General features: G+C 60.9%; 3 protein-coding genes across 14 annotated transcripts in view; 1 reads left to right on the top strand and 2 right to left on the bottom strand.

Annotated features, from left to right (window-relative positions):
• Window positions 1–412: 412 nt before the first annotated feature.
• Window positions 413–15,129, top strand: LOC102451498 (uncharacterized). Of its 5 annotated transcripts, none has more exons than XM_075915389.1 (6): window positions 427–483; window positions 1,284–4,342; window positions 6,005–6,978; window positions 10,318–10,444; window positions 10,996–11,109; window positions 11,559–15,129. In XM_075915389.1, exons 3-6 carry the CDS (start codon window positions 6,016–6,018, stop codon window positions 11,840–11,842), a joined length of 1,488 nt encoding a protein of 495 aa, XP_075771504.1. In that variant the 5' UTR covers window positions 427–483; window positions 1,284–4,342; window positions 6,005–6,015; the 3' UTR covers window positions 11,843–15,129. The 5 variants fall into 5 exon arrangements, with proteins under 5 accessions (XP_075771507.1, XP_075771503.1, XP_075771504.1 ...); XM_075915391.1 differs by having other exon boundaries at window positions 429–483; window positions 4,215–4,342; XM_075915390.1 differs by having other exon boundaries at window positions 457–483; window positions 1,366–4,342.
• On the bottom strand, window positions 7,761–29,352 carry LOC142823831 (snake venom vascular endothelial growth factor toxin-like). 5 transcript variants are annotated; one of them, XM_075915405.1, is made up of 7 exons: window positions 29,189–29,346; window positions 27,516–27,546; window positions 26,877–27,073; window positions 26,320–26,399; window positions 25,905–25,934; window positions 25,335–25,400; window positions 7,761–8,136 (listed from the first exon to the last, which is right to left on the bottom strand). In XM_075915405.1, exons 1-7 carry the CDS (start codon window positions 29,249–29,251, stop codon window positions 8,040–8,042), a joined length of 564 nt encoding a protein of 187 aa, XP_075771520.1. In that variant the 5' UTR covers window positions 29,252–29,346; the 3' UTR covers window positions 7,761–8,039. The 5 variants fall into 5 exon arrangements, with proteins under 5 accessions (XP_075771520.1, XP_075771518.1, XP_075771521.1 ...); XM_075915403.1 differs by lacking the exon at window positions 7,761–8,136 and adding an exon at window positions 16,439–18,192 and having other exon boundaries at window positions 29,189–29,351; XM_075915406.1 differs by lacking the exon at window positions 7,761–8,136 and adding an exon at window positions 18,199–22,821 and having other exon boundaries at window positions 29,189–29,343.
• Window positions 29,353–48,714: 19,362 nt separating this feature from the next.
• FOSB (FosB proto-oncogene, AP-1 transcription factor subunit) overlaps window positions 48,715–54,150 on the bottom strand; it is a 6,950-nt gene continuing 1,514 nt past the window's right edge. The window contains exons 2-5 of one of the 4 annotated variants that reach the window (XM_075915252.1): window positions 51,213–51,590; window positions 50,538–50,645; window positions 49,538–49,819; window positions 48,715–49,437 (exon numbers count right to left, since the gene is read on the bottom strand). In XM_075915252.1, the coding sequence (XP_075771367.1) occupies window positions 49,372–49,437; window positions 49,538–49,819; window positions 50,538–50,645; window positions 51,213–51,590 (834 nt within the window). In that variant the 3' untranslated portion in view covers window positions 48,715–49,371. Of the gene's footprint in view, window positions 49,820–50,537; window positions 50,646–51,212; window positions 51,591–54,150 lie in introns of all 4 variants that reach the window. The other 3 variants (XM_075915253.1, XM_075915250.1, XM_075915251.1) reach the window with 3 other exon arrangements.

Genomic DNA, 54,150 nt, shown 5'->3' with positions numbered 1-54,150 from the left:
GGTCTCTGGGGGGGCGGTGGGGGAGGGGCAGTGTGGGGGAGGGCGTTGGGGTCTCTGGGGGGGCGGTGGGGGAGGGGCAGTGTGGGGGAGGGCGTTGGGGTCTCTGGGGGGGCGGTGGGGGAGGGGCAGTGTGGGGGAGGGGGTTGGGGTCTCTGGGGGGGCGGTGGGGGGGGCAGTGTGGGGGAGGGGGGTTGGGGTCTCTGGGGGGGCGGTGGGGGGGGCAGTGTGGGGGAGGGGGGGTTGGGGTCTCTGGGGGGAGGGGGGCGGCCCCGCTCCGCCGCGGTGGGTGCGCCCGTCCCTTTAAGAGCCGGCGCGAGGGCCGGGCTGAGCCTGACAGGCAGGCGGTCCCTCCAATGGGGAGCGGGGATCCCAGCAGCGCGTGGCAGCCGGGGTCGCCGGGGGGGGGGGAAGGTTCCGCCCCCCTCCCCCTCCCCCTCCCCCTCCCCAGCATGGAGCCGAGCGCCCGCGCGGGGCCTCGCGCAGGTGAGAGCGCGGCGGGGTGCGGTGCGGTGCACGGCCCTGTGACGTCACGTACTGCAGGAGGGGGCGGGGCAGCAGGAGCCTGAGGGTGGGGGGCAGGCAGGGGCCCCGGGGGGAGGGGTCCGGGGGGGCAGGCAGGGGCCCCGGGGGGAGGGGTCCGGGGGGGGGCAGGTAGGGGCCCCGGAGGGAGGGGTCCGGGGGGGCAGGCAGGGGCCCCGGGGGGAGGGGTCCGGGGGGGGCAGGTAGGGGCCCCGGGGGGAGAGGTCCGGGGGGTGCAGGCAGGGGCCCCGGGGGGAGGGGGCCTGAGGGGGGCAGGCAGGGGCCCCGGGGGGAGGGGTCCGGGGGGGCAGGCAGGGGCCCCTGGGGGAGGGACCCCGAGGGGGCAGGCAGGGGCCCCAGGGGCTGGCGCTTCTCCCTGGGCTGCGCCTGTGCCCCTTGGAGCCCCGCGCAGGGAGCTGGGGGTCTCTGAGGACTGGCACATGCCCTGCGTGCTCCAGCGGACAGAGCAGCCGCAGTCCTTCCTCCGCCCCCTCTCCCCCGGGGGCAGAAGAGAGCGCCGCTGCGTTCGCCCGCCACCCGGCAGCGCTCCCCCCCTCCCGGGCTCTCTTCGGATGCAGACCCCTCCCGGGGGATGCCCTGTGTGAACGGTCAGAGTTGCCTTTGACTCTTTCTGCTCATTTTCAAAACCCTCAGTCCTCTTGTGCCCCTCACGTGCACAGCGACACGCTGGCCGGCGCTGGGCTGTGAGGCCTGACCCTCTTGTGAGGGCTTCATCCTGCTACAGCCAGTCTCTTTTGCCCCAGGAAAGTGCGTTTTCCTGGCCTGTGCTCAGCGTGCTGCTGAACACAGACACCCTGGGACCCCTGCCACAAGTTTTACCACCAGGAGAAGTCCATGTGGGTCAGTTGCAGACGAGAGCGAATCTTCTTCTGGATCAGACGGCGCTCCCGTGAAGTTGTCCTTGGCTAGCGTCTGTACTAGCCAGCACAACGCTCCAACAGCCAGTGTGGACAGGAAATTGGCACCAGAGAAAGAGCCGGTACTGCTGACCTTCGCCTCCGTGACCCTGGTTTCAAATCCAGCACCCAGAGACGAGAGAAGTTGTAGCACGGAGGGAGACACAGATCCAGGAACTATTCAGCCTCCTCTTGTATAGAAAATCCCCAGCCTTCCAGAGAGAAGATTGCTAAATCCTCTACAGTTGCAAAAACTTTGATCATAAGCTTGGCCCTGGACGTACATGTCCCAATACTCGTCTTTGCGCCATCTCTAGGACTGATCCTGAGCAGAATTGTGAACGGAACCTGTCGACTCCCTATTAGAGGAACCAATATCGACAATGGTCCAAGTACCACGGCCTTCATCGGCACCGATGGGTGCTCCCATCACGGCTCCGAAACTGAGGCCAACTTGTACAGCCATAGAATCATAGGACGCTAGAACTGGAAGGGCTCTTGAGAGGTCATCGAGTCCAGGCCCCTGCTCTCATGGCAGGACCCAGCACTGTCTGCTCTAGACCATCACTAGATGCCACCGAGGATACTTTCTCATCATCCCTATGTCTAGGGCACTCATTCTCGCTGATCTCTGGCAGAGAGCCCTTCTCTCCGAGGGACAAGGGAAGACCCTAGAGAATGGGCCAGAGCTTGGCTGGGGAACCTTTTTTAGGTCGAGGGTCGCTGACCCACAGAAAAATCAGTCGGGGGCTGCACACAAGTGAGAAGGGGCCCGCAACTGAGAAGAAGAAAGACAGTCCCCATGTTCCCCTCCCGCACTAGAGTCTAGGCAGGCCCAGCCTACTGGATTTTGTGTGCTCCAGCCCCACGGTGATGCAGTGGGTGGGTTGGAGAGTCAGTGCAGGCTCCCCACTGCTGAGAGGAGCCCTGAGCCTTGGGGGCTGGATCCAGGCAAGCCAAGGGCCGCATCCGGCCCCTGGACTGGAGGTTCCCCACTCCTGGTCTAGAGGTTCATTTCTTCAGTCTCTCTGTGGGTGGCGTTGGATTGGCCAACCACAAGCAAACTAACATGGCCAGTATGACATGCCACTCCCATGCTTCTAGAGCTGTTCTTGCTATCCTAGAGAGAGAAGATGAAGGTCAACAGAGCGAGGAGCAATGGTCTCAAGTTGACGTTGGGGAGGTCTAGGTTGGATATTAAGAAAAGCTATTTCACGAGGAGAGTGGTGAAGCACTGGGTTCGGTTCCCTAGGGCGGGGGTGGAATCTCCATCTCTAGAGGTTCTAAGTCCCGGCTTGACCAAACCCAGGCTGGGCTGATTGAGTCGGGGTGGGTCCTGCTTTGGGCCGGGGTTGGACTCGATGGCTCCTGGGGTCTCTTCTAACTCTAGGATTCCATGATGCTGATTCTAAGGTTGATCTGGGCACCTGTAGTCAAATTGCCGCCGTATGACTTGGGAGAAGAGGAGTAGGGAGTTGAGGCTGAGAGCGTCTCATTTAAACTGTACGATGGAGAATTCCCAGACATTTGGCAGGAAGAGTAATAGGATATAAACAATTGAAGAATTCCTATACATAATATAAAGTGGCATCAAAGAATTGCTCAGAAGAAACAAACGTTTTCAATTACCGTCACAGTGAAAGACGTTTTTTTAACAACGCGCTGTAGCACCGCAAGAGGGAACCAACTTCTCTGCCTGGTTGCAAAGCCCAGTTTGCCCAGTTGTCCCTCCTTTTCCTCTCGCTGGTGGCGCGCCATTGCTGCCACGCTACAATGGCTGCCTCTCTTTCCAACAGGGGCACCAGTGAACAGCCGCTCCCTACCCATTCCCAGGCACCCAACCGGTATCTCTCTGCCAGTGTCCCAGTGGCCGCCTCCCTGGCCGTGTACTCTCTGCCCCTCGCGGCAGGGCTCCTTGAGTGCCGCAATCCAGCGTGGTCTCCCCAGCTTCCTCAGCAGAGCCCCTCTTTGCCTCAGTGCAGTCTTGTTTTACTTCCTCCTCCTTGAGCTGCCTCCCCACCGCCAAGTCTGTGTCGGATTTCCAAGCTAAGTAGCAGTTCGGCAGAGAAGAACTTGGGGATGACAGTGGATGAGAAGTTGGAGATGAGTCAACCGTATGCCCTTATAGCCCAGAAGGCCAATGGTCTATTGGGTGGCATTAGTAGGAGCATGGCCAGCAGATCCAGAGAAGTGATAATTCCCCTTTATTCGGCTCTGGTGAGGCCACATCTGGAGTATTGTGTCCAGTTCTGGGACCCCCACTACAGAAAGGATGTGGACGCATTGGAGAGAGTCCAGCGGAGGGCAACCAAAACGATTCAGGGGCTGGAGCACGTGACTTATGAGGAGAGACTGAGGGCTTGGGGCTTGTTTAGTTTGCAGAAGAGAAGAGTGAGGGGGGATTTGAGAGCAGCCTTCGACTTCCTGAAGGGAGGTTCTAGACAGGCTGGAGAGAGGCTGTTCTCAGTGGTGACGGATGGCAGAACGAGGAGCAATGGTCTCAAGTTGCAGAGGGGGAGGTCTAGCTTGGATATTAGGGAGAATGATTTCCCTGGGAGGGTGAGGAAGCACCGGGATGGGTTCCCTAAGGAGAGGGTGGAATCTCATCCCGAGGGGTGTTTAAGTCCCGGCTTGACACAGCCCTGGCTGGACTGATGGAGTCGGGGTTGGTCCTGCTTTGGCAAGTGTTGGACTCGATGCCTCCTGAGGGTTCTTGGGATTCTATGATTCTCCTCTTCCGCATGAACTGCCCTCTCATTGGCCGTCTCTCCTCCCTAGGACAGCTGCTACGACACATAGGCCCCAGCATGGCCCTTGTTGGTCCAGATATGCCGCAGCTGAGGTGGCAGGGCGATGCTCAAGCTGAAATCGAACATGCTAGATTTGCCAATGTGGTCAGTCTAAGGGTACGTTTACACAGCAACATTATTTCTAACTCGGTCTGCGTCGAGACAGCAGGCAGTTATTTCGAAAGAGTGTCGGAATCCTGTCAAGACGGAGGACTTCTTATTCCGACTCCTGGAACCCTCAGTGTACGAGGAATAAGGGAAGTCAGAGGGAGAGGGCTCCATTTCGAAATCAGTGCTGTGTATGTGGAGAAATCCCTGTGATATTATACTGTGTATTAAGATCTTGTCCTTTTAGATATATCTTTAAGTATTCTTATAGAATCTCTGGAACATTTCTCCTCTAACTTTGTATTAAGATATACAGATCTTGTAAGAAAAAAATGTCTTTTGAGCTTTCCTCTTTCCTTGATTGCCCTGTTGAAATGAATGAGGCATGAATGGAGAATGAAAGGGGAGCACCTCCAGCAGCAGTTGCAAGGGTGGAGAGGGTCTGGGAGCCAGACCCAAGATAATACCTGCAAAGTGAGCTCATTAAGAAGACTGGACATACAGACGCCTTGGGAGTCAAGCAGCAAGTGCCTGCCCTTGGAAGAACTCTCTTTGAAGCAGCATTAAGAAAGGCCAGTTGATGGCTAATTGGCTGCATGAGAGGGATAAATAGGAGGCATCTTGCAGAGGGACCCCTGGTTTTCGTCTTGTCAACATGGGAGCATCGATCCGGATCGGCAGAAGTCCAGCTCCACCTCCTCCCCCATCTAACTCACCTGGCCAGTGCAGTTAGGGGGAGCAACTTTTGGTAAAAAGAAGATGGAGTGTGCTTGTGTGTGTGTGAGAGTGCATGATATGCATATGATAAGTATTGATTATTCTATGTGTGATCAATAAATGTGGCATGTTGCCTTATCCCTCTGAAAAAGATCCCGAGTACTTCTTTTAAGTACAACATGTAGACGCTCCCAATTTAGAAATAAGCTATTCTGAAATAAGCTACGCCGTTGACGTCGCTCAATTTGCAGAGTTTATTTCGAGTTCAGCCCTGCTGTGTAGACGCACCTGAATTTGAGCCAATATTTTACTGGGCTCTAATAATGAAATCCCCTTTTCACTGGCTTTGGGGATTGCTCATTTTTAACATTAGGGTTTTTTCCTTCAGGTCTGTGTGGACTTGTGTGGTTCTTTCCTTGGCTGGTCAGCAGGTTCATTAATTAACCAGGAGGCGCCTAGATCTGCAAGCAGTGGCTTTGTAGATGAAGTTCAGCTATCGGCAGCTCCTGGCATGTGTGGAATAAAATGGCCTGTCTTGCAGATAATGAATGTTAACAGCATGAAGGCCCAGCAGTTACACTAGTGAATAATCCAAATCAAGATTTCTTATTGCATTCACTTGTCAGTGATCAGTTCTGCACCCTCCCCCTTCTCCCAGCTCCCTGCTCTGAAGGACTCAAGCAACACCAGGTCAGCCTTCTAATAATAGTGAAGCAAAGCCTTCAAGGGAGGAGGCAGAACGCACCAGCCCCCATGTTTGCTCCTCCTGCCCCTTCTGGGTGGAATGTTGCTTTCTGTTTGCCCTCTCCCCGCCCCGTGCTCCCTTCCCCCCGAGGAAGGACTGAGAGACTCACCCCTTTGGTGGAAACTCTTACGGTTAGCGATTGATGGGGTATAAACTCTTCCCCGGTGTACCAGGGAATGACTTGTGTCTGCGTTCTCGTTTTCTTGCAGATAAGTCGGGGATGGGGGCTGACCTTGCGGCCGAGCGAGCTCAGAAAACCCCCAAGACCGTGGAATCTCTCAAGGCATTACCAGCAACGTTCAGCGAGACCGATTCCCGGAGTCCTAACAAAGGGGATTCCTCTGGGAGTCCGAGCAGGCCACGGTGGCAACAGGGGGGTGCGGTAGGAAAGAGAGCAAATAAATCTGACTGGGGCCTGCCGAAAAGCCAGCCGAGAGAGAAACCCCACCAGTGCCCTCAGTGCGGGAAAAGATTTGCTCACAGCTCCCACCTCATCACCCACTGGCGCGTGCACACGGGCGAGACGCCCCACCAGTGCGCCGAGTGCGGGAAGAGGTTCAAACACCGCTCCTCCCTCAACACGCACCGGCGCGTGCATACCGGCGAGCGGCCCCACCAGTGCACCGAGTGCGGGCAGCGCTTCCGGCACAGCTCCCACCTGAGCACGCACCGGAGAGTCCACACTGGCGAGAAACCCCACCAGTGCGCCGAGTGCGGACGGCGCTTCCGGCACAGCTCTTCCCTGAGCACGCACCGGAGAGTGCACCTGGGCGAGAAACCTCACCAGTGCGCCGAGTGCGGCCGGCGCTTCCGGCAGAGCTCCCACCTGATCACCCACCAGCGCGTCCACACGGGGGAGAGGCCCTACCGGTGCGCCGACTGTGGGAAAACCTTTGCGGGCCACTCAGCCTTCGCCACCCACCAATGGATCCACACCGGAGAGAAGTCCCACACCTGCACCGAGTGCGGGAAGCGGTTCCGGCACAGCTCCTCCCTCGGGGCCCACCGCCGAGTGCACACGGGCGAGAAACCCCATCAGTGCGCTGAGTGCGGGAGGTGCTTCCGGCAGAACTCGCACCTGATCGCGCACCGGCGGGTCCACATCGGGGAGAGCCCCTTCCGCTGCCCAGGCTGTGGGAGAGGGTTCAGCCATGGCACAGAGCTCATCCGACACTGCAGGAAGGTGAGTCCCAAAACTACCAGGAGCGGGATACAGAGACAGTGTTCCCTCTCATGTTTTCCCATCCATGTGTGGAATACATTTTATTGTGCGCGCTGAAGCATGTGCCGATGTGCACCACCAGTAAACACACATGCTCTGGGCACTCTGCTAATCAGCTGGGCAGCATTTAACTCTCTCCTGGGTGGCCGCTCAAGGGTACACAGGGAACATTATACAAGGACACTGACGTTAGCGAGGGAACAGTCTAGACTGACGAACAGTTCTCTCAGTTCTCCAATCCGGCGTTCCTTTTTTACACTGCTTCGCTGTGAGCGCCACCCCTCCCGATCCGTCCCCACGGGGCCTGCAGCATGCAGTCACGCCCAGTTATCGTGTGTGAGTGCTGCTGCTTTTGAATTACGCTGCAGCGCGACCCCTGCGACCTCCCAGCCCCCGACTTCCCGCAATGTGTGTGCCTTGTACCGCCCGGCCCTCGCCTGGACAGTGCGAGCTCATGCAAAACTGCCCCCTCGTTTTATTAATAGAAAATGGTACGCCCCGTGTCACGGCTCACAGGTCGCGCCCGCACTTGGCTCCTGGGCGGAACCCCACTCTCCAATGTGGCAGCCCCTTCTTGGGGGGCCCCTCTCACCTGGGAGGGTCCGCCCCTCCGCCTCCGGGACGGCGCCTCTCAGGGCCTTCAGCCGCCTGACTCTGCCGTGAGCCCCTTCGGGGGGTCCGCTCCCTCTGGACCCCTGGGGCCTCCACTCCCAGAAGGAACAGCACCGCCCTGTTCTCTAGACCAGAGCAACTATCAGCCAGCTCAAAACAGAAGGGTTTATTGAGCTTTGAACACAGCAACCGGGTCTCTCAGGCCTGTAGACCTGGGCTCTCAGCCCACACATCAGCCTCCCCCTGCAGCCAGCTGAGTCCTGCCTGTTCTGCCCCCAGTCTCCCAGCAGAGCCTCCAATACCCCCAGCAACAGCCCCTCCTCGTCCATTGTCTTCTCCCCAGGTAAGAGGGTCTCCTCTTCTCCTCTGTCCAATGTTCTCCCCTTGCTGGGTTGGTTGCCGGGGGTCACTCATTGTCTGTCATCTGGCCAGAACTGGCCTTGTCCTCTGAGCAGGGTCGGGGTCACCAGGGTCCCAGACGCCCCGGCTCCGACTCTGGGCTGTTCTCTGAAACAACAACCCCTCCCCTTTGTTACATTAAACCAGTACCATTAAACCAGTGCCCCCCTGTATGCAACACCCCTCCTGAACCCCCAAAACTCCCCACTTCCTCACACCCCGCTCTTGGTATCCCAAATGGAGTTTCTCAAATGCCTCGATCCGAACACGCCACGTTAGGTAAAACAGTGAGCGAGTGTATTAAGTGCAAAAGGATTTTGAAGTGACTATAAATAATAAGGCTAAAAGTCCGAATGGGTTATAAGAAAATAAAAGTGAAACGCAACGCAGCCCTGATTGACCAGGCTAGCACGAATGTAAAACAAAGTCTCTCTTGCCCTGTGTTACTGCAGCTCTACTGTCTGAATTTCCCCCTGTCCAGTGCAGCTTTTTGTCCTTCAGGTGTGGTGGATGCCGTGGATAGAGAAAAAGGGACGAAGAATTTAGGGGTCTCTGCTCTTTCTTCTTTGAGAATCCTCTCCAGCTGAGGTTCAGAATAGGGATGTGGGTGTAGTCAAAAGCTTATTGGTTAATGCTTAGACTGCATGCATTCCCCCCAACCCTTGCCAGTAAATTTTTTAGTCTGGCCAGCAGCTCGGTTCAATCCCAGCTTGCGCCAGATCCTGGACTTAGCCCTGCTGCAGCTCTGCATTTAAAGTGTATTAGGAGCTGGGTGGGCAGGCAGCCTGGCTCAGTTCCAGCTCACATCAGGTCTGGGAGCTCAGATCACCCCCCAGGACAGGGTTTGCTGCTGCCTCTGTGTCAGGCAGCCGGTCCGCGAGGGGGCTGGTTTTTAAACCGTCTCCCCTTGCGGATCAGCTCCCACCTGGCACCCCGTGCTGCTGCCTCTGTATCAGAGGCAGCAGCACAGAGTGGTAGACGGCTCCTTGGGAGTGAGGCCGGAGCACACTGGCTGCCGGTCCTGCGCCCAGGGACTGTAGAATAATAAGAATTCATGAGGCTACTCGACTATTCAATGAACCGATATTTAACATCCCTAGGTCCGAACAGAAAGTCTGTGGGGAGGGGAAGCCCAGCTGTTTCTTTGTCAAGATGTAGATTTTCCCCAAACATTCTCTTAACTGCCAAAGAATGGCCACTTCACCAGGGAAGGTCTGTTTGATTTAGTTGATCCCTAGCTGACGTGTCAGCTGGGGAACGTGTCTGTGACTGCTCCCCAGACTTGAAATGAGACTTGAAACAAGTCTTTAGTAGCATCACGTAGTAGAACTTTATAACTTTGTAGACACACCTCTTTTACCGGGACAATAATAGTCAGCAAATTATGGGTTTTGAAATGATACTGCACGCGGCATTCTTTACACGAGGGAAATGAAATCCTGTTGAATTAATTAACTGGTTAAATATTAAGTTTAATTGTTTAACTGATTAAATGGGGGGGGCCGCGCCAACCCACTGGACAGTGACCCCCCCCCGCCCACTGCAGCCAGCTTAGAGCAGCCCCCATGCTGTGGGAAAGGGCTGCTCTAGCCCAGCTGTCCATGGGTTGGTAGTGGCAGCCTCTCGGGGGGCCTGGCAGGCTGGAGCAGCCCGGTTAATCATTACCCGGGAAGCATCCCCCATTAAGTGTGAGGCACAAACTCTCTCGCTGTGGGAGGCTGCTGTCTGTGCGGCGATGGACCCGTTTCTCGGCCTGTCCAAGGATAAATCTTCAAAGCTATAGCATGGGTTGGACAGAGCCAAAATACGCCTGCCTCGGGGCATGAGCTGCCCTGTGGGGGTGAGCTAGCCCCAGCTGCTGTCCGCATGGGTGCGGCAAGCTCCCAGCTGCACCTCCAGCCCCGCCCCTTCTGCTGAAGGCCTGCCCCACAGAGAGGCGGGGTGGCATGCTCTGCCCTTTCCAACCATGGGGACGGAAAGGGAGTGGGCGGGTGTTTGCCCCAGCCCCAGAGGAGGGTGCCTGGCCCAGCCCCTCCAGCACCGGGAGGGCAGGCACTGGGGACAGCAACAGGACGCCTACAGCCGGAGTGGGGGTGGGGGCAGCGCCACCCATGGCTGCCCCTGACTACACCAGGCCAGAGGCAGCCCCACGGCCAGAGCCCCCAAGCCGCCTCTGCCCCCTGCCTTTCCCCTCTCGGCAGGAAGCACAGCCCCGCCCTGCTGCTCCGTGGGGGGACGGGCAGGCCCGGGAGCAGCGGGTGCTGAGGGCCGGGGCCTTGGGTGTTCCAGGTGCCCGTGACGTTCGCGGACGTGGCTGTGCACTTCACAGAGACGGAGTGGGCCCTTCTGGGCGAGGGGCAGCGGGAGCTCTACCGAGACACCATGCTGGAGAACTACGGGAACGTGGCCTCTCTGGGTAAGGAACGTGCTTCCCCACGGGCTTCCTTCCTTGGGCAAAGTCCCTGGAGTGCGGGACCCGTTGAACTCAGATTCCCTTTCCTGGGGTCTGACTTGCCTCTGGTTTCAGCCTCCTGACCGTGGGGTGGGGGTCCCTGCACTCCTGGCTTCTGTCTCTGCACGGAGTGTATGAGCGTCCCCTCTGCACGCTGCGGTTCTAGCGGGGCTCCTCGCTCTGGCTGACCCCTCCCGTCCGGTTGCCGTGCAGGCAGGCTGTCTCTGGAGTCCATCGTCCAAGCGGTTCCCCTCACCCCAAGTGAATTACTCCTGCCCCCGGACAGCGCTTGGCGTTAGACCCTGGCACTGGAGAGGGAGGGTCTATTGGCATTTCGCAGAGGGGCTGGGGTCTTACCAAGGGCAAACCAACTCCCCAGCGGCTTCCGGGCTGTTTCTGTGCGGCTCCCGCGTCCCGCTCAGCCAGGGAGCAGTGGCGGGGCTGAAATAACGGAGCGTTTCTTGCTAAGAGGCTCGTCGGGCTGGCCCGTAACCTGTCCACTTCCCCCCGAGCAGGGATTCCCACTCACAAGCCCGACTTCATCTCCCGCCTGGAGCGACGGGAGGAGCCCTGGGTCCCCGCTGCCCAGGGCCCGGAGGAGCTGCAGACCCTGAGAGGTGCCTACACAGGTGAGGGACGGGGGTGCCGCCCCTCCGAGTCCGCCGGCGAGGGAAAGGGGAGGGTGGGAAAGCACCCCCGGGTCGGCCCCCGCTGCCAGGTCTCAGCCAGAGACGGGCCGAGTTGGGCTCTGAGCAGCCCCTTTGGAGCCACCCGCCGAGGCCGTTAAAAAAGCAAAGCGAAAGTGTCGAGTCCTGAGGCCCGAATGCGCAATCAGCCAGGCCCCCGGAGAATCCCAGAGGGGCTCTTAGAGATCCAACGAGATCAGCTGGTGAGAGAGTTATCCCTGCAGGCCCCCTCCCCGCTTTCTCACCTCCCCTTCCCCCGCGCTCCTCGCCCATCTCCCCTTGGCAGAGGGGCATTGTGCACTCGGCTCGGGTCAGTGCCCTGGGCACTGTGGTTATCGGGGACGCTCCGGTGTGCGGTTCCTAGTCCCCAGGTTCCCTGTCTCCCACCCCAGGGGCCGGCTTGTGCACAGACGGCCTCTGTGTCCCAGATGACGACGGAATTGTGTCTCCAGCTGGGAGTCCCACCTGGAGGGAGCGCGAAGCCGCGGGCACCCCCTGGAGCTGCGCAGAGAGGAAGCCTGTTCGTGCACTGGCTGGGGGGCACGTCGCAGCGGATGTCACGTCAGAGGCACCCCGCCGGATAGAAACCAGCAGGGCTGTGGCATCACAGGGCATTCGAGGCAGGTGGTCAGCCGTAAACGGAAACAGCCCATTCCTGGAAGGATTCATTGCTTAGGAATCATGCAACGGGAGGCATTGGTGGGAATCGGAAGGAAAGGATTCCTGACTCCACCACCGGCCTGCTGGGCACCTTGGGCAAATCCCTGCCATGCCCTGCCTCAGTTTCCCCAGCAGGAAAATGGCGATAACGTTACCGACCTTTGTAAAACACGTCTGAAGCCTAGTGATGAAAAGTGCTTGATGAGAGCTGGGTCTTATTTCATTTCATGATTAAGGAGCAGCATGTAGGGCTATTGATCGTTGCATGGGGCAAGTGATCAGGGCTTGATTACATTTGTCATGCACCAACAGAATAATGTCCAAACGCGTATCGTTATCTCCACGCTTGGCGCTTCAAAGGGGCCAGCTCAGCAAAGTGGAAACCAGTTTTGAGCCAAGTGAGCTGGGAGAAAGGATTTAATCAGGGAATTGGGAATGGTTCTTTGGATAAGAACGTTGTACGAGAGGCCCAAAACCCCACATTCCCCGAGCAAGAAAGAAGGCTATCACAAGTGCAAGAGAAAAACAACAACTTGGTTAGAGGGGAAGCGAAAGCAGCTATTAAAAAAAACCCTTAATAGCTAACATCTGGGGGAAATAAGAATTAGATGCTAAGAATTGTAGAAAATAGCTAAAGGAAGCAAAAGGACGCAAGGAGATTATCTACGACCAGCAAAGTTAAGGACAATAAAGAACACATTTTAGGAGTATTCAGAACAAAAGGAAGTCGAATGATGGTATTTCTCCATTGTGAAGTGGAAATGGGAGAGCTGAGACTAATCACCTAGAAGAGGCAGAAGTGTTCAATCAACATTTCTGTTCTACATGTGGGGAACAGCCAGATAATGTAGCCATGTTTTATGATGACAAGAAATACTGCTTGTTCCAGCAGTGACTAAGGAGGATGTGAACTGCAGCTACTTTTAAAGCAGCAGCTCCAGATAGCTTGCATCCAAGAGTTTTAAAAGAGCTGGCCAAGGAGCCAGCTTGCCCATTAATTCTGATATTTGATGAGTCTTACTAATGGGGGATGTTCCAGAGGCCTAATGTTGTGCCAGCATTTTAAAAGGTTGATGGGATGAGCTAGGGGACTACCAGACTGACATTGGCATAGGTGTATAGAAACCAGAGCACCTCAAACGAAATAAATAAAGATATACCTATCTTGTAGATGACCTTGAGGGGTCATTGAGTCTACTCCCCCACCCTCACGGCAGGACCAAGTACCATCCCTGACAAATTTGCCCCAGATCCCTAAATGCTCCCCCAAGAATTGAACTCACAACCTTGGGTTTTGCAGGCTAACCCTCCCCCCACTTGAGACTGTTTTTGGACCGGGCTACCCATTTGGCGGATGACGGGTGTAGCGCCGCTGTAGCAGCCTTCGAGCTGTGTGAGGCATTAGACTTGCGAACGCCCAACGCTTTGATGAAGGAATTAGAACGGCCTGAAACAGGGCGGCACCCATTCTGTGGATTAAAATTTCGCCGACAAGCCTCCAAACGTAGCTCTAGGTGGAATCGTCAGTGCTAGATTCTGTTTCCAGGGGGAGAGGTTCTGTAGGGATCGGTCCACGTCCCTACGCCGTTTGACATTCTTATCAGGGCTTGGAAGGAGGCAAGAAGTCCTCCCTGGTCGAGTTTTCAGTTGCTGCACATGTGGGTGGAATGGTAAATAGCGAGGGGGACGAGGCACTGGCAGAGCGCCCTGGATCACTCGGTAAACAGGGAGCAAGCAAACAACATGCGTTTTCATGGGGCCAAAGAGGCTTTGTGGCCAAAGGGCTCGTATGAGCTTTTGATGTATAAATGGAAACCAGGGTGCTGAGGGCTCCGAGGTCAGACCCAGCCGGCTGCCCTACGGAGAGTGAGCTGGGGAGGGGACTCATGCTGCCAGGGAGGGGGAGCCCGTCTGGTGTCATTCAGAGCAGTTCCGGAGCGCTGACCCGGCCCACGTGACAGAGGGGAGAAGGAAAAGTTTCCAGGGGCGGAGAGAGAGCTGGTTCCGTGGGTGAAACGGCTCCGGTGATCCACCAGCACCTGCAGCCCCATCAAGACGCACCCTTGGAGTTTCTGTGCTCCTTGCCAGCAGGGCCCGGGTTGTGGTTCCATCTGTTGCCCCACTGCTGTTCGGGAACCCCAGCGCAGCAAAGCCCTCCACGCCGGCACCCACGTTCCCCAGAGACACCACCCGCTGCCCGTAGCAGAACGGTGTTGATTGCTTTGGTGACTTGTGTAACAACAGCCCCCACTCCAAATTGATCCCCACCAGTGTCCGGCGTTGCAAGCTTTCCCGGGGCAATTGCCACGTGCTTCTCCCTGGACAGAGCGGGTCTCTTCCGGGTGTCCCTGTGCTTCAGGGCGGGGCAAAGCCATTTGCAAAGTTCCATGAAAGTGGCCTTGTGGCCTTTGCAGCCACTGCTGAGTGTCCCACGACCCACCAGTCTGTGCTCATCTCCCCGCAGCAGAACTGGTGTGCCGCTGTGTTCGTAGCATCGAATGCCGGCGACAGTTCCATTTCACTCAATGCAAGAGCTCGTCCAACCAGCATGGGTGTCGGTCACCGAGACGGACAAGATTCCCCCTCCTGTTCCTGCAGTGCCATGCTAATGCTCTGGAAACACTGCGCCATTCCGCAGACCCACGCAGATATCACAACGGTTTGATGTCGAGCCAGGCTCACACTGCTATGTCGTGTGCATGGGCAACCGGGAGCATTACTCAGAATGCAACAGGGTGCAGGCACTATGGGATAGCTACCCACAGTGCATTGCTTTCAAATGCACGCGCTACTTTGAACAATGACATCTTTCCTGCAGACCGTGGGGACACGGATCTTTGACTTTGCAAAATCGGGTGAGCAGAAACCGACCATAATAGTTTCGACCTCGTCGCGTGGTGTGGATGTGGCTTCAGCATAGTCAGTCTTAGCTTAGATCTGTGTCCGTGCTGCCTTAAAAAAGGAAACGTTTCACGGAATCATAGAGTGAGAAGAACGACTGTTCAAAATCGTTTTTTGAATTTTGCGTCAGGATCCCATTTTGCATCGGAGAGACTTTGCGTGTCTGTTTGCAACAGCTCCCATCATCCATCGGTACACGTAGCAGCAGTGTTGCAACTAAACCCATTTCAGACAACAAAGTATCAGTAGCAAGCAAAAGATTTCATGCACCTAGTAAAACTACCGCCATGGATGGGTTTGGAGTAATGATCGACAAATATCACGGTGAAAAGATCACTCGGTTCATTTATGCCCCAAATTCTCCTTTTCACAATGTTAACAATAAACACCTTCATTGCTGTTCTCAGTGCATGTCAGACATTGGTGGAAGGTTGCTAATGTATGAGAAGGAACTTGAATAGTGTGTGAGAAATACGGAGGGGAAATCTGTCAGTTGAAGCTAGGGATGTTGAAAACTAGTTGACTATCCGATAAGCAAATGCTTATCGGATAGTGAGTCGACTAGTCTATTCCCCCCCCCCCCTTGCTGCCTCTGTCAGATAGAGGCAGCAAAGTGGAGGGAAGAAGGGGTACTTCAAAGGGGCAGCGCTGCACGGCTGAGCCCAGGATCAGTACGCCTGGAGCCCAGGGTCAGCTGGGGACTCCCCAGCTGATCCCAGGCTCCAACGCGGCAGTTCCGCGGAACCCACGGTCAGCTGGGGAATCTGCAGCTGATCCCAGATTCCGCTGAAATGCCGCACGGAGTCCAGGATCAGCTGGGGGAGTCCCCGGCTCCGTGTGGCATTTCAAATCGGCAGCACAGCATGGAGTCAGGCCCGGGCTCCATGCTGCGCTGCCACTTCCAAATGCACAAGAGCCCCTGCTGGGGACTCTTGTACATTTCAAAGCTGGCACCCGTGTCCAGCCCGGAGTCAGTGGGACTTTCCACTGGCCCCAGGCTGCACGTGGAGTTCCACGTTCCTCCTTGGAAATGTACAAGAGCCCCAGTGGGGGCTCTTGTACATTTCCAAGGAGGAATGCGAAAGTGCCTATCAAGTAATCGATGGAAACTCCATCGACTACTCGACTAGTCAATTAACCGCAATTTAACATCCTTAGTTGAAGCCATGATGGGAGGAGCAATGAACACAATGGTCCAGTAGGATGTGCTGGGGGTGACAACAGAAGATGGGGCTGCGTCTCTTTCAGAAACAATAGCGATGTTGGGAAGTACCCGCACGACGGAATGTTAAAAGGAAACGGCAGTGAACATTGTACTAAGCTGTCGGCAAAAATTCAGCTGCATCGCAGACAGTGCTGGAAAGACGAAAAGATGCTTGGAAGACGAAATGGAAAGGTGCTTCCTAATAACATAGGGTATGTCTACACTTGCACCCTAGTTCACACTAGGGATGCAAATGTAGGCATCCGAAATAGTCAATGAAGAGGGGAGTTAAATATCCTGCGCTTCATTAGCATGATCTCGCCAGCGAGTTATTCCAATCAACAGCTGTTTCGAAAGTGAAAGGACGCACCGGGACACGTTAGTTTGAACCAAAAAATAAGGAATAACGTTAGTTTGAACCAAGGGGTTTGGTTTGAACTAACGTGTCCCGGCGCGCACTTTCACTTTCGAAACAGCTGTTGATTGGAGTAACGCGCCGGCGAGATCATGCTAATGAAGCGTGAGATATTTAAATCCCTGCTTTGTTGACTATTTCGAATGCCTATATTTGCATCCCTAGTTTGAATTAGGGTGCATGTGTAGACATACCCATACGGTGTCCCCATGTGCTGCATCTTTTAGCCAAAGACTTTAGTATGTCTTCTCCAGGGATCAACGCCAATGTTGAAGTCACAAAATACTGCAGTCACCACAAAGAAAGCAGGAGGGTCCCTGGAAATGCCCAATGGAATTCTGTGGTGGATTTGCTTTGAACAGGGCTAGTCTCCTGAAAAGTTGTGAAGAAAACCGTGCTCAAATAGGATTGCATGCGAAGGATTTAACACTGGATGAAAGAGGAACGCAGAAGCCATGTGCATTATATCCGGAGCCTTAAACGAACTGCCGAGAAATTGCTGATGCTGTCAAAATTTGGAAGGCACGGCAAGAGACGTGGGCGAAAGTTAAACTGCAGGCAATAAAGAAGCGAATGGCTCAAACACAAGTACCATCTCATTTTCTTGCAAACATTGAAGACCCCAGGTATAATGGTCGACGCCTCACTTTAGACAAAGATGATGCTTCTATGGCGTGAGCCTCTCAAAATCCTTCCTCCCCGATGCCAGTCCTAATAAATGTCAGGGCTGGAGCAAAATCATGTAATCAGTGCATGTTTGCTGCTGATGTTTGGAACAAAGTCGCTCCCTTGAATTGGTGGAAGTCATTAGCCAGGCACCTTGAACCACAGTTCCTTTAGTTGCTAAGCCAACTTTTCACAGCAGTAGCTTCCTCTGCAGGCACCGAGAGAATATTGTCACCGCTCGGAAATCGACTGGGAGCTGAAAAAGCAGGAAAACTGATATTTCTGTTCCAGCCTATGAATCAAAATGCCAGAGGGAGTGGGGGAGATGAGAGGTAATGGTCAAAGTTTTAAGAACACCGCACATTTAGCGTTGTGATAACCTGTCTGGCAGAGTTAATAATATTTGGTTAAAAAAAAAGGGCTTAAGGACAGCCATCAGCCAGCAACTCAGGAAGCTGCTGCAGTTTGCAAATGTGAAGCATTGATGTGACATTTAAGATTTAGCTTCCTCAGATAATGAATATTAGGTACTTTGTCCTAAATGAATAAACATCAAATTATGTAAAACATTATACAATGTTTTAGATGCAGTAGAACATGGTCCTGAGTTGTAAATTAACCTGTTTTAGTGATCAATTTGTTCATAAGTTGGACCCTATAGAGATACACGCGACCGCGCTGTTCGTAAACACGGATTGCGTTCATAACTCGGGGTCCGCCATTTACGACAGCTTCTGTTGTAACTGCGAATAGTCGTAAGTCGACCGTTTGCAACTCAGGGACCGGCTGTACTTCACATTTAAAGACACGGAATAGTGATTTCAGGATACTTCACGTTTAAAGACGCAGAAAGTTATTTCAGGATACTTTGCGTTTAAAGATGCGGAAAGTTATTTCGGGATCCTGAAACAGCGCCACTGTCTGGATATAGCCTGAAAAGCATGAGGAACTGACCTCTTCCCAGACGGTACGATGGAGTCTTCGGTAGACTGGAAGATGATGTTCCTAAAACCCTTATTAGGTTAAAAAGGAGAGGCCCACTCGCCGATCGCGAAGAAGCGGATAAGCCGTCTCATGAACATAGGAGGTTGTTTTGAAAGATGGAAACCCAGAGCGATTAACGCCGGCACTTGGAAAAGAAAGCTGCAGCCGTTCGGCAACTGAAAGGCATCCTCGCTCGCTGGAAGGCAAAGTATAAAGAAGTCAAAGCAAGAAACGGGATAAATTTGCCCTGGGAGGTTGTGGAATCCCTGTCCCTGAAGGGCAGGTGAGACAGACCCCTCTCGGGGTGGTGCCGATGGTGCTTGGCCCGGCCAGTCCTACGGGTCTGCCATTCTCTGTTCCATTCCCAGACACTGGTTTGGTGGCCCCACAAGCACACACAGGGCGGGGCCCACTGCTGAGTGATGCACAGGAGGGCCAGGCTCCCGGGGGGAGAGCCGAGTGCGTTGGCACCGAGGGCCTGGCCATTGTGTGTGGCGCCTGCCCCATTCTGCCCTCGCTGGGGCTCCAAGAGCCATAGCCTGGAATGGAAGCAGGGGGGCCCTCAGCCCAGCCCCCCAACTGTCCTGTGGCCAGTCCTCTCCCAGCGCTGGCGTGATGCCGCACCTTCTGCCGCCGCGGCAGCAGGCACCGTGCGAGCTGGGGAGAGCAGGACGCGGGCAGCACCAGCATCAGATGGGGGAGAGCGGCGCCTTTCCTCCTCTGCGGCCTCCCTGGGCCCGAGGGGTCCACCGATTTCGCTGCTTTCTCAGTGGCTCCCAAACTCACATCAGACGCAGCATGTGAGGAACCCATGAAGCAACACATGGTTCTGGCTGGCCGGGGGCTAGTGTACGGAGCGAGCTGAAGCCGGGCCGTTCTGGCTCTCTGTGGCCAGCCCTGCCCTGTTCCCAAGCACTCGTGGACGCCGGATTCTCTACGGGCCCAGGCATCACGTCAGATGTAGCAGGGTTGGGAAGCGAGCGATCCGAATGCCAGTCACTGCTGGCAACACGCACCCGGCACTCCTGTGGGCCCGTCCAGTGCATGGCAGGGGCTAAAGGAAAACATCTGAACCCCAGAAAGCAGAGGGAAGGGAATGCTTCCTCCCCCATAACCTTAACTCTGCCCTTTGAACGCCACCCCTTAGCAGACAGGAGTGAGCTAAATCTGACCTGCACTGGGCCACTTCTCCTGCTCCAGGTCAGTACCCAGATGTTCTCTGTGTCCTAGGGACCCCTTCTGGGGCACCCCTGGGTTAGCCCTGACTGAGCCTGACACTGCTGGGGGATATGTCCCAGCAGGTTGCGGGAGTCTTACCCCTCACGCAGGCCATAATGTGGCACACAGGGTGCATAGACTGTGTGGACCCTAAGGGAGCTCTGGGGTTCTGGTGGGCCCCAAGACAGGGCAAGGGGCTCAGGGTGCGGTGACCCAGCCTCCTGCCTCTTTGACAAGCCCTGTGCAAGGTTGGCCCCTGGAGGGGACAGGTGTTAGAACAACTTTTATAGTTGGGGTGCGGTGAGCCACGGAACCAAACTGTAACTTGTCTGTGATGGAGCCACATGAAGCCACGGGATCGGCACCCCCACCAGCACCCTTAGTTCCAGCATCTATGGGGGTGCTGTTCTAGCAGCCCTGAAATGTGACCGACACTTTAAGAACTTGCTAAGAACAGAAGAGTGACCACCTGGGGTCAGACCATTGGTCCAGCAAACTGCGTCCTGTCTCTTGACAGCAGGCAGGTGCTTCAGAGGGAATGAATCCACCCAGCTTCTGGCACGGAGGTTTAGGGGCACCCAGACTATGCGGTGGGGTCCCTGCCTATCTTGGCTGAGTGCCATCAATGCAGCTATCCTCTAGGAACTCCTTTGTTTTGTTCTAGTTTGAGCCACGTTATAGTCTTGGCCTTCACCACATCCTGTAGCAGTGAGTTCCGCCGGTTGGCTGCGTGTGACGTGAAGAAATACTTCCTTTGGTTTGTTTTAAACCTGCTGCCTGTTCATTTCATGTGGTTCTTGTGTTGTGAGGCAAGTCAATAAATGTTTCTTATCTACTTTCTCCACACCCATCAAGATTTGATAGACCTCTGCCATATCCCCCTCCCCACTCTTAGTCTTCTCCTTTCTAAGTTGAAAAGTCCCAGTCTTTTTAATCTCTCCTCATACGGCAGCTGTTCCAAACCCCTCCTCGTTTTTGTGGCCTTTTTCTGAACTTTTTCCAGGGCCGAGATACCTTTTGTGACATGAGGTGACCACAGCTGTACACAGTATTCAAGATGTGGGCGTCCTCTGGATTTCGAGGTGATTCTCTGTTTTATGCGATCCCTTTTTTCACTGTCCGATTACCTAGCCTTATTCGAATGGTTTGGCACATGGTTGCTGCATGTTGCATGGACCTATATTCTTAGCATCTGGGAGCACTGGGGTCCATTCCACCGACTTTCTGCCTCGCTCTACTCCAGGGAGAAAGGGATCCTGGATCCCCCCAGCTGCTCCTCTGCTCAGACGAGTTTGGGCGAGTGGCTACAGTGAATCCCTGCATCACTCCTCCCCTAGTGCAGGGAAGGGAAGAGGAAGGAGGGACGGTATGAAATCAACCCAGCCCAGAACACAGCAGCCTGGGAGAGGGATGGGGCAAGTTAGGTTTGGTCCAATTTCCAGGTGTGAGTGACAGACCCGTCTCCATTTCCTGGGGTACCTTTGGCAGCACCAGCCAGCATGTTCCCTGCTTCTTGGAGCCAGCAGCCTCAAGCTCCCTTTTCTGGAAGCTGCTGCATTGATTTCTGGGGGCCAGGGCTGGGGCAGGGAGGAATAGGAGGTAGCCAAATTTAGCTGCCAGTTGTCATGTCTTGGAGTGTCTGAAAGATGACTCCCCATCTCCCACGGAGTAGAAAGGACCGGCTCACCCTGGGCTCTATAATCAATGCCCTGTAACGACCACCCCGCACACAGATTGTCTCAGACCCTGTGATCTAGGCACCGGGGACACAACCGAATGCTCTGTTCCAGTTTTGCTTCATGTACTAGATACTGAACCTCTCTAATCCGGCACCCTGGCGCCCTGACCGGTGCCGAAGCCGAGACTGGAACAGCGCAGCCAATGCGCCTTTTTCCGAAATCTGCCTCACGTCCACCTTTGGCTGTATGCCACTGTATTGCGCCATGCTTGTGCTTAGCAGTGTAACCAACACTTCCCTGGCTGGCTGGTCTCTCAGGAGTTAATTGGAGCTAAAGATCAGCACGGAATATCAACAGCTGTCCACACACTTTGTCAGTCCATGGGAAACTTGTCTCCACCCACAATAAGTGGACATCCAGATATCTGCCGGACCACGGATGTTGCCGGACCAGAGCGTGCCGGACTAGAGAGGTTTATCCTGTCCTTACTTTGTGACAACACAATCTGGTCCCACCGCTCCTCCTGGGCATGGCTGTGCTCCCGTCTCTCCTGGTCCGGGCTGCTAGGTTTGTGAGTGCGGAGTGACATCGTGTGGTGACGATCAGCAAGTGGCGTTGAATGAAAGGTCCCTGCAGCCGCTTAGAAATGTTTCGACAGAACCGTTTTGCCACTGAAGAGTCCTGTCTGTGCAAAACTCAAACGTGTCCATTTCAATACGTTTTGTGGAGGGAAACAACCCACACGAAGTCCTTCAGTGCCATCAGCATCCCGGGGACCACTTCTCCGACGGGAATGGGTCCGTGTGGCATTTTGCAAAGGGGTTGCGGTTCTAAATTTATCACGTGGGGAGTTCAAATGTTTTTTTTAACGTCAACATCTGAATGAACTTTTTTGGGTGACCCCAACCAACTTTTGTTTTAAATATTCTGTGGGAAATGTCCAGGGTTTTTTTTTTTTTTTTTAAGATTAAAAACAAATTTCAAGCCCCAGGAAATTCCTGCCAATTCCTGCTCCTGCCAGCCCGGTGGGACCTGGGTTTGCTGCTGTGGGAACAGCATGGCAAAGTTCCCAGGGGAGGTGGGAGGATGCCCTCTTCAGGGCTGGACGGTTGGTCCTCAGAGCGGTTAGCCATGATGGTCGGGGACCCACCCACCCTGAGCTGCCCACTTCCTTGGGAGCCTGCAAGGGCAAGCTGGGCTAGTGGGCGACCTCCTCCATCTCAGTGGGCTACACGGTTGTTGTAACAAGAAACTCTCCCAGGACAGGGTCGTTTTGCTCACTGCGCTGGCGTAGCTAGAATTTGCAGGGGGTATGGGTGGAACTGGAGCAGCACTGTGGCTGACTGCAGAGGGCGCGCCCAGCTCTGACAGGCAATGCTGTGTGTGCAGTCAGCACGCACCTCACGTCACGGGCCCTGGCTTTACCTGTGTGTCGCTTTAGCAATCCCGGTAGGAAACAAACCCAGCAGAGTCTGGCAATCTTGCGCGTGAACAATGGTAACAAGGTATCTCCAGGGCCACACACAGAACCCTGATGGGTTGTCTGCTCTGTAAGTGGGGGGGCTGTCCGCGCCGTAACCTGGGATCCCCCTACGCTGTGCTCTGTGATCCCCACTGACTCCCCCACATGCGGATTGGCCCAGACCCGTAAGCCCAGCCTGAGCAGTTAGGAAGCTCTTCCCAGGGGCGGTGAAGAGTCCTGTGGCACCTTATAGACTACCCGAAGTGTTGGAGCATAAGCTTTCGTGGGCACAGACCCACTTCGTCACATGCATGTAGTGGACATTTCCAGAGGCAAGTATAAATACGCAGGCCAGAATCGGGCTGGAAATGACGAGGTGGATCCAATCAGAGAGGATGAGGCCCACTTCTAGCAGCTGATCTGGCACTGACTCCTGTAACCACATCACGGCTGTGCTGGCTGTACCCTGGAGAAGCAATAAAACCTCCCTGTTCTATTGGCTGGCCGAGTCTGTTCTGGCTGCTACAGGGGTGCAGGATTGGGGGGGGGAGGGGTCCCTGACATGCTGCCACAGCCACACTGAGCCCCCAGGGTGCCCCAAACCGTCCAGCGAGATGGAAATTCTGCCCCCCAGCAGCCTGTGCCAAAGCCAGTACATTTATGACGTGTGCGGGTCCGTCCCACCGCCTGCGTCCCTGTGTCTGGCTGTGCGTCTCCCCCTTCTGTGTCCGTGTCCGGCTGCGTGTAGTTATCCACGTGTGTGCCCCTCTCTGCGCGTCCCCACCCGTGCGTGTCCATCCGTCCCCCTCCCTCTGCGGGGCCACGGGGCCTGGCCTACGCTTACAAATTAGACCTGGGGAACGCGCCACCGTGAGGGCGACTGGACGCCCCCCTCCCACCTCCGTGTAGCTACGGCTAGGCCGAGGGCAGGCGTTTTCTGTTCGCCTCGTGACAGACACACACACCCCTTGTGGGACGCACATGGTGATGCTGGCACGGCAGCCTAGCTGCAAGGTGACGGACATGTCCGTCTGTCCGGCCAGCCACACCACAGCTGCCCCACGCGGGGGCTGCCTGGAAGCCGGTGCTCCCCTTCTTGCGCAGCTGTGGGCACCAGTGCTCCCTCTAAGTCTGTCCAGCCCGGTGCAGAATAAATTTTGTGCTGTGCACCAACGCACGGGCGGATATGCACCACCAGTAGCACCACAGGCAGCCGGCGGTGGGTGCTAAGCAGCTGGGCGGCATTTCAAGCTCTCCTGGGCGGCGGCACAAGTGCTCAGCTCACAGGGGACACAGCCAGGCACCAGTTCAGCTGGGTCAGACTGCCCCAATCCCCCCGCCCCCCACTGCACACACCAGCTGTCCATGGGGGACACCCTCTCTGGGTGGGCGCAGCCTCCGCCCGCAGCTGCCCAGGGGGACGGAGCCAGGGCCAGCTGGAGGGCCAGGAGGGGCCAGTACTGGGTCCAGAGCGGCCCTCCGGCCTGCCCCGTCATCTGCATGGGCCAGGCCTGGTAGCTCAGAGGCTGGGGGGCTTCTCAGGGCGCAGGGCAGGAGCTGGGTTGGGGGAGACCAGGAAGGGAGGGCGCCCCAAGGCCAAGGCCACGCTGCACCCCCTCCCACCCCACAGCACTGACCCTCTTGCACGGGGAGGGAGGCATTGGTGCCCGTGCAGAACGGCTGGGCAGCCCTGTGCAGAGGCCGCCCTGGGGTGTGAACCCACGACTGTGCCACGGCAACCCAGCAATCTGGCCGGGGTCCCCGCCGGCCCAGCCTCCCCGAGACAGAGCAATGGCTTGTGGGAGGCACCTCACCCGCCTGCGGGGCCCCTGCGTGGTGTCCTGAGGGGTCTCTGCAGGGCCCCAGTGCGGTGTCCCGGGGGGGGGGTGTCTCTGTGGGGCCCCTGCACGGTGTCCCGGGGGGGGTGTCTCTGTGGGGTCCCTGCGCGGTGTCCCGGGGGGGGTCTCTGCGGGGCCCCTGCGTGGTGTCCCGGGGGGTCTCTGCGGGGCCCCCGTGTGGTGTCCCGGGGGGGTCTCTGTGGGGCCCCCGTGTGGTGTCCCGGGGGGGTCTCTGCGGGGCCCCCGTGTGGTGTCCCGGGGGGGTCTCTGCGGGGCCCCCGTGTGGTGTCCCGGGGGGGTCTCTGTGGGGCCCCCGTGTGGTGTCCCGGGGGGGGTCTCTGTGGGGCCCCCACGTGGTGTCCCAGGGGCTCGTGCCGGGGTCTCTGGGCTGGGGAGGCTCCTGGCAGGGCAGGCAGGTTTATTGGGGGGGTCCCACACAAGCTCTCTGCAGCACACGGAGGGGGACGCCAGAGGGTGGGAACAGCCCCCCCATCTCCCCTCGATCCCCTCCGGGCCCTGGGGCACAGGCCCCAAAGCCCCCCCCACCAGCCCTTCAAGTTCTCAGTGCCCCCTCCAGCCGCCTTTCCCCCCTCCCACCCACCCCGACTTCAGCCTGGGAGCCCCCGGCCCCCGTGGGGGTCCCCCGCTCCCAGCCCAGGCGCGGCACACGGGCTCTTCGCGGGGGGTGGCGCAGCCGAGGTCCGAGCTCCACCCGCTTTGGGGGCTGCACCCCCAGTGGGGCTCAGCCCCCGCCCGCCCTCAGCTCCTCGGCTCCCCTGCGGCGGGGCCTGGCATCTGCGGAGAGGACACAGACAGCGGCCTCACGCACCGACCAGGGGGCACGACCGCCCCCCAGGCTGCTCACCCCGATTCCTGAGCCCGCAGAAGCTGAGAGCCCCCCCGTGGGGCAGAGGCGGGTGTCTCGGCTGGTGCCCCCCGCACTGGGCAGACTTGGGGGGCAGGGAGGGAGAGTGGGGGAGGGGCATGGGGGCTGCAGGAGTCTCTGCCCCTCCCCTTAGCTCCCAGCAGCCCCTGCGTCCCTGGGTGCGCCCCCCCCCCAACCTCCACCCACCCCCTGGCACATGAACTGGCTGTGCCCCCTGCCCCAGCCCCTGCCCCCCAGGCCCTGGTGGGTACTTACAGGGGGGTGGGGAGGGGCGCAGGGCCCTGCCCCCGGGGTCTCCTCCTGGCCCCTCTTCTGCTCTCTCTGGAAGGGAGGGGGAGTTATTCTCTGCACGCTGGACCCCCCATCCCGTTCACCACCCCCCTTCCTGCAGCTCAGCCATGCCCCCCAACAGGCTTGGGGCCCCAGCCCCACAGCTCCAGGGCCTGGGGGGGACCCTACCCCCCAAGCCTGCAGCTCTCAGAGCCCACCTGGCAGCAGCTGGAGCCCCGAGGTTCCCCCCCATGTTGGGCCAGGATGGGAGAGAGATCTCTTCCACCTTCCCCCCCCATGTCTCCCCTCCCACCACTGTTCCTGGGGTCTCTTTCCCATCTCTCCAGTTTCCCAGGGACCTGCCCCCCACCAGAGAGTCCAGGGCCCCCCAATTTCCCCCCCAGCCTCGGCCCACGTATCACCCTGCACCCCTGGTGACCTGCCTCCCCCATGGACACCCCCAAGCCTCCAGTGACCCGGCTCCCCCCATGAAACCCCTGCCCTGCACCCACACACCCCCTGCGCCAGCCCGAGGGCTCTCAGGCCTGCACCTACCTCTCGCTTTTCAACCGTTTCCTCCGAGGCCTGAAAGCAGAGACAGGCTGGTCGGGGGGGGGGTATGTGTTACCCGGGGGGCGCAGGGTATGCACCCCCCCCCCACATCCCTGTCTCCTGGGCACCAAGGAGTCCCTGCTTGGGCATGGGTTTGGAGAAGGGCCCTGAATCAGACGGGCAGATCCCCCCTAAACACGCAGGCGCCCCCCCCTCCACACTGCCCCCCCCCACAGGTCCCCGGCCTCCCCTTGGTCACACGCTCCCTCCCCAGATGTGCAGCCACTTGCCCCTCTCCTCCCCCCTCATCTGCCTCTGCTTGTACCAGCCACCTGCACACGCTGGCCGCCCCCCCACGCTGGCCATGCCCCCCTGCATGCACCTGCCCTGCCCCCCCCATGCTAGCCATGCCCGTCACCTGCATGCGCAGCGACTGTGCTCCGTGAAGCTCATCTCCTCCTGCTGGCTCTTCCCCTGGAGGGGGCGGAGGCGGATGACCTGATGGGAGGGAAGTCGGTGCCCAACATTGGCAATGGGGAGCTGGCAAGGAGAAGGGCTCCCCCACCTGTGTCCCCCACCCTATGGGCACAGCCTGGATGCTTAGCCTGCCCACACTGCCCCTCCCCCCCACCAATGAGCTGGACCATTGAGACTAGGGCACCCACAGCCTGTGGAACTCACCGCCACAGGGTCCCAGCCAGGCCAAGAGCCGAGTGCAGCCAGGCCAGGCTGGAGGGTCTGTGGCCCAGGGGACTGGTTCCATTCCAGGGGGTCAGGGCTGCCCCTGCCCCCCATGCGACGGGCCAGGTTTTCCAGGAGGGGCTTTGTGCTCCTTCCCCAAGGCAGGTGGGAGCAGCCCCTGCCAGGATACCGGGCTAGAGGGGCCTGGGCTGGGCAGCCGGAGCAGAAGCAGGGGGCCCCCTGCTGAGTGCAGCCCCCCGCGGGACAGGGCCGGAGCCCGTCCCCGAGTCCCACCTGCATGGCCACGGGGCGGGTCTCCACGGCGACGCACTCCAGGTCCTCGGCGCCGCAGCAGCCGGAGCAGCGGCGCAGCGGGACGCAGGCGGGTTGGAACGCGTGTTCGGCCTCCCGCGGGGCCTCGCCCGCCACGGCCACCAGCGTCTCCCGCGCCCGGCAGGCGCTGCGGCTCCACACCTCCTGGAAGGGCACCGCTGGGGGGGAAGGGGGGTTACCGGCACGGGGCTCCGGCTCCCCAAGCCACTGCTGAGCCGTGAGCCTGGGGCACCTCCCCTGCTCATCCCCCCCGCCCCGCCTCCATTCCACATGCTCCGCCCCTACCTCCCTGCCCTGCCCCCACCTGCTGCACCTCCATCTACCCTGCCCCCTACCTCCTCTGCGCCATCCCCACCTGGCCCATCTCACCCCACCCCTACCTGTCCCGCCCTGCCCCACCCCCACCTGTCCTGCTCCCACCTGCTGCACCCCTATCTGCCCTGCCCCACCTGCCACACCACCTACCCTGCCCCCACCCCACCTGCCCCGGCCCACCCCACGACCACCTGCCCTGCCCCCACCTGCCGCACCTCTATCTGCCCCGCCCTCTGGGGGCAGAGGGGGCAGAGCTACAGCCAAGGGGGAGGGGCAGACACTCACCTGTTGCTGTCCTGCCCAGGGGGGACGCCACCTGCAACACAGCAGGGCCCTGTTAGAAATCAGCCCCCAAGCACTCCCAGTCCCCCCCTCACCAGAGCTCGCCCCCCATTCACCCCACGTTCGGTCTGGGGGGGGCAGAGGCCTGGCCCCACTGCACACCTAGCTGTTCCTTTGCTCCCTGTCTGCTGGCTCCAGTCATGAAGGGATGGGGGGGGGGCTCGCGTAGGGCTCCCCCCGCCCCGGCTGCAGCCCCGGGCTCTGTTGCCAGCAGAGTGAGACGCCCTGGGCCAGGGGTGATGGTGAAAACGGGGGGGGGGGGGGGGAGCCTGCCGTAGCCAGTCGGCCACCAGAGGGCGCCCCAGCTCCACCAGAGCGGGCTGGTGCCCAGGCTGGGGGTTCCCCTGCTCTGCCCCCCAGCCCCGGGGGCCTGCCCCATGGCACGACGGGGTCCGGCCCCGGGGTCCGTCTCCTCTCCCCAGGGGGCCCGATGCCTCTGGGGAGGGGAGGACGCAGCAACCCGTTAGGACAGGAAGTGAGGAGGAATCCTGGGGGGGGGGGGTAGAAGAAGGGGGAACGGGGCAGGGGGATGGGGGTGCCCCTCGAACCGCCGCACTCATCCGCCTCTCTCCGCCAGCCCTCCCCCCACAAACACACCCCTGCCCCCACCCCCATCCCCCCACTCACCTGCCCCTCTCCGCCAGCCCTCCCCCCACAAACACAGCCCTGCCCCCCATCCCCCCACTCACCTGCCCCTCTCTGCCAGCCCTCCCCCCCACAAACACACCCCTTCCCCCAACCCCATCCCCCCACTCACCTGCCCCTCTCCGCCAGCCCTCCCCCCACAAACACAGCCCTGCCCCCCATCCCCCCACTCACCTGCCCCTCTCTGCCAGCCCTCCCCCCCACAAACACACCCCTTCCCCCAACCCCATCCCCCCACTCACCTGCCCCTCTCTGGCAGCCCCCCCCCCCCCCACACACACACACTCATCTCTCTCTGCTGGCTCCCACCCTCCCCTCCTTTGCCCACCCCCGTCCTCCCCCCCTCCCCTAGTGAGTGTGGGGAGCTTTTATGACCCGGACGCACCAATTTCGTCCCCCCCCCCCCCCCGCTCTGTGTGTTGAGGGGTGGGGGGGGCAGAGGCTGTACCCGGGGGGGGGGGGGATCTGTCTCCGGAGCATCCCGGGGGCGGTCTAGAGGCAGCCGGACTGCTGGGGGGGGGGGGTCCTGCCGCAGAGCCCGGACTCAGCGTGGGAGGGGGCGGGGGAGCCGCTCGCCCGGACCCGCGGGACATCGGGCCCCCGGGGGGGTCACCCCGCGCCTGCCGGGGCAGCACCGGCCCCGCCCTCCGGCCGTGGGGGCCCGGGGCCAGCGCCGGGAAGCGGGGTGCAGGGGGGGTGCAGGGGCGCCCGGATCGAAGCCCCCACGCGGGGAGGGACGCGCCACGAGCCGGATCTGGGGGGGCCGGAGCAGCTGAGCTGCCCGGAGCCCGGGTCCCGCGGGGGCAGCTGGCTCCGCTGCCCGGGGGGCTCGGGCCCCGTGTCCGGCTCAGGCGGGGTCCCGGGGCCGGGGGGAGGAAAGCGGGACCCGCCCCGCGCGGGGCAGCAGGTGCGCAGGGCGCAGCCGGGGGCTACAGCCCCGCTCCGGGCCGGGCCCCCCCGTCCCGCCGTACCTGGCAGTGGGCTCCGCAGCCCAGCAGCGCGGCCGCCAGCAGCCAGCGGCTCCCCGGGCCCATGGCGGGGCGGCCCGGCCAGAGCCTCCGCCCCGGGGATCGAACACGCAGCGACTGACGCTGGGGCTGGGCTGAGCCCGGGCAGGAACCGGGACGCGCCAGAGGGAGGGTCCAGCCCCGGGAGCGCGGACTCGCTGGCCAGGCGGTGGAGTTGCTCCTTCCCACGCCCCCCTCGGTCCAGCCCCACCCACCACCCCGGGGCTCAACTCTACTGCTAATATCACCCCTCGTGCACCCCCAGAGCCCCAAGTGAGACCCCCCCAGCGCCCCTCCCCTGCCCCTGCCCCCCAAGTGTACCCCCCAACGTCCATCCCCTGCACCACCCATCCCCAAGTGAGACCCCCAGCGCCCCTCCCCTGCCCCCCAAGTGTACCCCCCAACGTCCATCACCTGCACCCCCCATCCCCAAGTGAGACCCCCCAGCGCCCCTCCCCTGCCCCTGCCCCCCAAGTGTACCCCCCAACGTCCATCCCCTGCACCACCCCATCCCTAAGTGTGACCCCCCAGCGCCCCTCCCCTGCCCCTGCCCCCCAAGTGTACCCCCCAACGTCCATCCCCTGCACCACCCTATCCCCAAGTGTGACCCCCCAGCGCCCCTCCCCTGCCCCCCAAGTGTACCCCCCAACGTCCATCCCCTGCACCACCCCATCCCCAAGTGTGACCCCCCAGTGCCCCTCCCCCTGCCCCACCTCAGCCCCCCAAGTGTAACCCCCCAGTACCCTCCCCTGCACCATCCCAGCCCCAAGTGTAACCCCCAGCACCCAGCACCCCTCCCCCTGCACCATCCCAGCCCCAAGTGTAACCCCCAGCACCCAGCACCCCTCCCCCTGCACCGTCACAGCCCCAAGTGTAACCCCCCAGTGTCCCTCCCTGTGCCCCACCCCAGCCCCCAAGTGTAACCCCCCAGTGCCCATCCCTGTGCCCCACCCCAGCCCCCCAATTGTAACCCCCCAGTGCCCATCCCTGTGCCCCACCCCAGCCCCCCAAGTGTAACCCCCCAGTGCCCATCCCTGTGCCCCACCCCAGCCCCCCAAGTGTAACCCCCTGCGCCCCTCCCCTTGCACCACCCCAGAGCCTCCTTCACTAGGGAGCCCCATTGCAGAGCCACTGGGGGACACCCTGAGCTGGCACCTTCTCTTTCCCTTTGCTGCCCCTGCCCGCAGGCTTCTCCAGACCCCCCCCCCCCCCCCCGCCACCTCCCTGTTTCCCGGGAACCTCCTGCAAGGGGCAGTGGGCAGGAGCGACAAAGCCAAACTGGAGACCCCGGGACGCCCCCTCTGGCTGGGGCCTGAGCCAGGGGGTCCCATCTGGGCAGCGGAGGCAGGGCCAGCAGGCTGGGCGCCCCCCCGACCTCTTAAGGCTGCACCTAGCCCAAGGGGGAGGAGGGGCGGTGCCGGGTTTGCCCTCTGACCCCACAGGAGCTGGGAGGGTCGGGGGGCTAAGACGGGTGCGGGGCCTTTTCGGTGACTTGGCACAGGCAGCGGGTTCCAGTTTCGTCCAGTGGCTCTCAGCTCCCCCCACTACACGAATCCCCCCCCCCCCCGGCCGATGCCCCTGCTGGGGGACACAGGCGCTGCCCTGGCATTGTGTGTGTGAGATTTCTCTGTCTCCCGCCGGGCCTGTGCTTCCGTTCCCACACTCACACCTCGCTGGGCGATGTCACCCAGCCAGTGTTCCTCCTCAGAGGTGGCTGCAGTCCTGGGGCAAAGCCTGGATCCTGGCTCTGGGGGGACTCATCTTTCCCCTGTTGTTGTATCCGGGTCTGGCTGGGGCCTGCAGGATGTCTGACCCCGCCCCCGGAAAGCGTGGCCTGTAGCCACGGACAGACGGACACGGGCGGGCGGGTTGGTCACGGCAGGAGCCAATACGCACCGAGCTCCAGACGTAGCAGCTGCGGGTTGGGGGGATTTCTCCTGTTTTGTAGCCCCACTGGCCCGTCTACACACACCGGAGCTACTCCGGATCCAGGGGGCGGTGAGCAGAAAGTGGGGCAGCCGCTGGGTGCTAACAACCCTTGGGGGTTGCTGCTGGGAGGTCGTTGCCCTCCCCTGTTCCCGGATGGGGACCCAGCTGTGACCATCCCGCAAGGCACAGTCAGGAATCAAACCCAGATCCCCTGAATCCCAGCCCAGTGCCCCCCCACTGCCCTGCTGCCCTTCGTCCCTGGGGCTGTAGAGAGGAGGAGCTTCCCCTCCCCACACACACCTGGACTGCACTGCGGCTGGGCCTGGGGGTGATGAATTGTGGGGCTGGGGGAGCGGAGGGGCTGAGGGGTCAGGGTGGGGAAGAGGAGGGAGCTGGGAGCATAGGAGGAAAATGCAGCAGGGTTGGGCCTGCAGGGAGGGGCTATGGGGCTGGAGAGTGGATGGCTGCCTGGGGGCGCTGTGGGGAGGGGCTGGGATGGAGGCAGAGCCTGGCTGGGGAGGCAGAGTGGGGTAGGGAGAGGGGCTGCGTTGGGCAAGAGGGCTGAGAGCCAGTGGGGGAGGGGGCGCTGATGGGGCGGGTGCAGAAGACCGGGGCCGGTGGGGGCTGCGGTGGGCTAGGGGGCTGGGAGCCAGCGGGGGAGGGGGAGCTGATGGGGCAGGCGCAGACGACCGGGGCCCATGGGGGCTGCGGTGGGCTAGGGGGCTGGGAGCCAGTAGGGAAGGGGGCGCTGATGGGGTGGGCACAGACGACCGGGCCAAAGGCAGGCAGGCGCTGGAGCCACCTCTGTCGCGGCTTGGTCTCCGCTCCCCAGCCCCCCTCCGGTGCCCAGCCCAGACGTGGCCGAACCCCAAAAGGCAGAGCCATCCCTGGCACTGGTGTTCCCACCCGGGAGGGGACATGGGTCCGTCTGTTTGTCCCTGGGGACCCCCCCCAGGATGCTGCACTTGGCTCCAGGCCCCCATCCCCCAGCTGGCATGGAGAGGGTGAGGCCCACGGATGGAGCAAACTTGGCTCAGCAAGTTTGGGGGTTCTGGGGGCACTGAGAAGGGGGGATGGGCGGAGATCCTGGGGCTTGGCTGTGGGGGGGCCCGGGTGTGTTTCCAGAGGCTGCCCCCAGCCTGGTCCTGCCGTGGGAACGGCCGGAGGGGGAGGGAGGCTGCTCCCCGGGGAGGCCGCGCGGCTGAGAAACGCTGGAGGCGACGGCTGATCTGACGTGAATTCGAAGGGGCGGGCGGGAGGCCGTGCCGGGTTATTCCCGGACATCCCGCTCCGGCCCCGAGCGACGGGTGCTCAGCCCTGGCCCCGGGGAGCCCAGGGGGCCGAGCCAGGCCCAAGGAGCCAGGGGTCCCCGGCATGGGGCCAGCCCAGGGCCGTGCGGCCAGTGCGGAGCCGAGCACCCTCCCCCCGCTCAGAGCCGCCGCTCAGCACCCTGCAGGGGATCCCCCCCCCCCCCCGGAGCTCAGCTCCGCTGCTCCTGTCCCCCCCCAGCCAACCCGCCTCAGCAGGGCCCTTGCAGCCAAATGGCAGGCGGGGGGGGGGGGGGGGGCTGGGATCGGCCCTCCGCTCCCCCCCAGTCCCTCGTCCTGGCAACTGGCAGCTTCTCCCCTGGCCTGACCCCCGCCGGTCCTCTCCCCCCCTCCCACTTCCCTTCAGCCTCAGCCCAGCTGGTTACAGGGGAAGTGGCTCCCTGGGGAGGCTGCGGTTTGGGCCAGGGCCGCAGAGGGGCAGTGGGATGGGACAGAGGGACGTGGGGGGGGGGGGGACAGACAGACGGGGTGTGCACAGGAGCGGAGGGATGGCGAGAGAGGAATGTGTGTAGCTGGGCCCTGTCTGTGGGAGAGAGGAATGGACGGGCGGGCGAGTGGGTGGGTAGGAGGGTGTGTACAGGGACCGAGGGGTGTGTGGGAAGGTTAGGTGGGCAGAGGGCTGTGTATAGGGATGGAGGGATGGAGGGTGGGGGGGGGCAGAGGGCTGTATACAGGGAGGGAGGGATGGAGGGTGGGGGGGCAGAGGGCTGTATACAGGGAGGGAGGGATGGAGGGTGGGGGGGTAGAGGGGTGTGTACAGGGGGGGAGGGATGGAGGGTGGGGGGGGGTAGAGGGGTGTGTACAGGGGGGGAGGGTTGGAGGGTGGGGGGGGTAGAGGGGTGTGTACAGGGGGGGAGGGATGGAGGGTGGGGGGGCAGAGGGCTGCATACAGGGAGGGAGGGATGGAGGGGGGGGGCAGAGGGCTGTATACAGGGAGGGAGGGTCACAGGCAGGGATATCTACCACACAAGGCAGGAGGCCTCTCCCCCCCCCACGCCGCCCCCATCTCCGGTCCCCGCCCTGGGCGTGTCTGGGGGCCAGGAGGCGAGTGTGCGGATTCCCCAGGCTGAGAAGCCCCCAGGGCACAGACCCCCCCTTGCTGGCAGGGACGGGTTTGCCCACAGCTGGCACGGCTGTGGCTGGCCTGCAGCAGGGGGAGGGGGCCGAGGGGCGTGGCCGGGGGGGATCTCCGGCTGCCCCCCAGCGGGGTGGCGGAGCCAGTGTGAAGGGGCCGGGATCCCTGGGGAGGGGCAGCACGGGGGGGCTGTGCCAACGGGCCGCTGAGCTAGGACCCAGGAGCAGCCGGGGTTGGCAGAGCCCCCAGCGGAGCCCGAGCTTCCCCCAGCCCTGCTGTGTCTGTCTCCCTGCCCGCCGTGGGCACCGCGGCTGCTGCCGACACCACAGGCTCCTGCCTGGCTTCCCGCTGGATAAACAACCCCCGGGAGTCAGGGCAGCCTGGGGCCTGCGTCCCCCAGAAGCAGCCTCCGGCACCGAGACTTAGGGGGGCACCCGGACGCCTGGGTCCCAAGGGGCAGGCCCCTCACTCTGGGACTTAGGGGGGCACCTGGACACCTGGGTCCCATGGGGCAGGCCCCTCACTCTGGGACTTAGGGGGGCACCCGGACGCCTGGGTCCCAAGGAGCAGGCCCCTCACTCTGGGACTTAGGGGGGCACCCGGACGCCTGGGTCCCATGGGGCAGGCCCCTCACTCTGGGACTTAGGGGGGCACCCGGACGCCTGGGTCCCCCGGGGCAGGCCCCTCACTCTGGGACTTAGGGGGGCACCCGGACGCCTGGGTCCCATGGGGCAGGCCCCTCACTCTGGGACTTAGGGGGGCACCCGGACGCCTGGGTCCCCCGGGGCAGGCCCCTCACTCTGGGACTTAGGGGGGCACCCGGACGCCTGGGTCCCCCGGGGCAGGCCCCTCACTCTGGGACTTAGGGGGGCACCCGGACGCCTGGGTCCCCCGGGGCAGGCCCCTCACTCTGGGACTTAGGGGGGCACCCGGACGCCTGGGTCCCCCGGGGCCGGCCCCTCACTCTGGGACTTAGGGGGGCACCCGGACGCCTGGGTCCCATGGGGCAGGCCCCTCACTCTGGGACTTAGGGGGGCACCCGGACGCCTGGGTCCCCCGGGGCAGGCCAGAAGCCCTACGACGGGAAGCTGAGGGAACAGAGCCAGCCTCCAGCTGACCCCCTGCTGGCCGGGAGGCTGTTTGGGGGCGAGGGAGCAGCACCCCACAGGGCCGCCCCCCGGGCATCCCAGGGAGGTGTTCTTCTCCCAGCCACCCTGCCACGGGGTTAACGCTTCGTTCTCTGGGGCCCAGCCCAGCCCGCAGCCCCTCCCCCTTAGGCTCTGTGTCCTTTGGGTGCTGGGAGCTGGGCCAGGCACAGGGCGCGTGGGGTGAAATAATCCCCAGGCCTTGGCTGCCTGGCGAGCCCCTGGACCCAGGAGCACCAGAGCAAGGGGGTGGGGGCAGACTGAGGACAGTGGGTTCAGCAGTGTTTCTGAGCATGCTCAGTACAAGCCAAACATCAAAGGGGGGGGATTGATCCATCCCCCCCCCCCCCCAACACGCACATCTCACCTCTTTCCAGGGCTACTGAGGCACAGGAAAAGTCTAGTGCTCATTTTCTGGAGGAGTACAGGATCTTTTGAAAACGGGGGGGGGGGTATTCGAGAAAACCGCGTCTAGACTTTCGAAATACCCTTTTTCGAACGACCGCTGTGACGCGATTATGCAAATGAGCACGGGATATTTAAATCCCTGCTTCATTTGCACGTGTGAGCTGCCTAATTTACATCCCTCTTTCGAAAGAGGAGTGTAGTTTAGACGCACCCTTGGAGCCCTGTTATAGTTTGGGCCCTTCCCCTATCCTCTGGCAGAGAGTTCCGCAGGTTGGCTGTGAAGAAATCATTTGGTTTAAAGCTGCTGCCTAGAAGTTTCACTGGCTCGGCTTCTCGTGTCCTGTCAGGGAAGGAGTAAAGAACATCTCCTTCTTGTATTTTCCCATCCTGGTCATGGTTTTCCAGATCTCTAACTTTAGCCATTTCTTTTTCAAACTGAAAAGTCCCAGGCTTGTTCATCTCTCCTCACATGGAGGCTGTTTCTACCCCCATCATTTCTGTCGCCCTTTCTGCACCTTTTCCAAATGCAATAAAACTTTTTTTTTAGATGAGGCGTCCAGATCTGCATGCAGCGTTCAAGCTGTGGACGTACCACGACTTTCTAGAGAGGCACCGTGGTATTGCCGGTCTTATCACCTATTCCTTTCCTAATCGTTCCCAGGATTTAGACCGTCACTGCACATTGAGCCGAGGTTTGCAGGGAGCTATCCGCAAGGATTCCAAGATCTTTCCTGACTGGTAACAGCTGTCTTAGACCCCACCGGTGCTGAGCGTATAGCTGGGATTGTATTTTTCCGTGGGCGTTACTTTGCATTTATCAACACTCGATTCCATCTGCCCTTGTGCAGCCGAGTCACCCAGTTCTGTGAGATCTTCGGGACTCTTTGCAGTCCGCTGTGCACTGAACTTTTCGGGGGGATTTTTGTCCTATCAGCGTCTGTTGCTACCTCCCTGCTGACCCCCTTTTCAAGAACATCGGGAAGTTTCACAGAACTGCTCCAAATGCAGCTCGCTGCAGCACGACACTCATTCCTACTTTCTCCCCCGCCCCCGGCTTTTACCCACGATGTGTTCAGGATGCTCTAACGACCCCGGAGTGCCCAGCCCTTTGCTGTTCTTAATCACCTGCCTCCCTCTGCTTCTAACGAACTCCCTGCGAGCAACTCAAACTCTGTTGCAGTTATGACCTGCCCCTGGAGCCGGGGCCTGCCGCTTGAAACGGATCTCAAGTAGGAAATCGAGAGGTTCGTGAAGATGGCCACTGCCCCACTACCCCTGCCTGGCCCCAGATTGCTCTTTTCACCCCTTCCCCTCCCTGCCCTCACCAGGATCTGTGTGACACCCCCTCACCGCCAGCCAGAGCAGCCCCACATAGCACAGGCCTGTGCCACGGGAGCCGAAGGAGCGACTCCACCAGGCCGAAGCAGTAGGCTCTTATCCTGCCCACGTGTCAGGCCTGGCTGGTGTGTGCTGGGTGCACGACGGGAGCAAAGGCCGTGGGGGCAGGGCTGGTGTGGGGCAGAGGGAGCCAGCAGCAGTTGGCTTCTCAAGGCTGAAAGCTGCTGGTGCAAAGCCAGGCCACCTGCCTAGCCCTGCAGCGGGCACGCTGTGGGCTGTTCACTCTGAACCCTACTGATGGTGGGCAGCGTCAGTGATGATCGAGAGCGTTCTAACAGAAACCAGCCATGGGGGGGGGGGGGTTAGCTGTGGGCGGAGCCAGAGCCAGGGACCAGCCCGGACCCTGTGTCACCACAGGTCCCTAGCTGCACAGGGGCTGCTGCTGCGCCGTCCCTCCTCCCCCCCAGCCGGGGGACATGACTCTACCACAGGCAGCAGGATACGCCCAGGGCTGGGCCTTGGTAGGGCTCCAGCATGGAGCCGAGGGCTCTTCGCCCCGAGCCAGTGAGCACGCCAGGAGCTCTGCGTCATGGGATGCGAGCCGCAGCCGTGGGGCCCTGGCCCCGGCCCAGCTCAGTGCAGGCTGGAGCAGCAGGCCAGCATGTGCTGCGCGGGGGAGGGGGGCTCTTCTGTACTGGTTGACCCCCCCCCTTGCTGAGTCTGATGGTGTCAGCGATGAGAGGAGCCCGGGGGAAGGAGCCCTTCATTAGTACCCCTCCCCCTCACAGCCTGGGCTGATCCCTCCCCCCCAGCACAGACTGCAGGGAGGGGGGTTGGAGACGTGGGAGGCTGGGGACAGAGCAGGTGGCTGCAGAAGCAGCTTGCCCGGCAGAGCTGGGAGAAACCCGGGTCACGGACGGTTGTTTGCAAAGAAGCCAAACCCACCGAACAAGCTGGAACCTGCGTCTGTCTGCTTGGGAGAGGACACCAGGGCCGGGCTGGCAGGGGCTGTGGGTGGGAGTGAGGCACTGATGGGGGGGGGGGGCAGTGCAGGGCTGGACTGACAGGGGCTATGGGTCAGAGTGAGGGGCACTGGCAGGGCTGGGGGGCAGGGCTGGGCTGGCAGGGGCTGCAGGGCGGGAGTGGGGGGCACCGGCAGGGCTGGGGGGCAGGGCCGGGCTGGCAGGGGCTGTGGGGTGGGAGTGAGGGGCACCGGCAGGGCTGGGGGGCAGGGGCTGTAGGCGGGAGTGGGGGGCACCGGCAGGGCTGGGGGGCAGGGGCTGTGGGGCGGGAGTGAGGGGCACCGGCAGGGCTGGGGGGCAGGGGCTGTGGGCGGGAGTGGGGGGCACCGGCAGGGCTGGGGGGCAGGGGCTGTGGGTGGGAGTGGGGGGCACCGGCAGAGCTGGGGGTGTTATGGAGTTGGGGTCCCACAGGTAAGGGCGTGAAGGGTTGGGGGGATGATGGTGCAGGTATTACTGGCTTACAAGTCCTGCTGTGGAGTCCCCAACCAATGGCTGCACTGTGGGGGGGTCCCATTGTGGGGGATGCAGGAGGACCTGTGGGAGGGTGGACCTACAGGCCTGAGTCTGAGGGTTCACAGCTGTGGGACTCTTTTTGGCAGTGCACAGCTGTTGGTGTGTCGGGGAGGTGGTGCACACCCGCATGCCTGCATCAGTCGCACACCTGTCTTTGGAGGTGCACACCCGCATGCCTGCATCAGTCACACACCTGTGTCTGGAGGTGCACACCCGCATGCCTGCATCAGTCGCACACCTGTGTCCGGAGGTGCACACCCGCAGGCCTGCGTCAGTCGCACACCTGTGTCTGGAGGTGCACACCTGAGGGCCTGCATCAGTCACACACCTGTGTCCGGAGGTGCACACCCGCAGGCCTGTGTCAGTCGCACACCTGTGTCTGGAGGTGCACACCCGCATGCCTGCATCAGTCGCACACCTGTGTCCGGAGGTGCACACCCGCATGCCTGCATCAGTCGCACACCTGTGTCCGGAGGTGCACACCCGCATGCCTGCATCAGTCGCACACCTGTGTCCGGAGGTGCACACCCGCATGCCTGCATCAGTCGCACACCTGTGTCTGGAGGTGCACACCCGCATGCCTGCATCAGTCGCACACCTGTGTCTGGAGGTGCACACCCACAGGCCTGCGTCAGTCGCACGCCTGTGTCCGGTGGTCACACCCCTGTGGCCCGTGTCTGGGGGGTGTTCCCTGTCATCCTGCAGCTTCCCCCCTTCCCGGCTGGTGGAGCCAGCCCGATGTCCCTGCTGTGGGTACCCTGTGGCCTTGCCCTCGTCGGGCTCTGTCTGGCGTCGGCTCCAGCCCTCTGCTCTCAGCGACGGGGGGCGCCCCTCGCCCCGGGAGGCCCTGGCACAATCCCTACGCCCTGCCCCCCAGCACCCCAGCCATGCAAGAGACAGCAGCGCCCCCTAGTGGCCAGAGCCCCGAGTGCGGCTCCCAGCCCGTGCACTGGGCCAGGCAGCTCTGCGGGAGGAGGGGGCCTGAGAGGACACTTCTGTGATCCTCCCCCTCACAGCCAAGCACTGAGCCTGGGCCAGGGCCTGCCAGCAGGGCAGCAGTGCACCCAGAGCAGAGCCCAGACATGCAGCCCGTCCCCCCAGGGTGCCGTGTGGATGCAGCGGGGTTCCACACGGATCGCGGCCGGTTTTAGGTCTTTCTGATGGAGGCGCCTGGGGTGGGGGCAGATTTCTGCCTGTTTTCTGTCAGAGCGTCTGGCCCAAGACCCCCGCCTGGCCCTGGGGGGGATGGCAGGGGACGTTGTACCTATTAGGCACAGCTGCCTTTCTCCGCCGGGCTCTGGTGTCAAACAGGGGGTGACCCAACACGCCGTGGCTGTGGCGGTAAGAATAGCTCCTCAGTAGCATGTTGAGCTCAAAGCGCTTTGCAAAGGTGGCTGGGGAGGGAGAGCTCAGTGGTTTGAGCATTGGCCTGCTAAGCCCAGCGTTGTGAGTTCAGTCCTTGAGGGCCCATTTAGGGATTTGGGACAAATCTGTCAGGGATGGTGCTTGGTCCTGCCGGGAGGGCAGGGGGCTGGACTCAATGACCTCTCAAGGTCCCATCCAGCTCTATGAGATAGGGATATCTCTATATAAATATAAGAAACCATGAGCTATCTTGCACAAATGGGGAAACCGAGGCACAGGGCGGTGGCAGCACATGACTTGCCCAACAGCAGAGCCAGGAACAGCTCCCAGCTCTTCTGCATCCCAGTCCAGGTCTCTATCCACTAGGACATGTTTGTTGCCTGCCTGGAAATCCGCACCCCCACTCAGTCCTACCCCCAGCTGTCACGCCCCTGTGTATCAGTGGCTGTAAATAATCCATGGGGATTCTGCCCCTGGCCTGTGGGACAATCCGCTCCGCTCTCTAAGAGGCCCTGCTTGGGCCATGAGTGAACCCCCAAGCATGGGGCAGGGCTGACAGGTCCTTTACCCAAAGGGCATCAGGGGACACCAGAGACTCTGGCACCCACTCTGCTTGAAGGGTAGTGTGTCAGCCACTCCCATTGGTGGGTGGGGTGCAGGTTGCTCCCCAAATCCCATTGGCTGGCTGGCATACTCCAGGAGACAAACCAAAGGAAGTTTTTCTTCTTCACCCAGTGCACAGTCAACCTGTGGAACTCCTCGCCAGAGGATGGGATGTGATGAAGACGACCAGGACTTTAACAGGGTTCAAAAAAGAGCTGGATAGATTCACGGAGATTAGGTCCATCAATGGGTATTAGCCAGAATGGGTAGGAATAGTGTCCCTAGTCTCTGTTTGTCTGGAAATGGACTGTCAAGGCTGATTCCCACTCTGGCGGGATGAATACAGAAGTGGGAGCCCGCAAAAGCCCCTCAAAACCTGATCTCCACAGGCTTTTGTACAAAACTTCCCTCCAGAATCCTAATACCCGGATTTTGGGGAATCCTCTGCCACCAAGTGCTTTTGAACCCACAAATTGGGGGGGAGGCACACTTGAAACCAACCCCAGGGCACCCCAAGCTCTTTTCCCCAAAGAGCTCGAAAAAGAAAGAGAAAATACACACTGCAGTCTGTGGCTGCACAGACAGATTCTCCAGGACACAACTGAACCAATACCAGGTTAATTAAAAAAAAAAAAAAAAAAAAAAAAAGAACTTGTATTATCAAACCAATACTCTGGTTGCGAGCATAATGACTAGATGGAAAAAGTCACCAATTAACAAACTCCTGGGGCATTCCCATGGACTCAGGACTTAGTTACAGAAGGGAGAGAAAAAAAAACCCATTTCTAACACGCAGACCTTAGCTCCAAATTCCCACACCAGAAAACAATACAAGCTGACGGCTTTATCTCGGCTTTGCCTGCTTACAGATGGGGAAGAGTCTTTTCTTCTGTCCCTCTCAGTCCCTGGAAGCAAACTGGCTCAGAGACAAATGAGGGAAAACCCCCAAATTCCTTTGTCTCAGTCTGAAATCCCTATCTGCATTTCTATTGGCTGACCGCTACCTGGCTAGGTACAGTTAACCCCTTAGTCCCCAGCAGGGCGCCAACCTACGGGGGGCGCCTGATGGCAGTTCTAAGGTGTGCAGCGTGCTGGGGGGCGGGGCCGCACATGCACCGTGCACCCAGGGGGGGTATCGCACATGCATCACGCATCTGCTGCCCAGGGGCGCAGGAATGGCTCAAGCCGGCCCTGGTCCCCAAGCCGCTGCCCATCCCTCATGGTTATGACATGGGCAACAGGGGAGGATGCCCTGTTCTGTTCCCTCCCTCTGAGGCCCCGGCACTGGCTGCTGTCGGCCGACAGGACACCCTGCCCCAGTCTGGCTGTTCCTATGTTCTTGTGTGTTCATGGATTGCACCCGGCGGCTCGACAGCTGCCAACCCAGACCGCAGCCAGCTGGGTTTCAACACATCAACAGGAAGCCAAGGGACTTCCAGCTGTCGACACCGTCACCGGCCACGGGTGAGGCAAGGGGCTGGTGTCGGCGGAGAACAATGGATTGTTGTCTGCAGCCACCAAGCCGGAGAGCAGGGACACCTCCTGGTCCTCGGTTCTGTGCCCGAGGGGGGAGCCTTCTAGCTGGGGCGACCGTGAGTTCAAAGCTCACCCCCGTCTGGACGTCCCGCCTCGTTTTTACCAGCTGGGACCCCCACCAAGCGCAACCCTACCCATCCCAAGCGAGCAATGAGGTGACCGAAAATCACTCGGCCGAGGATAGAACCGGGGTGTGTGTGTCTCATTTCCTGCCCCCGGGTTTGCTTCCTACATTGGTCAGGTCGCCCCACGGAGCCTCCCGCCCGGCTAGGACGCGACGAGGTGCTAAATGCAACCCTTCCAAATCCAGGAAACCCGCTCCAGCCCCGAACGCTGCCCCCCGGAGACGGGAACAGGGCAGGACGCTGCTGCAGGAAGGGGGCAGGAGGCAGGGCCAGGAATGTGCCGTGGTTTGTGCGGTGTTGTGGTGAAACCCCTGTGCCAGGCGTTGGGTTCAGCCGTCTGGGGCACCTCGGAAAATTCACCGACACTGGCGCCAGCTCTGTGGAGAAGGTTTTAAAAATATTTTGAAGAACAGAAGAGCAGCAAGACTGGGTCAGACCAAAGGCCCATCTAGCTCCGTGTCCTGTCTGCCCACAGCGGCCAATGCCAGGTGCCCCAGAGGGAGCGAACAGAACAGGGAATTGTCCACTGATCCCTCCCGTCGCCTGTTCCCGGCTTCTGACAAACAGAGGTAGAGACCCCATCCCTGCGCAGCCTGGCTCGTAGCCATTCATGGACCAGTCTTTGTAATCTCTCTTCATATGGGACCCATTCTAAACCCTCCTCATTTTTGCGGCCTTTTTCTGAACTTTTTCCAAGGCCAAAAGATCTTTTTGGAGAGGAGGCGACCACATCTGCACACCATATTCCAGATGTGGGCGGCCCAGGGATTTCTCTAAGCAGCGAGACGGAAGAATTTGTGGATGGGACAAAACTACTCGAGGTGCCATCCACAAATTCTCCCGTCTCGCTGCCTAACCCCGTTGCCAGCTCATCTGCAAAGATGGGGAACAGGACCGGTCCCAGCTCGCCACGTGTGACTCAGTTTACCTACTCACAAGGGATCACAGGCGTCACTCTAGAGCAGGAACGCCCCGCCCGTGAGCCGCCAGCCATGAGAAGGGGAGGGGTCGCCTTCGGGGAGCTCTGGGATTCTGTGGTACAGCCTCCCCCCCCCCCCCGAGATCTATCCCTCCCCCAGCCAGCCAAACCTGCCAGCGTGTTCGGCCCTGCAAAGTTAAGGGCCAGTTGGAGCCACCTCTCCGGCGCCGTTCCCGGCACGTACCCCGCCCGTTCCCACAGGCGACTTGCCGCTCTTGTTGCCTGGCCCCCAGAAAGGCCTCGCGGCCGCTCCCTCCCTTGTCACAAGCTCGGGGGGGCTGCCCCTCGGCTCTCATGCCGCTCGCAGCCTTGCCCGGCGCCGTGCGGCTGCCCTCAGGCGCGTCCCCTGGGCCAAGACAACCCTCCGCCGGTCGCTGCAGCCCCCTGCCCATCAGCTGTGGCGTGTGCCCCTCGCCAAGCCCCCGAGGCATCGCGGCCCCCCAGATGTGGCTGCAGCACGGTCCTGCCCCGGCTGCCTTTTGCCGCCACCTTGGTTTTCCATCAGCTCCCCCTCCCCGCCCGGCCTGTGGTGCCCTATGCGCCGGCCTGTTGGCTGGGGACCCCGTTTCCGGCCAGCTGGGGAAGCCATTTCCCTGAGCGACTGTTAACTCACCAGAGGCACAGACCCCTCAGGTTGGAGCCGGCCTAAAACCTTCCTCTTTTTCACGGCTTTCTGGCCCCGGCTGTTTTCTCTTTTTGTTAAGGAGCCCCCGGCTCCTCCCCAGCCTTTCTCTGTTCTGTGCCCAGCCTGCACCCAAAGCGGCGAGACCGACGCCTGGCGCCGGACGCTTGCAACTTCCTCACCCCGCTTTATCCCAGGGCGCCCCGAACCCCAGCACAGCGGAACCCCACACCAGGCACAAAACAGGCTTCCCCCTAGGGCAGAGACGCCCGGCTCTGCCCTCTGGATGGCTCCCTGCAGATGGATCAGCCACTTCCTTTTGGAGGTCGCTAGCCTGCAAGCAAGTCCAGGAAACCCCCGGAGGGGGGCCAGGGCGCATTCCCCATGGCGCTGGGGGTCTATGGGGCTGCGCCTGCAGGGGACTCCCCTCAGTCACCCAGCACAGCTGTAGTTAGGGTTCCCAGATCAGTATCTTTTGTGAAACTAACATGGTAGGGAAAAAAGTTAGTTGAGCTCCCCCCCCCAAAAAAGGGGGGGGAAGACAGGTAGCTAGGTCTGGTGAAACCAGCTCCAGCAGGTTCCGTCTCGGTGCATCGGGGTTCCTCAGTTGGCTCTGGTTCCGTTGCCCGCTCAGAGTGGGCAGATGGGGACACTGTTGGCTGCCACACATGGGTGCCATTTGGGGAGCCCTAGGGGACAGCAGCCCCCTCCTTAAAGTGCGAACCCCTGGATTTCATACTCGAGATCTGCTTCAAGTGGCAGGCCCCGGCTCCCAGGGGTAGGTCTGAAATGCAACAGAGGTTTAGCGGCTCGCAGCTTTGCCTTTGTGTGGCAGGGAGTTTGCTATAAGCAGAGGGAGGCAGGTAATTGAGAACAAGAGGCTACTTGCTCCAGCTGTGTCAGCGTCATTATAGCATCCTGAAATTAACGCCGGGTAAAAGCCGGGGGCGGGGGAGAAAGTAGGAATGAGTGTCGTGCTGCAGCGAGCTGCATTTGGAGCAGATCTGTGAAACTTCCCGATGTTCTTGAAAAAGGGGTCAGCAGGGAGGTGGCAACAGACGCCGATAGGACAAAAATCCCCCCGAAAAGTTCAGTGCACAGCGGACTGCAAAGAGTCCCGAAGGGATCTCACAGAACTGGGTGACTCGGCCGCACGAGGGCAGATGGCATCGAGTGTTGATAAATGCAAAGTAACGCCCACGGAAAAATACAATCCCAGCTATACGCTCAGCACCGGTGGGGTCTGAGACAGCTGTTACCAGTCAGGAAAGATCTTGGAATCCTTGCGGATAGCTCCCTGCAAACCTCGGCTCAATGTGCAGTGACGGTCTAAATCCTGGGAACGATTAGGAAAGGAATAGGTGATAAGACCGGCAATACCACGGTGCCTCTCTAGAAAGTCGTGGTGCGTCCACAGCTTGAACGCTGCATGCAGATCTGGACGCCTCATCTAAAAAAAAGTTTTATTGCATTTGGAAAAGGTGCAGAAAGGGCGACAAATGATCAGGGTAAGAAACAGCCTCCATGTGATGGGAGATGAACAAGAGTGGGACTTTTCAGCTTGGAAAAGAAGTGGCTCAAGTGTGGGGGGAGGTGCGAGAGATCTAGAAAATCATGACCAGGGTGGGAAAATACAATAAGGAGCTGTTCTTTACTCCTTCGCTTACAACACAAGAGGCCGAGCCAATGACATTTCTAGGCTGCAGATTTAAAACAAATGATTTTTTCCACAGTCAACCTGTGGAACTCTCTGCCAAGGGATGGTGGGAAGGCCCAAACTGTAACGGGGCTCCAAGAAGAACAAAGGAAGTTCAAGGAGGTTCGGTCCATCGATGGCTACTAGCCAGGCTAGGCAGGGATGCGGTCCCTCCCTCGGTTTGCCAGAAGCTGGCAAAGGGCGACAGGGGAGGGATCACTTGATTCCCTGTTCCGTTCATGCCCCCTGAAGCACTTGGCATTGGCCGCGCTCGGCCGACAGGACACTGGGCCAGGTGGACCATTGGCCTGACCCAGTGTGGACATTCTGATCTTATATAGAGCCCAAATGTAGCTGTCTCCCTGCTGTAGCCACTAGACTCCACTCCCCTTCCAGAGCTGAGCGCGAGCCTCTGTCTATGAGGTTGGGAACCAAGGACGACTAACACACACGTGAGGCGAACCCGTGTCCCTGACATGACTTGCCGCAAGAGGTCACAATGTTACTCCTAGCGCTGAGCGGGTCTAATTGATTTCCATGGTCTTGCTGTTCTATAGGAGCTAGATACAGTGCTCCTGCCAGCCGAGTGCTCCGTTATCTGCCAAAACAAAACTAGTTTCCCCCGGCCTTAGTAGCCCTGAAAAGAGGTGAGATGTGGGAACAACAAATGAAATTGATTCCCCCCCCCCACCCCAATTTGCTACTTGGCTTGTACTGAGCATGCTCAGTAACATTGCTGAAGCCACTATCCTGTTTGCCCCCCCTTGCTCTCACTCTCTTCCCCCCCCCCCAAATCAGGGCACGCACAGGTCAGCCCCCAAATCTGAAATGGTGCCCCCCGCTGCCATGCCCCCCCCCCCCGTGCACACAGAGCACTGGTGCATTTGCACCAGTCAACTGCAGCGGGGGCTTTGGGGGTGCACGTGGACAGCTGTCCAGGCACCAGGACTGTGGTCCGGCCCCCCTACCTCCAGCCTTCCTCTGACTCCTCCCACAGGGAGCCCCGGCTGCAGAGCTGCACTGCTGCCACCAGGGGGCAGCCTGTCTCCATTCCCACCCAAGAGAAGGCAGGTCAGGGCTGTATTCGGACCAGACACCTATGAAGACAAAACGCAAAACCTAAGCAACCCTCCGAGCAATGGGACTTGCAGGAAGCAGGACCCGTCCCCTCCCCCCATTTGCCCAGGTGCGCTGGTCTGGATTCCGGGCCAGGTACGGCCGGCCGGTTTCCACATTCCCTGCGGGAGTCCACAGGGCCTTCGCTTTGACGCAAATTCGCTACTATTTCATGAGCGTGTTTGCAGGAGATCGTAAAACCACAGGGCTGACCCCGTCTCCTCCCAGCCCAGCCCCCCCAGAGACGCAACCCCAGGTAGCCAGGCGATAGGCGGAGTGGCCCCAGCCCCTGAGAAGTGAGGACTACACAGGCCTCGTGGGGTGAGTTTCGGGAAAGATGAGAACAGGGTGCAGAGAGGATGGGGGAGGCTGGGATGGGAATGCGGACGCAACATGGGAGAAGCAGGGGCCACACGCACAGAGCCCTGCATGAAGGAGGGCAGGACACCAGGCCAGTGTTCCCCCTAATTTTTCCATCCATGTGTAGAATAAATTTTGTTACATGCACCAAGACATGCAGATGTGCACCACCACAAGAAACACACCACCGGCTATGGGCGCGCTGCTAAACCTGACTCGCTCCTGGGTGGTTGCCCCTGTGCTCAGCTTACAGGGAGCCCCGAGGGGCACCCAGCACCTCATGCCAGGGGCAGGTCCCTCCTGGGCTGCCCAATCAGCTGAGGAGGCTACGCTGATCTGCTCCCTAGCCCTGGCCCAATGCTCCAAGTCCCACAACACGGGTGTGGTTGGAGCATCTCCCCGCCAGGCCGAGCTGGTGGCAGGCAGGGCCCAGCGACCCAGCTCTGCCCCTGGAAACCTGGCATGGGGGCGGGGGTGTTAAACAAGAGAGATGGGGACACCCCAGGAAGGGGGCTGCTGCAGTTGGTCATTAACAAATACGACGACTCTGCCCCCGCTCAGGACCCTCCCCCCCCGACTCGCCAAGTGCATTGAGGGGGGCAGTTCACTGCAGCCGTTAGACCGTCTCGCACATACAACCCCCCCTCCCCCCCCCCGCTCTGCAACTGCCACGCGGCCGGATGCCTCGGCGTGCTCGGACCTTGCTCCCGGCCCCTCTTGCTCAGCCAGCCCGGCAGCCCCTTCCCCTAGTACCAGGCTGCTGCCAGGCCTTGGCTTTGAATTACCCCGTAACAGGACCAGGGCCCTACCAGCCAGGCACCCCCCCCCCCCCCCCCCCCAGGCCTGGCTGGAGCTAGCTGAGCCCACCCATGCACAGGGGACTGGGCGCTAGAGGTGCAGACATAAGGGACAGGGTTCAATCTAGCCCCCCACAGGGAGCTGAACTGGGGCAGCACCTGGGGGGGGGGACAAAGGCCAGCCCCCACCCCCAGTGCCTAATGCAGGCCCAGCCCTGCCCCCTACCTCACCCTGACACCAGGCAGGGAGGGGCGTGGGCAGCAGCCCCAAACTCCCTGCATGGACTCAGCTCCCCAAGATCCCTCCTGGCCCGGCCTACACCAAGCTGGGGGGGAGGGATGTGAGCAGCTGGGGGGGAAGGAATCCAAGCTCAGACACCCTAGCAGCCATGCGGGGGAGCGACCCCCATGCCTCCCGCCAGAAACTCAGCCGGGGTCTCAGAAGGGCACTGCAGGGATAGGCAAACCCGCGGCCACCCGCCCAACTCAGGCCTTGACCGACAGCCCCGGGGGAGGGAGGGGGGGGGGGGAATAAAAAACGGTGCATGTTCAAAGCTGCTTTTATTGGCCACTTTGCAGAGGAGTCAGCACAGGCTGGGAGGGGTACCAGACATCGGCACAGGCCCCCCCCAGTTGCCCAATACACACACGAGTCTCTCACAAAAAATAATACAGCACAGGAAATAAAAATAAACATAAAAAAATTCAACTTCCCCCTCCCCCGGCGCTGTCCCAGACGCAAAACGCCGCAGCCCCCCCCCCCCCCCCCCAGCGCTCTGAACAAAGTTCCACGTGGGCAAAGCTTGGTCACGAGTGTACGGAACAGGGCACGCGGCGGCGGGGGGCCCGGGCCAGGTCCCGGCGATAGAAGCGACACGGCTTCGCTCGGCACACACGGCGCGCTGGCGGCACGGGAGCTGGGCAGGGGCGGGCGGCAGGGCCCCCAAGCGGCGGGCAGGCGGGCGGCATGCGCACAGGCGCGGCGGGTACGCAGCGGAGACCCTGGGACTGAACGGGGGGCGGGGGGGAGCCGGGGTGCTGGGCTGTCCCGGGGGAGGACCCCAGCCTCGTGGGCATTGCGCTCAGAGCTTAACGGCTACCAGCCGGGATGGGCGTGCCGGATCTCAGCCCCGAGGGTCGACAGCCAGGCACCAGGCCTTTCCTCTCAGGCCCACCCTGGCGGAGGCTGGGGGGGAGTGTCAATGGAACAATGGGGGGGGTCACGATGGCAGCAAAGGGCCCCGGGGGGGCATATGGGGGAGGTAAAAGCCCTCATGAAGGGGGCATGGAATGACGCATGGGAGAAGGAAGGCTCAGCCCCCGTTTGCTCGCAGACACCGGCCGGCCGGAGGGGGGATATGCCAAGGGCTCACAGCAGGGAAAGTGGGGGTGGTATGGGGGCAGGGCCGTTCACAGTATCTCAGGGAGACCGGGGGGGGGGGGGGGGGGGGGGGAGATTGCAGCCTCACTCAGCCCCAATCTCCGGCTCCCCCGCCAAGCAAGGGTGGAGTCCACGGGGCAGAGGGTTCGTGCCACCGAAGGGCGCAGCCCGGCTGAGCCGGGGCCCCCTACTGGAACCACAGGGCTGCTGCGAGCACGTGCAGAGGTCATGGGCCCTGCCTCAGTGTCCCCAGGCAGAGCCATGCTCCCGCGGGCAGGGGGAGCAGCAAAGGGATGGGCAGGGCCCGCCGGGCAGCAAGGGGGTGGGGGCGTGGCAGAGCCACAAGACGCTGAGCGGGTGGGTATTCCGGAAGTGAGTCCAGGCTGGGCGACAGGCCGGAGCCACCGGGGGGAGGGGGAGAGGCATAATCAGCCCCCAGCCCTTCGTCAGCCGCTCACAGTAGGTGGGGGGGGAGGGGACGCAGCACAATCCGCCGCGCCCCCCCCCCAGCACGCCCAGAGACACGAGGCTCAGCCTCCACGCGACGGGCGCGGCGCCACAATCCATCCCGGCGGTGCCAAGTTTTCCTGCTCCTCCAGCCGGATTACAACCCAAGTCCCCCCCACGAAACAAGTGTCAGCAAGGCAGGAGGTGGGGGGGTGGGGTCCCCCCGCGCCAGCCCCACGGCTTAACGAAACGGCCCCCACGGGGCAATGCAGGCGCAGGCCAGGGGCTGGCGGTTGGCAGCGTGGGGGGGGGGGGGGGGAGGAGTGGCTTTGTGTGTCACAAAGCGAGTAGCGAGGGAGAATTCAAGGAGTCCGAGGACTGGTCGCTGCTGCTGTTCCGCTGGTGTGAGGCTCCGCAGGTAGATCCCTCTGGGTAGGTGAACACAAACGAAGATGTATATGAAGGGTTAACCGGGTACGGGTCTGTCAGCGGCTCACCGTGTGTAAAGTAAGAACTAGAAAACGCTACCTCCGCGGGGCCCGGCGGTGGCACGCCGAGGCTTTGCTGGTAGTGGAGGGGCACCGATGGGTAGGCAGCTGGCCCGAACGGGTCCTCCTTGGCAGGCACCCCCAAGGAGCTCACCTCAGCCGACGGGCCGGGCTGGCTGCCCAACTCGGGCATGTCCTCGTAAGGGATTTTGCAGCTGGGCTTGTGAGCCACCAGGACGAATTCCAGGCGGTCTTTCTCCTTTTGCAGCTCCGCGATCTCCGACTCCAGCCCTGCCTTCTCTTCCTCCAGCTGATCCGTCTCCTGGAGGGGAGGGAAGCTGGGGTCAGCCTAGGGCCCTCCTGCACCATGCACACCCCTTTCCTCCTGGGGTCAGTGCCTCTGCACACCCCCCCCCCCCCCATACTCTCCAGTGACCGGCAGCCCGAGCCAGAGAGAAAGCTTTCTTGCTGCTGCACACAGCGAATTCCAGTCTCCTCGCCCCTCCTTGGGGTCAGCTGGGCAGGGGCAGGATCATTCTGCTCTTTAGAGCATGGAGGTGGCAGGCCTAGACCAGTGTTTCTTAAACTTTTTAAGACAGAGGAATCTTTTTGTTGAGCCCCCCTGCCCTCCAAAAAAAGGTCCGGGGCAGAAAGGGTCAGGGAAAGTTACTGAGCAAAAAAAAAAAAAAAGTTGCCTGCCTCTTTAAGGGCGGCCATTTTTAACTCTGCTCTCTGTGGCACACCGGTGTGCCACGGAACAATTTAGGGAACACTGGTCTAGACTGTGCTCTGCTCTCATCCGACTATGTCCCCACACCGCAAAGGGCCCCAGACACACCCACTGCCCTGACGGCCACGGCACCGGCCACGGCACCGGCCACAAAGGGAGCTGGAGATACCCACCTCCCGCCAAGGCGCCACGCTCGCACTCAGACGGCTGTGGCATCGGCCCAGGGAGCCGCCACTGGGCAGCTGTGCTGCCAGCAGGAGGGGGATCCCCCTGCCGGGCGTGCGGGAAGGGGCCACGTGAGAGCACTCACCGCCTGCAGCCTGTCCGTCAGCTCCCGGCGCCGGTTCCGGCACTTGGCTGCTGCCAGCTTGTTCCTCTCCCGGCGGACGCGTCGCTTCTCCTCCTCCTCTGGCGTCAGCTGCAAGAGGCACGGGGGCCGTCAGCCACAGGCTCCCCATGCGACCCAGCCCCACCCCTCCCAGATGGGGGCTTCCCCCAGTCCCATGCCTTGTGGGAGGAGGGGAGCTCTGCCTCCCTACCAACGCCAGGTGTTGCCTCTGGCCTGATCACCCCCCCGCTGGCACCCATGCTGGGGATACCCGCGTGGCGAGGAACCACACCGAGCCCAGGCCCGTGGATTCCCTACGCATCCATCCCCCCTTCGCTAAGGCCCTGCAGCCTACGGCAGGGCAGCAGAATCGCTGGGTTACACCAGCTGGGGAAAAGTGTCCTGTGGCCACGCTCCACCGCGGGGGCACAACTCAGCCAGACTCCCAGCCACATGGCTCCCAGGCATCGCGCCCCAGGACTGGTGCCCTCCCCCAGCGCCGCCCAGCCCTGCAGACGGGCCGAGGCATGGGCGGCATCCCGACGGGGCTGGGGGGGGAGTCTTGTTAATGGGGCTCTCAGATGCCCCCTCTAGGGGGACTCTGACCTCTAGCAGTTCGGGGGCACAGGGAGGGGGGTAAGTGATGGAGTTAGTAACCTCATTGCCGACGCCCCAGAGGAAATCCGACAGAAGAAGAATGTCCCCCAAGTCCGCCCAGCTCACCGTTTCCTCCCGTGTCCTCCGGGGCCGGGCCCGAGTAGAGCGGGACAACGGGGCGGCTGGTGGGGCTGCGGAGGGGGCGGCACTGTAGGCCCCCATTCCCGGCGTGGAGTAGCTGGGTCCGGGCAAGTCGTAGGGATCCACCGGCGGCGGCGGGGGCGGGTGAGGGTGAGACATCGGTTGGCCCTGCGGATGCGACTGGGCTATGGACGAGATCAGAGTGGGCTGCACCAGCCACTGCAGGTCCTGGCTTGTCGTGATGGCAGTGACTGTGGGCACGAAGGAGCCTGGCATCTCCCCGAGGCCACTGCACTCCTGAAAAACAAGGGCACAGAACGTGGTCAGGGGTGGGGCAGGAAGAGGACTCCCCTCGTGCCAGCCTGTGGCAACCGGTGCCCAAGACCGTCAGACCTCATTTCCCCCAGTAACCCAGCAGCACCCTGGCCACGACCCAGCTGGGAAAGCCACCCACGCCGCAGGAGAACGCGTATCCTAGCCCCCGTACAGCCCGCCTGCCAGCCAGCGCTCACCACAAGCACGGTCAGGCCTGACAAAGGCCAAAGCCATGCAGTGAGTTTCACATGCCTCTGACCATTGCTGGTGAACGGCCAAGCCCTATGCTCTGCACTGTGCAGACATCGCCTGGGGGGTACCAGCGCCCCCTGTTAGCTGAGCACCTACCCAGGAGAGATTCACATGCCGCCCAGCTGACTAGTAGAGCACCCACAGCATGTTTCTGCTGGTGGTGCACATCTGCACATACTAGGGTATAACATTTATTCTGCACATGAATGGAAAAAAATTAGAGGGAGTATTGACCCATATCCCATCAGGATAGCCCATGGCAGGGGGGCAGTTAGCAACAGCTGGGGCAGCTTAAGGTGGGCACCTGGGCAGAAAGAACTGGGCTGAGACCCACCACATCCATTCCACGCTGGCCCTTCAGAGCAGGAGCTCCGCTACTGAGATAGAAGCACTCACCAGGGCCCACTTATTTGGACAGGGGTCCCCTGCTTTGTGCAAGTAGCCCTGGCTCCTGAATTACTGACTGTAGGATACTAGACCCCAGGAAGCCCAGACCAAAAGACTCCGTTATAAATGGCTCTGCAGAGCAGGCCGCGGTGCACATCCGCACATGCCATGGCACACACCTTTATTCCGCACATGGACAAAAAACAGTTAGAGGGAGCATTGACCCATCCCATCAGGATAGCCAATGGCAGGGGGCCAGGGTGGTGACCCCTCTATAGGGGCTCTGGCAGAGTTCACTCCCCTCCCTTTGTGTGAGTCTCACAGGCAGGTTGGAGGAGGCAGTGGGGCTGCTCCATGCGGGAGCAGGAGAGGCATTTGCAATTCCAGGATTTGGTCTCGCTGGGGAGTCAGAGCACATGGGGCAGCACTTAAAAGTAAGACTCCCTTCTCTGCTGGGGGGGGGGTTGTCGGGTCCTCTTGGGGACTGGAGCATGGGGACTCCCCTCGCAATAACTCAAAGGGGGTGTCTCATTGACTGTCTGTGGGTCAGGAGCCCCGAACGCCTAGAGATGCGAGCCACCCTTTTAGCTGCAATTTTTCAAGCCATCCCACGCTGACACTATGTTCCCAGCCTCACCCTGCTTCCCCTCCCTCCCTCCCTCAACACGCACTCACTCTGGCCCCATAGAAATCAGAGCTGGAAGAGACCTCAGGAGGTCGTCAAGTCCAGCCCCCTGCTCTAGGCAGGGCCAATCCAACTCAATCAGCCCAGCCAGGGCTTGGTCAAGCCGGGACTGAAAAACCTCCAGGGATGGAGATTCCAGCCCCTCCCTAGGGAAATCCATCGCAGTGCATCACCACACTCCTAGGGGGAGTTTTTCCTAATATCCAACCTGACCTCTCGCCTCATCCCTGGGGCTTCCTGGCCAGGGCAGTGCTACAACCCCCCCTCCCCTCCCCCCCAAAGAGGCTGCCCAGCTGTTTCCTGCCCCAGGCTGGTGCAGGAAGGGAGCAGACTCTGGGGCAGGGAGCCTCCCTCTTGGACCCACAATTCCGGGCGCTTGTCTCCATGCACCAGCTGGTGGGGGGCAGGGGGACCCCCCCAGCCCCCCCCAGCTCAGGGGCATCACTGACCCTCCCAGCAATAAGGGGTGGAGCTTACGGCTCCCCCAATTGGATTGATAGCCAGCGAGGGGGGGCTGCCCCCCCACCAGTGGGACACGTGCGGGGGGGCTCGGATTGGGGGGGCACATACTGGGGGGCGCCCCACACATCAGGGGTCCCGCCCCTCCACGCAGGGGGGCCCAGATTGGGGGGCACACTGGGGGTCCCGCCCCCCACATCGGGGGGCGCATATTGGGAGGAGCCCCCCCTCCCCAGTTGCTATTGGGGACCCCCAGGGTTCAGCTGTGCGGACTATTATGGGCTGTGCGAGGGAGCGGGCGCAGCTGCGGCTCCCCCCCCCCGCGCGGGAGGCGTGGCCTGCCGGGCCAATCAGCGCGCTCGGCTCTCCCCGCCCGCCCCTTGGCAACGGGGGCGGCCCCCGCGTTCCAAAATAACCCGCGCGCCAGAGGGGGCGGAGGTACGCGCCGTGCGTGCCTCACGTCAGCGCGGAGGGTTCCAGCGCGTCACACGTTACGCACAACTCCGCCCCCCTCTCCCCACGTTCCACACCCCCCCCTCCGCTAGGCGCGTTACGTGTAAAAGAGGGGCGGGGGAGGAGGTTCGGAATGCCGACCGGAGAGAGGACAGGGCTCCCCCCACGACAGGTACCATCGCTCCCCGCATGCTTGTGCCCTGGATCCCCAGCCCCCCCCCATCCCCAGCCCCCCCGCCCCATGTCCTCTCCGCCCATCCCCTACATTCCTTGCCCCCCCCGCCCAGTGTCCCTTCCCCCCATTCC

The sequence above is a fragment of the Pelodiscus sinensis genome, unplaced genomic scaffold (genome assembly GCF_049634645.1).
Source record: "Pelodiscus sinensis isolate JC-2024 unplaced genomic scaffold, ASM4963464v1 ctg34, whole genome shotgun sequence".
NCBI classification, from domain to species: domain Eukaryota; kingdom Metazoa; phylum Chordata; order Testudines; family Trionychidae; genus Pelodiscus; species Pelodiscus sinensis.
The sequence above is the reverse complement of the archived record's forward strand: the minus strand, read 5'-3'. Positions and strand labels throughout refer to the sequence as shown.

Bases quoted from the DNA above. Each gene is read 5' to 3' on its own strand.
- LOC102451498 (XM_075915388.1), top strand. From the start codon at position 450: ATGGAGCCGAGCGCCCGCGCGGGGCCTCGCGCAG. The intron at 484-6,004 runs GTGAGAGCGCGG...GTTTTCTTGCAG, and splicing joins CCGCGCGGGGCCTCGCGCAG to ATAAGTCGGGGATGGGGGCT. The intron at 11,110-11,558 runs GTGAGGGACGGG...CTCCCACCCCAG, and splicing joins CCTGAGAGGTGCCTACACAG to GGGCCGGCTTGTGCACAGAC.
- LOC142823831 (XM_075915402.1), bottom strand. From the start codon at position 29,251: ATGGGCCCGGGGAGCCGCTGGCTGCTGGCGGCCGCGCTGCTGGGCTGC. The intron at 27,074-27,515 runs GTGAGTGTCTGC...CTTCCCCCCCAG, and splicing joins CCTGGGCAGGACAGCAACAG to CGGTGCCCTTCCAGGAGGTG. The intron at 24,989-25,334 runs GTAAGTACCCAC...TCCTCTCCGCAG, and splicing joins GCGCCCCTCCCCACCCCCCT to ATGCCAGGCCCCGCCGCAGG.